Below are 72089 nucleotides of genomic sequence, written 5' to 3'. Positions count from 1 at the left end.
CTCCTGATGCAATGCTCTCGCCCGCATGCTGAAGGCCCTGCAGGGACCGAGCCCCAGGATCACCTCCGGTGTAGAAAATAAATCGCAACTGAAAAACTGAGGGCATTAAAAAGAATTATAACAAGATGGGTGATGTCTGGAGTCTCAGCTCATAAGGAGACTGAACTCGCAAGCTGCCTCAGCAGGCGAGGACGGCTATTTCCCCAAAGGTGGAACCTTAAGAAAAACACATTTGGAAAGTTAATGAAGGGGGAAGAGGCAAAAAGAAACACAATTTGTTTAAGAAACATATGGATTGAAGAATTCTCAACAGACTCCATGCCACCTTAGCAATGCTCATTATCAGATACTTGTGTGACAAGGACAGACCACCAAAGGCGTATGTTTGTCCTAAATTTATGACATCACATTCATAAGCAGGTACAAATATCATTGCTTTTATCTACTTGATTGATTCGCAGCTCTGGCCATTAGCACCTCGGAATAACAGCCCCATCCACTGACATGGAATCACAGGTACAATGCCAGGACTATCCTTAGGAGGCCACATCGGCACAAATGAGCTCCTGGTGACAAGAGGTTGTGCAGAGAACGCCCTGAGGATGAGCCACGTTGGAGCAGCAGTTGTACTGGTCACACACCTCAGCTGGTGGGGCTGCTCAGGAGCCCCTCTTCTGTGCAAGCTGCTCAGGGCCCGTTCGGCAACGCCCGGTCTATAGGAGGAGAGACCTAACGCTTCCTGAACACCTGAAGTGCAACAGGTGGCTTCGGGGAGGTGTCTCCTTTAACGAGCTTACAAGAGGACACTTGTTTCTAGCCCATACCAACAACTGAAAGATGAAAGTGGAAGCAACCGACCTGCCCACATCTGGGAACTGGCAGGGTGAGGTGCGCCGGCATTGCTCTGGGCTGTCCCACAGTGCATTTACCACTCGCTGCCCTTCAGGAGCTTTTTGAAGCATCCAAATAGGAAGCTAATGAACCGAGGTGAGGGCGGCAGGTTTCCATTTCCACACGTGGTGGTGTCTCTCTCCATCCCTGTGGCCTCTGCCCCAGCCCGTGGGGGTCTGTGGGGGTCCGTGGCGTGTGGCAGACCACATTGCAAACCACCAGACTCCTCGCAGGGTACCTTCCCCCTGGAGCAGAGCCACGGCTTGGACTCGGCCTCTCTCCTGATGAACAGCCTCTGCTACCATCACCTCTAGATTTTTTTTCCTTTTACAAGAAACACACACAGTGTAATAACCATCTGGCCCCTTTATTTCTCAGTGGGGCTGTGTGTGTTCAGTACTGACCTCTCTGACCTTGATTCTGGCTGGAAGCAATCCTCTTATTAAATTGGAAACCAAAGAGGACCCCTGCCCTGCCCCCTGCCCCTGAGACACGCCTGAGGCTGGCCCCATCCTGACATCACCAGGCTGTTCGGCATTTAAATGCCAGCATCTCTTGAGAGAGCCCTGGTGGAGGCGGTAGCCTGTGCACAAGTTTTCATACTTCATTTTCCATTTATAGGAAGAAAAGAAACAGGAAAATGTCAGAGAAAATTTAGTTCTGACACCCAGGGCAGATTTCCAGCTGGGCAGAGAAGGCAACTGTCAATGGGATGAGGCCAGCAGTCTCTGGAGAGGCTGGGACACCTCCCAGGTCACCGCCAGGTCCTCAGACTGCTGCCTGCAATCTCTGCATCAGAGTGGCTGGCCTCTGCAGAGCGCCTGCTGTGTGCCAGTAACTGGACTTGGAAGGTAGGGGAATGCCTCAGAGGACAGGGGGGGCAACATGGGGACACGTACGGAGGTGCCATCACTGCAGGATCCCGGGCGGTTCCTGAGAGGCCTAACTAACTCTCTGTCAGCTCCTGGCCCCTCCAGGTGAAGGGTGGCCCACAGCTTTCACTCCCTGGCATCTCAGGGTTATATCGGCCTCAGAGCTGAGATGCGCAGGTGCCCCCAGCTCTGATACCAGAAAACCCAAAGACAGAAAGGGGAAGTCCAGACCAGAGGTCAGAGGTCAGGTGCTAGGGATCAGGTAGCATCTGTGTGAAGCTGCCCCCGGTTGGCCCAGCCCTGGGCACAGCATTAGAGGCCAGAGTGCAGTGGAGCTGAGAGGACTGGGGTGGCACACAAGGGGTGTCCTACTCATGTCATTAAACCCTTCGTTTTTAAGGCAGGGCAGTAACGTGGGATCTGACCAATATCCTACTTTAAGCAATTACTTTGATTGGGTTTTACCTGCCTGGTGGTTGTTCCGTCCTTGAGGCTGACTTGGCCTATCACCACCCTTATGCAACACACTTAGCAGTGTATTCCTACTCAGGCAGCCAGAGCCCCCGTCTGAAGACGCCCTGTCACAACAGATAAACGCAGCGAGGCTGGGAAACATTAAACCGTTTGCCTGGCTCGCTGAGCCCACGGACACTGAGCTGGTCCCCAACCCAGAGTCTGTCCTTTGTACTTGATGTTCCCTCTACTTTCGTGTCTCCTAAATGGTGGGAGCGGCTTCGGAATCAGGCAGCGGGTGGAGGCTGAAAGAGTCCTGAAAAGCCTAATATCCAGACTCCTACACTACTTTGAATAGAGTGTTAAATGTGGACACTATTGAAATAAACGAAGGGAATTTTTTTAAAAAACCTAAATCACCTTAGAAAAAGCGTAAATGGCAGCGAACAGGGTCTACACGTGAAGGACACTCTGGATGAGGGCCCGGGGGAAAGGGAAACGCATTACTGGGAACTAGAATCAGGAGGATCCTTGAGAAATCACAGCAGTCTCTGGTCCTGCACAATCTCAGAGAGATGCAGAGTTAAGGAGGGCCGGGTGATGGCTGCCGGCCTGAAGGCAGGGGGCAGTATGACAGGCCGTGTGCGTGGCCCTAAAGGACTGAAAGAGAACCCCAGCTGATGGCCGCGGGAGAGGCGGCCTGGGCTCTACAGCTGCGAGGGGCTGAGTCCTGCCAGTAAGCCAACAACTTCAGTGAGAGCCCAGCCGGCCGACACCTCGGTTTCAGCCTTGTGAGATTCGAACCAGGTAAACCCACCCGGACTTCCAAGCTATGGAATTGTGAGAAAATGAATTTAAGCCACTGATGTTTGTGGTGACTTGTTATCTAGCAATAGGAAAACATTACCCTGAAATGTATAGCACATCTTAAATCTGTGGCATCTGTCGTCTGTTTTGGAAAATTCTCATCCATACATTTCTTCTGATCCATTCTTTCTGTTCTCTCCTTCTGGAGCCTCTAATCAGACTCATGTTAGATACTTTCAAGGTGATTTCTTCAGGTTTCTTACATTTTGCTTTTATTGTAAGTTTATGTTCATCTTTTTATTTTTCTCCCTAGTAATCAGACATATGGGTAACTGGAGTTTATTCTATTTGCCTGTCTTCCAGCTCAGCCATCCTGCCTTCAGCTTTGTACAATCCAATGAGTTAATTCCATTTTGTATTCTTCAATTTTAGAGATTCTATTTGGTTACTTTGTATACATTTCAGTGTCCTCTAGTGAATGTCTCTATCCTGTCATCTATTTTCTTGGCCATGTTATTAAGGTTAGGATTAGGATTATATTTCTTGGCATATTTTCCATTGCTATATTCCCATTGTTGGCTGTTTATCTTGGGCTGGGTTTTTGCCCTTCATACTTTCAGATTAAAAGCCAATCACTCTCTATCAGCAATGGCAGAGACTCTATATGATGGTATCTTCCCTCAGGCATAGTTCAGCCTGTCCCCTGGCAAGTGGGCAGAGCAGAAGCACATCATTTCAACCCAGTAATGGCCTGAGCCCTCTGGAGCCTGGATTTCCATTTTTGCAAGGCCTTACCTATTTCTGATTTACCTCACTGCTGGGTAGAGTTCACCACAGGTCCCAACTGGGATCCTTCAGTTTTTGCATTTGTTTTCCACTACTTGCTAACTTTCTTAGGCTTTTATGCTACAGTTTGAGAATCAGTAAATGCCTCAAGCATGGGATCACTTGTCTGCACCTCACTTCTTTCTGAGACCTTAGTCCCTTTGACAAATCTTGGGTCTGGTTTTCTTCTGCCATGCTCAGAAGGCTGCAAAGATCTGTTCGGTCACTGAATTCCCTTCGACATTCTCCCAGGCTTCCTCTCCTTTCACCCAGCACCACAGAAACAGCATGACCTCTATCTAGGATGTCAGACTCATCTCAGTGGTTTCCCTCCTCCCTTCAGCATGTGGCCCCTGAAGTCCAGACTCCTTTCATTCTTTGGCTGCATCAGTCCTGGATCCTTAGGCACCTTTCATTCCACCTTGCAGATAAGCCAACAGGAGACCTGCAGTCTAGGAGGACTTAGTGGACCATGCCTGTGAGCAACTCACATCCCTTGTTCATAATCTGTTGGCTAAACTTCAGCCACATGACCACCTCTCCCTCAAGGAGGCTGGGAAGTGTGGTCTATTCTGTGTCCAGAAAGAAGAGAGACAGGATTTATGAGCTCATGGAAACCTATGCAATGTCATGGTCTAGATTTAATGAGCACAAGGTGAGTTTAATAACAATGCAAATGAGGAGGATGAAGCAAGTGAGTGATCTCCGAAGGTGCCTTCAGGGCTGGGGATCCCAGCTCAGTGCCGGAAGGTGGCTTCTTTCAGAATTTCCTACAGTGTGCTGACACACAAAAACACAACACCAGACAATTTGTTCATTCTCTTAGGGATTAAATGCTGCATTCACAATATTATTGAATTTTCCTGTCTGAAGTGTCAAGATAGTTCTTATGACTTAGAATTTACAATGGGCTCTTTTAAAAATATCACACCTACACGAATTAATTCAGTGAGTCCTCTGGATATTCAGCGTCAATGAGCTGGAATAAATGTTCACTGGGTATTGGAGAGCTCAAAAGTTTCATCTAGTATAAAGCTAAAAGCCTTTGTATCCAAGGAGAATATGAGCTTATTTCAAATTTTCATTATTATTAAATTATGGCCTAAGTCTTGACTCTATGCATTCACCACCTCAGGACTTTTAATAGGTATTTGGGGGATATAAGAAAAGCAAAATCAACAAATCTTTCCTTAAAGGTATTGTACTATAGCTAATGAAACTTACGCAAAGAGAATGATGATGAGGTAGAAAAACAAGAAAGCATCAGCCTTTGGGTCTGAGTACAAGAATCATGCAATGATGGCTATTATTAGTGATTTTTTTTAAGGTAATAGATTTTATTTTTTAGACGAATTTTAGGTTCACAGAAAAACTGGTTTACAATGGATTAACAGGCAGTGATACATTATTATTAACTAAAGTCTGTAGTTCACATTAGGGCTCACTCTCTGTGTTTTAGTTACACAAACTTGGACAATTGCATAATGTATGTATCCTATTTATAGCATCCTTTACAGTATTGCACAGAATAGTTTCTCTGCTCTAAAAATCATCTGTGCTCTGTCTATGCATCTCTCCCTACTTCCCTCTGGAACCCCGGCGATCACTGATGGTTCCTGTTCTCCCTATAATTTTACCTTCACAAGAATGTCATATTGTTGGAATCAGTATGTGGGCTCTTCAGATTGACTTCTGTCAATTACCAATATACATTCAGGGTCCTTTCATGCTTTCTCATGGCTTGAGAGCTCATTTTTTTTTATTGTTGAATAATATTTCACTGTGTGGATGTAACACCATTTTTTATCCATTTGCTTAAGGACATTTTGGTGGCTACCAAGTTTTGGCAATTATGAATAAAACTGATAAAAAATTGGTTTGCAGGGTTTTGTGTGAGCAAAAGTTTTCAGTTGGGTAAGTATTAAGGAGGGCAATTACTGGATAATATGGTAAGGCTATCTTTAGTCTTGCAACAAACTGCTAAGCTGTCTTCCTCAGCAGCTGGGTCGTTATGCATTTGCACCGATATTGAATGAGAGGGCTTGTGGCTCCACATTCGCACCAGCATTTGGTGTCGCCAGCGTTTTGGATTCTGGCCATTGTAATAGGTCCATATCTAGTAGTATCTCATTATTTTGCATTTCCCTGATGCATTCATATGTATTTCCCATCTTTTTATCTTCTTTAGTGAGGGGTCTGTTCAGGCCTCTGGCCCACTTCTTGATTGGGTTGTTTGTTTTCTTACTGTTGAGTTGTAACAATTCCTTGTGTATTTTGGATAACAGTCCTTTAACAGATATGTGTTTTGCAAACCAAATCTAAGGTCACCTAGATTTTCTCCTACGTCATCTTCTAGATTTATAGTTATCCATGTTACATTTAGGTCTATGACTCACATGTGATTTAATTTTTGTGACAGCTGAAAAGGCTTTGTCTACTTTTGTTTTTTTGCACGTGAGTGTACAATTGTTCCCATGCCATTTGGTGAAAAGACTATCCTTTCTCCATTGAATCACCTTTGTTCTTTTGTCAAAGATCAATAGACTATATTTGTGTGGCTCTATTTCTGGGTTTTCTGTTCTGTTCCATTGTCCTATTTATCTGTTCTTTCACTAGGCCATGAAATGAATCACACTACCTCAATTACTGTAGCTTTATAGTAAATTTTGAAGTCAGGTAGTGTCAACAGCTTCCAATTTTGTTCTTTTATTAGTGATTTTCTTTTTTTCCTTCCTTCCTTTCTTTTGTGGAGGGGGCAGTTAGGGAGGGCAGTGGTTAGAGGTTAACCGATTTCAATTTACAGAGCACATGTAAAATTCTTTAGAGACATTGCATCCCTGTAGGATGAAGTCCAGAGGCCTAACTTGGTATTCAAAGACATTTATGTCTAGCCTCTGTGTATTGTTTCTAAAATGTCACCCATCCTACCAGCCACACCTAGCACTCCCTGCTCCCCAAATTCCTCTCAAGCTCTCACCCCTCTTCCCTGTGCACACTGCTCTGTCTGGCTGAAACATCCAACTGGACATATCATCCAGCCCTGTCAGGTTCTCATCCTGGCCATCCCCTGAGAATGTGTTTCTGACCCTCCCCAGTCTGTCTCGGCTCTTTGCTTCATTCATTCTTCCATTCACAGACACTCTATTCCACATACTGCATTTTTGGCCTTGGGATACAATGATCTGGTCCTCCTGGACCTTATCTTGATGAAAGGCCAACTTAAAAAGTATTAAATGGCACACATATTATGAAAAGCACTATGAAGAAAAAATTAAAGGACCAAAATAGAGACTAAAAGGTAAAGGAGATCCTACTTTAGTGGAGGTGAAGAAGAGCTTTCCTGAGAAGGAAGCATTGGTACTGACCCCTGATGGCTGGAAAACCAGCCCACCGAAGGGGGTAGCCTGCGCGAAGGGTCCCCGGGGGGAGAGAGTCCAGCACACTGAATGAACAGAGGACACTGTGGGGTGGCCGTGAGCAGGTGAGAGGGAGGCATGCGATGAGGCCGGAGGTGCAGTCAGGCCCCCAGCAGGCAGTGCTTTGGTACCCCCGATACAGAGGGTCGACTTTATTCTGGGCCCAGTGGGCGACTGAAGGGTTTTATGGGGGGCAGTGAAATGATCGGATTTACACTTAAGGAAGCGAGCTCCCCTTGACTGTTGTATATATAAAGGATTATAGGGGAGCAGTAATTAGAGTAGCCATAGAATTTATCATCTGCTGGGATCCTTTTCAGTGTGGAAGGGGCATGGTTAATAATCACGCTGGGTCAGTAGGCACATACCAGGACACGGTGGCCCAAGGAATGACACACACGAGTCACAGCCAGTGGGGACACCTCCCAGCTCTTTGGTGGAGATACCTCTGTGGAGGCATTTGTACATGTCAGTTCAGGAACTTAGAGATGAAGAGTGGGTAAGATACATCACTGGGCATTATCAGCCAGAAGATAGGCTCTTTAAAGCCTTGCTAGTGGAAGTGGCCACACGGAGGAGTGTGAAGGAAAATAATGCAAAGCCGAGGGGATGAGGCCAGAGAAGGTGCAAAGGGCCGGGGGCAGGAGCTCTCAGGGATCCCATGGAGGAGAAGCCTCTGAGACCAAGACCATTCAGAAGCCCGTGGGAAAGGCGGGACCCAGAGCAGAGAGTGTTTCAGGAAGGATTCAACCCCGTTAAATGCTGCCAAGCAGCACCTTCCAAGTCATCAGTGGCCTTGAAGACAGCAGTTTCTGTAATGAGGCAGGAGAAACCTGGTTGGAAAAGCGTAAAGAGGGGGTTTCAGGCTTGGAGGTGGAGACTGTTGAAATATGTATATATATTTCAAGAAATTTGCCATAAAGGGAGAAATGGAAATCAGAGGGGGCAGGAGCCATATGGGGATGTGAGGTGTAAGGGGAGACTTACATTTCTTAAGACAGACATTAGAAGAATACGTGTTTTCTAATGGGCACCTACCTTTCAGGGACCCAGTTGTTTTATCTCAACATTTCCTGCTTTTCCCCAGGAAGCTTGTAACTAACAAGAAGAGGGATGCTGGGAGAGCATAGGACCCCACTCCCACTTCACCTCCGTGGGACCAGTCAACTGGGCAGATTCAGAGCTGGGCTAACACAGTCCTCTTCCCACTCAATCACCCCGAGGGTCAGTTGTGCTGGTGGAGTGACTGTGTGTCCAGAGCCTAAGACAAATTCTCACGCACATCTGTTTAATAAGCAGACACTTGACTTAGAGCATAATGAAAATAAATCTCTGTAAAGCGTTTTTAGCTGATTTCCCCATTTAGATTCTGTCATATTAACATGGCTTACTGGTTTACAAAATAAGCCTACATGAAGGCTCAATTAGAACCTCCTGAAAAATCTTTTTTTCCTCCCTTGTTGATTCCAAAATACAGCTTTTCCTTATTCTTCATCAGCATCCTGGCATAGAATACACATGTGGTTTCTACTCAGCTCATCAGAAATGTTTGGAAATGAAAGCCTATCCTTTGTCAGCCCCGAGCAGGGTGCAGGGCATGGTGCTGGCACAATTCCAGGTGTGCGGCTGTTGCCTTCAAATACCTGTGCGTGGATAAAGACGCCACCTATCTAATTATGAAGCAAGATGCACAAAGAGAAAACACACCTCTCTCCACAGTCTAACACAGACTTGCAATGTGCAAAGTGCTCAGAGATACGATGATCAAATGTCCCATGTTTTATGCACAAAGTGCTTCTCTTCTCAGAATTTTTTTTAAAAATCAAGTGCTTATTTTCACAAACTGTGCTGATGATGGGGGAAGAGAAGCATGCTGTGCCCTCCCACCCATTTTCCAACACTTCATTTCAAAAATTTTCCTATAGAGAAGTTGAAAGAAGTTTATAGTGAACACCTGTGTACCCATCACCCAAACTCTACAATGAACATTTTGCTTTTTAAATTTTAATCAATTTGGATCCATCTATCCTATCAGCCATCTTACTTTTTTATTACTTATTTATTTATTTATTTTTATTAAGGTGTCATTGATATCCACTCTTATGAAAGTTTCACATGGAAAACATTGTGGTCACTACTTTCACCCATACTATCAAGTCCCCCCAAGGCCCCTTTGAAGTCACTGTCCATCAGTGTAGTAAGATGCCACAGAGTCACTACTTGTCTTCTCTGGGCTACACTGTCTTCCCCGTGACCCTCCCACCCCAATACCATGTGTACTAATCTTAATACCCCTCAATCCTTTTCTCCCTCCCTCCCCATCCCTCCCCTTTGGTAACCACTAGTCCCTCCTTGGAGTCTGTGAGTCTGCTGCTGTTTTGTTCCTTCAGTTTTGCTTTGTTGTTATACTCCACAAATGAGGGAAATCATTTGGTATTTGTCTTTCTCTGCCTGGCTTGGTTCACTGAGCATAATACCCTCCAGCTCTATCCATGTTGTTGCAAATGGTAGGATTTGTTTTCTTATCAGCCCATCTTTTTATTTTATCCTTTTCAAAACAAGTTGCAGATACCCTGACAGGTCATCCCAAAGACTTCAACATCTATAGCACTAAAGTGGCTCTCTGTTTTCTTATGGCTCCTTTCTTGTAGCTGAAATGTCCCTACAGCAGAAGGCACAGCCTCTCGGAGTACCTACTGTGCAGATGAAAACGCACAGACCCTCGTCAAGACAGAGCACCTAGAAGAAAGTCACCCCTTCACCGTCCACTGTCACCTTCACCCACATTCTCATTGTTTTCAGAACAAAGGATGATTTGCCTGTTCTGGAACTTACATAAAAGGATTGTACTGTATGTAGCCTGTTCTGTAAGGTTTCTTTCTCTCAGCATCCTGATTTTGAGAATAATTCATATCATACCTCTCAGTGGTTTGCTCCTTTCTATTTCTGAGTAGCGTCTCACTGCCTGCCTGCTTACCCACATTCGTGTTGGTGGATATCTGTGCTAATTCCATTTTTTGTGCTATTTTGAATAAAGTTGACATGAAAATTCTTATATAAGCCTTTTTTCGTGGGCATGCTTTTTTCTTTCTTAGATAAAATTAGGGTTTCCAGAGACAGAAAATAAAAATACAAAGCAGATTTGAATTCAGATAAACAATGATCACTTTTCAGTAGAAGCAGGCCCCATGCAGTGTTTTATTGAGATATACTTATACTTAAACAAAATGAAACAAACCCTTTTCTTTTTTTCTTTTTTCCCTGAAATTCAAAATAACTCAGAATCCTATACTTTAACTGGCAAGCCAATGAGGACTCCTGAGTGGAGTAGGTAATATTTAACTCTAGGAGAAACTATAACATCCCATATTTTTAATACAAAGTGGTTATGCCATTTTACACTTCCAGTGAGATAGTATGAGGGTCTGGTTTCCCCGTATCTGCACCCTCTGTTGGCTGTATAGTCGTCGTATATCATGTGTTCTCAATGCGTTTCCCTTTCTCCTTAAGAGAACAGTGTATGTAAGACAGTCCTGAGGCAGTTTTCTGAAATTAGGAATATAATTGAAAAACCTGTAGTCGTTCCTCTATCATTTATACCCAAAGGTATAAATGAGACAATGAGACATTGGAAGGTCTTCAGGGTAAAGGCGTGCTGACTCCAGGCAAGAAATGAGCGAAGACCCAATGAAATGAAAGCGACTCAGCCGTGCAGGGGAAAGCACAGCCGGGGGGGGGGGGCAGGGCCGAGGGCAGGGAGGGGGCAGGGAGGGGGCAGGGAGGGGGCTGCGAGGCCTGTGCCTCTCCAGACGGCGCGGGTGAGAGGCCTGGCCTGCCCGGGAAGGAGACGCTGTCAGCTGTGGTTCTGAGTGCGGTTCCCAGACCAGCAGCAGGAACAGCATCTTGGACCTTGTTAGAAATGCGAATTCCCAGGCCCTGCCACACACCTACTGGACCTGTGGGCTGAGGCCAGCAAGGTTACCACAAGCCCTCCAGGTGATCCCCATACAGGATCAGAGGTTCAGAACCTCGGCTTCCGGCCCTAATTGCTCTCCACTCGGATACTCTGATCTTTTGTTATGCTATGCCATCAAATCTAAGACGCCATTAATTATAAAATGATTTTGTGTATTACTCTGAAAGAAAAGGGTATTTAAGAAGCTGTTGGTGGTAAGATTCCTTCTGTTTCAGATATGTTAAGTGTGGGGAAAATGTGCGTTTGAGTCAATGAAATACGGCATTCCTAATGTCCTGCGGCAAGGTGTCAGGGTCAAAGGGAGGAAGAGAAAGTCTCCCCACAGGCTGCGGGAAGGGTGAGCCTCAAATAAGAGGGCCTCTGGTCACAGGCAAGTTTACTCCTGTAGCAAGGGCCTCGCCCCAGGGTCATGGGCTCGGCGTCCCGGGAAGTGGGGTGGAGGCCCGGGAGTCCACCAGGTCTGTAACTCCTGGAGCGAAGGAGTCTGGTGTGAGAGCAGAGGTCAGGGTCAGGTGGCCGGGCATTTTGGCATACGGACCACCTGCTGACACGGCCCCTAGAGACCTATACCTACGTCCTGGGGAGGGGGCCTTTCAGACTGACGTCCCCCAGAGGCGCAGAGTGCCCAAGACCTCCCATTTCTGTGGCCTCCACAAAAGGTCCTGCAACAGGGTGGTGTGTGACACCTTAGAAGTGAGGCTATTTCGGGCCCTGGGGCCCCAGTGGTTCAGGGTGCCAGCCTCAGCCCTACCCTCGTCCACGAAGACTAACAGAGACTAACAGAGGACGCCTCACTCAGGCAGCCTGGGTAATAGCAGGCGCAGCCACCACCCCTGAGCTGGAAGGCGCTGGAGTCAGTGGGCCTGCCCTGCAGTCTGGGTCATGAGGTCACCGGCGACGTGCCGTTCTGGCCACACAGCCCTGCCCAGGGCATCCCCAGGCCCTGGAAGGAAGGGGTTCAGCCCAGAGGGGTTAGGTCCTGGGCCAGGTTTCTGACCCATTCTCCCCACAATGACCCTGGGGGTTCAACATCTCCCCAGTCCACAATTTTTAGGTTACTCAGAGCAAGAATAAAACACCCCAACCAACTGTATTTCAACTATAGATGAATTATTGCACTTTTCCAAAGAATATTCTCACAGCAGTGGTACAGCTCTGTGGGCTAAAGAGAGGCTGACTGCCATGCTGGGCCCACCGGCAAGATTCCTGAGCCCTGAGGGGTTCATTGACTCGGGGAGTCTCAGACAGCCACCGGTGAAAACAGGCTTCCGAATTCTGGAATACCAGCTGTCAGTTCAGACAAAGCTAAACAGCTGGCATCAGCGCTCCTGCTAAGGGACAGAAGGGCCTGCCTCCCCTTCATTTCCTTGGTGCCAGGATGGGGATCGTGCCCCCTCTCTTGCGTGGCACATCTGGGTAAATGCAGTGTGCCCCTGCTGGCTCTGGCCCTCTTGCCTGTCTCCGCGAGGACATAACGCCTCCAGGACTTGGGCTCTTTGGGACGCCTCTCCCCCCTCATCAGCAGGAGCTGGGTTCAAATAAAACTCTGTCTTTATTTTCAAGGTGATTTTAAAGAAGTTTTTCATCGAGAGCACATATGAGAATGTGAACCATCAGCCACCTGACCCCCCAAACATTCCTTTTTTCTAACACCGCACCCCAAGCTTAGTGGTTTGGAAAACAACCACTGTCTCTTCTCTCTCACAGTTCTGGGGCCTGGCTGGGCACGGCAGGGGGTAGCGTCAGGGACTCGGGCCGGGGAAGCTGGGGGAGTCAGGGCTGGACCCATCCTCAAGGCTTCCTCACTCACCCTCGTCTCTGGAGAGGGTTCTGGGTGGCACTTGCCACCCAGAACACGGACATGTGGCCTCTCCGTCTAGCAGGGCTTCCTCACTGCACGGCACTGTGTTCCATGAGCAGGTGTCACGAAGCAGAGAGCCAGGCACAGGCTCTGCGTCTGCCTGTGCCCCGGTCTCAGAAGTCACCCAGTGTCATGGAATTCGGTTCAGCTGATGTGAATCACTGAGGCAGCCCACATGCAAGGGGAAGGGATTTAAACTCCACCTCTTTAGGGGGTGTGTCCAGTGGTACTCAGACATGGTTGAAAGTCACCAGTTTTTTAGAAGCCCTGTGCTCTGCACCTCCACAGGATAACAGGGCAGGGACCAGGGGCTAGCTTGTGCAGGACGTAACCCTCAGCAGCCCAACTTGAAGGTGTCACCCCACACCTGCTGTGTTTTCCATAAGATCTGCTGTTAACCGTGGCCACTGTCCCTCACTGTGGTCTGTTTGGGCACATGGTGTAGTCACTTCCCATCATCAATAAGGCCAAAGGGTCAGTGTCACCCACTATTTGCCAGAGTCTGTACATCAGCAGCAAGTGGGCAAAGCAAGCTGCTGCTGACAGCAAAGACAGTGGTGGGCCTGAGAATGTGCCGGGGGGACGTGGGCCTCGGGAGCCGGGGCTCTGCGTGACCCTACAGAGCCTAACGCCTCGGCTCAGGCTGTCTGCATGCAGGATGGGAATCAAGTCTCAAGGAGCATCTCCTTACTCATTGGCACCACAATCTGCCCAACTGTAACCCTAAAACCGATCCACACGGCAGGGCTTTGCGTGGCTAGAGGAGCCACTTTCCAGGCCGACAGCAGTTATTCTTGCTCCTTACCTTTCTTCCGTGTCCTTGGCAAACGTCACTAACTGGGCAGTTCATTTTTTTTCTTCTGTGCCCCAAAGAGTGTGTGTTTTGAGCGTGTGTGTGTGTGAATGTGAGAGAGCAAGAGTAAGGGAGGGAAGGATGGAAGGAGAGATATTCTCCATGGACAGAAAATTCATTCAAAGGGTAAAAGAAAGAATGGATTTCCGCTAGTAACTTAACTTTTCCTGAGCCCCAGCTTACTTACCTGTAAAACGGTGTCAGTGCCTACTTGTGGACTTCCGGTGCGAATCACATGAGTGGCTAGGGATTTGGGGCTGGAAGCATAGGAGCTGTTGCTGTTTGAGATCCGCCCCTGCCACGGCACCTGGGGGGCCGGTGGAAGTGCCCCCACCTCCGCAGACTTTCCTCTAAAGGAAGCTGCCGGCTAAGGATGCCCAGCGTTGAGACAGACGTGCTGTCCTCTGGTGGGACTCAGATCCCTTGAAAGCATCCGAGGCCGAGCCACCAGTTCCTCCATCTACTCCTCAGCTGAATAAATGCCTCTCGTTTCCTAATTACCTCCCTGGGGGCTGAGCACGCTGGTCTCAAGCTAAAGGGCCTGAGGACTGAAAAATGGGAATTTTAATGAAAAAGCAACCCAGCGTTCCAGGGCCCTGAGCCTGTGATAACTCCAGCCCATGTCCTACTCTCCTTGAATAATCTTTTTAGGGGGTTACTTGAAAAACATTTTCTACCAAAGTAGAACTGAGACAGCAATAAGGAAATGATTAATCAACTGGTTTTTTGTCCTTTGATTTTGGTTGGTTTTCCTTGAAGGGCAGGGGCTGCAGGGAGAGGGCAGAGGGGCAGAGGGGCAGAGGTGAGTCCGCCCAGCCCCAGGGTTCACGGAACACAGGCCAGCTGGGCAGTCGGGGAAGGTGGGGCCAGGTATGCACCCCAGCTGTGACCCCTACTCTCAAAACCTGCCTGGTCTGGTCTACAGCGAGCAATGACAAAGACTTTCTCCTTCTCCAAACTCCGTTTGGGCTGCCCCGAACTTTTCAAGCAGGCCCTAACTTTTGGACTTTTGTGCCCATCTCTGCATTGACCAATTTTAGTACTAATCGGCTAAGGTGGTTTTTAGCTAGAATCCCCCATCTCCACACCTGCTCTCCCGATATCTGGTATCTGATTGCGTTCCCCGATCCCCCACCAGCGCCCAGGTGATGTCTGACCACCCTGGCCTGCAGCAGCGTCCTGTCAGGTCAGAGTAGCCAGAGCCCCTGGACCCTGCTGTTTCCTCTCAGCGATCCCCGCCCACTGACCCCACGCCGCTCCTTGCCTGTGAATTCCCACTTGCCCCCGCCGTCTCCAGGGCAGAGCCCGGTCCCTCTCCCCCACTGCACTGTCCCCCACACCTTCACAATGGCCTCCCTTGGCTAAAGTCTGCTACCCTGTGCTTTAACAAGCATCGTGGAGGCTTTTTTTTAAAGCTAGAATATTATTTTTCTTTACTAGCAGTAAAAGGACTTCTGAAAACTCTCCAGGTGTCCAGGCCAATGGCCTCTGGTAACAGATGCAGAAACGGGGTTTTGAAGAGGGGGAGGCTAGCCCTAGGTTACTCAGCCACTCAGATGAGGCACTCGGCCTGGGAAGCATCTCCAGACTCTGAAAGCAAGAAGAGACTTGAAAACAATAAAAATAACGAACATCTCAAAAGTATTCACTTCTTCCAAGCACTGTGATAAATGTCTCAGGCCACAGAAGTCCTTCTAAGAACTCTGTGTGGTAACGACATGCATTAACCTCATTTCACAGAGGAGGAAACTCAAGCACAGAAATTTTAAAGCAACTGCCCATGTTGAGATGCTACAACATTGAGGAGACCAGGGTTACCCTGGAGGTTTGTGCCAGAGCCTGCACTGCTGTCCACTGTGCTATTAAACAGCCATTATAATGGCTATTAGAATGTCCTGCTGTGAGGCAGGCTGTCTGCCAGGCACCCTGTGTGCATGAGCCCATGCAGTCTTTACGTCAGCCCTGTAACATGCATCATTTGCAGATGAGAAGAATGGAACTCAAAACTTGACATCCGGGACCTTCCTCCGTTTATATCTGATGCTCCTGAAGTCAGGCTGTCCTGGGTCTTAGCGGTGCAGACCTGCATTATAACTTCTCTTACTGCTTTCTTCTCAGGTCTACATGAATATCTCTATAACGAACGCTCCTTTGAGTTGTTTTCAATCTCCTGGGACCAAGGAAAAGAATGTTTTGAAAAAAATGTATCACTACCCATCTAGTGCTTCGCTAGCTTGAGACCTTTCAGATCTTAGGATGCCGAGGAGAATAGTCATGGCCTTTTTGAAATACTAAGGAATGAAATAAAGTTACTGAACAAGGTCAGAACAGAAGTGTCCTGTGGTATGATAAGGAGCTCAGCTGGTCTCTGTCCCCGGGCCTGGGAGGTAGCCCTGGGTCCCTGGAATCACACGAGTAAGAGGAGGGTTCATCATGTGGGGTGGGGCCCTCCGAGCCAGGACAGCTGAGCTATGCTGACAAGGTGACCTGTGGCGGACCCCAGAGAGCTTCAGGGTGGGCACCGACCACAACAGGAAGAACAACACAGTTGGAGGGCTGGCGGCTCTGAGCCGCTGACAGGCTGACCTTCTGGGAGAGGAGCGGGACTGGAGGTTGAGTTCAGTCTTGTCGCCAATGATTCAATCAATCGTGTCCAATAAATATTCTGAACACCAGGGCTCAGGTGAGCTTCTCTGAATGGTGAGATGCACTGGTATGCCAGGAGGGTGGCGCATCCTGGGGACACAGAAGCTTCATGTTTGTGATGCCCCCATACCTCCAGTTACACATCCTTCCTTTCTGTTGGTACAGATTTGTATTTCTTCGCTGTAATAAAGCTGTATTTATGAGCAGAGAACTTCCCTGAGTTCTGGGGTTGCTCTAGCATAGTATCAGACCTGAGGAGGTGGTAGGAATCCCCAAATTTGTACACAATTGGTCAGAAGTGTGGGTGCCCCGAGAAACCTCCAGCCTGTAGAGGACTGAGCCTTTGACCTGTGAAGCCTGGTCTCTTGCCAAAGTGGAGACGGGAAGGAGCAAATGTTGGAAGTTCATTTCCTTCTTCTCCTGGAGATATTTCTCAACAACACTGTGAATACCTGCCTTGCAAGCTGATAGAAGAAATAATGTGGATAATGGGTGCTAAGCACCTAATAGATTGCCTTGCACATAGTAGGCTTTTAATAAAATACCGGAGTAGTAAAACATTCCTCAACTCTCATGGCATAATGAACACTACGACCCCACCAATTCTCCTAAAATGCTGTTTGCCAGAGACCTCTGTCTAAACGCACTTCACTCTGGGGCCCAAAGGGTCAGTCTGCCAGAGAGAGGGCCTCAGTGGCTGCTGGGAATCAGGAGGTCCCTCAAGGCAGTAAGAGGGGCTGCTGCAGAGGCATGCAGGTTAAAGGGTGCCGAGGCTCTATGTGAGAGTGCGGGGAACTCCCCCCGATGCCTGACTGATCCGACAGCACAGAGCTAGGATGGCAGCTTGAGATAGGAGGAAAATGACATTTTAGTTCAAATACTTCCCTCACAGAGTGACTGGATCCTTCCACAGTATTCAAGCCATTTCCACAAAGGAAAGGCTTTGCTTAATCATTCCTAAAATTGCTTTCCTATTAGGAGACACAAAAAATCTGGAGCATCTGTGCCCAGAATTCTTTGTTCAAGCCCCAAGGAAGAAATGGAATCCTGGTAAGTGACAATTTACTTTATGCCGTTAGGCAATGGTAACAGCTCTTCTGGGCAAAAATCCCTAGCCCTTTTTCACAGATGGTAATGCTGAGATCTAGAGTCCCCTTTCCATGCTCTGGAATGTAGGCGTCAGTGGGACTCTGTTGGATATCTTTCTAGTTTTCCACTTTCTCTGGAGTTGGTGGGAAAAGATCTGGGTACCTGAGCAAAGAATTCGAATTCTCCAGTCCATGAAGAGAGAGGAGGAAGAGGACATAAGGAGATGGCCACAGGCTTGTCCCAGATCTCAGCATCTTATCAGTGACTCCAAACCTGTCAAAATTATGTCCAAGAAAAAACAGAAGCCAAAAATAACAAAATATTTTTATCGTTAAAAATAGTAATGACCATTAAGATAGTTAAGCTATTTTGCTTAATCTACTAATTATGAAACCGATAACTGAATTATCAGCAATTGTCAAGGGAAATTTTGCTTGTGTTTGAACTAGATCTCTGAAATGTTGTATGAGTCATGAGCATCCACACGAAGCCTTATGTAAAGACCTCCTCCGCCCCAACCACAGATGGAACTTTGGACCAACAGGACCACTCAATGCAGATGCAAGTAGTCCAAACTCAGTCTGCTTATGTGGCACTGAAGTGTTCCAGTCTCTATAGTTAAGACCTACAGAGAATTAAGGATGAATATTTTGTACTTTTCATATGTCATGCTAGCTTCCTTTTAAACTCTTTACTTCCTCCTTGAGGTTTTTGGGGCACCTGGCTGGTGTATTCCATTTTAACCATCCCTAAGACGTTGTCCAGCCATGGGGTTTGGGCCCAAGGTTATTTGAAGTGGGGAGAGACTACACACAGAGGCTGGAGAGGTGCCAGGCCTGGGGAGCACACAGGACCCAGGCTGGGCAGGGCATGAGGGCCAGGGAGAAGTGGCTGAGATGATAGCTGCAGCTGTAGGGGTGTAGGTCCCAGATTCAAACGGGCCCGGCTTCATAACCTGGGTCTCCTTCATACCTGCTAAGTGATGGTAGTCACATTGCTCGAGCTGTATTATTTCACCCATTTGGACACACTTCTTCCCCCCTTTTAACATTTCTAAATTTAGGATAATCTTACTACTATAATAACCATGGCTTTTGCTTTTGTTTCTCTCTGCTTCCTAAAATAAAAGTATGTCTTGTAACCGTTGGTATCAATTTCAGTGAACAGGGAATGCAAGCTTCAATTTCCTTATGCATAAAATAGGGAAGATGATACTTAGCTCATGGAATCCATAACAGAAAAAAGCAAGATGACATAGAGATGTGGCATAGATGCCAAAAAAGCAAAAGATGATATCATTATTATTAAATCTTCAATATTATGACCATTGGAGTGACTGCAGATGACATGGCAGATTAGTTTAAAGGCCCAATGTTGGGAGGGACAGTTTTAACAGTTTTACCCTCAAGCTAGACTTTTCCTCCATCAATCCTGAATGTAGTCAATTGTCCATCATGGATGTGGTCCCCATCCATCCTCCATTTGTCCACCGCCCTCCCATCCATCCACCTATCCATCTATCCATCCATCCATTCATCTGTCTGTCTAGCCCCTATATTAATATTTTGGGGGCTCTTCTTTTCACTATCTTTTCATATTTAACCTCAAAACAAGCTTCTTCACCTAAAGCCATCTTCACAAGTCCATGTCCATGTCCTGCTGAGAACAAACAGCTCCTTCATAGTCTCACTTCTGGCCCCTAGAAACAGTTATTTTATCCCAAGCCTCCTTTTTCCACCCTCCAGATTGAATGGAGCCCGTATGTTGCACCTTCTGCGAGCGGTCTTCTCTCACAGCCTATTTCTCATTGTAAAAAATAAGCTCTTGAAGTAAAGGTGAGGAGAAGTAATATTGGTGGCAGCTCTTTGGCAGAGAGAAGCACTGTTTGCCAGGCACCTGGTCCTCGGGAGTTCCCTCCCTGAGCTGAAAGAGGAGCTCAGCAGGAGAGCTCAAGGGTTAATAGCCTGGCAGGGCAGGTGGCTGAGTAACTCACTGGGGAGTGTTATTACCTGGGTAAATGGAAAGGAATTAGAGAGGTCCCCCTTTCATGCTTCTGCCCAGAACAGAGAACCACACTGATGGGAAATATCTGTAGTATGCATTTGACATTTGCAAGAAAGGACTTTCTCTCTTGCAAAAACTGGCAATTAAGCATTGCCTCCAGGGCTCCTTTTTGCTTTGTAACTTTGCAGGTATTAAATATTCTCTGTTCTCACTTGCAAGGGCATTGTGCAGAGGTAAAAAAGGAGGGCGAAAGATCTACATTAGCTACTGCCTCTATCACGGTAGACCTAACACACTGGGTGTCACTGCATTAAACATAAAGGCTTGTTGGGGTTTGGAAGCCTACGGAATGGCTTAACCCCAGGTTTCCTCGCCTGTGGTTCTGTGGCACATGGCTCTATGGGATGACTCTATGCTCCATACTCAATTAAGTTGAGAGATGTTGAAATGACTATAATTCCACAGTCATTTTTACTGCAGGAATTTCCAGAGCTGTCAATATACCAACGTGCATTTTAAACCTTCAGGAAGAAAATATAAAATATTTTGCAAACTTATTTGAGCAATAGCCTTTTTTCTGGCACTCCTCTTAGCATCCCCTAGGAGAAACGTGGTAAATACTATATAAACCAACCGTGTACTTTTATAGACAGGGAAGCCGAGGCCAACTTCTGAGAAGGTACATTAGTTGCTCAAGGTCATGTAGACAGAGCCAAAATGAAAACTCAATGCTCAACTCATTGGTTCATCTGATTTTTGTCAGACATATTATCAATGTGCTTTATTTTAAGATACAAGAAATTCAGGGGAATATACACATTTTTCTCTAGCTGTGGTTAAGAAAATAAAAAGATGAGAAAAAGAAAAGAGAACAAAGAAAGAATTCCCTGAGCCTCTTTACTGAAAACTGTCGAGTCTTCTTTCCCTCTTCAATCCCCCCCAAATCAAAGTACAGATGGCTCCCGATGGAACTCAGGAAATAATGTCTTAGTTGGTTGCTTTGCTTTTAATTTTTCCTCTTTTCATATTTTTGTTCAACCATCTCCACTGTCCATTTCCGGAACGTCTTCATCTTCACCCTGGGACCCAAGTCTGCCAGACTTCCCTGCAGATTTTGGGTTTTGCAGCCTCTGTAACTGTGAGCCAGTTCTTTAAAATAAATCTCTAGCTGTATCTGTCTGTCCTCTGCCTCACTCATTATGATTCTCTGAAGAACACTGACTACAACAATACCACATTCCTTTTATGGATGAATAATGCTTCATTGTATAGATACACTACATTTTGTTTACAGATTCATCAGATGGTAGACAGTTTGGTTGTTTCCAACTTTGATTATAGTGCTGCCCTGAACATCTGTAAACAAGTTTTTGTTTGACATTGCTTTCAGTTTTTTGGATTATATACCTAGGAGTGAAATTACTGAGCTATATTGTAATTTTACAAATACAATTTACTGAGGAACTGCAAAACATTTTCCCACAGAGACTGTACTATTTCATATTCCCACCATCAATATATGGCAATTCCAATTTATCCACCAATGAGTCAGAAAAGGAAATCAAAAGGAACATTATAAAATGCTTACAGATGAACAAAAATGAAAACACATTATACCAAAACTTACGAAATGTAGTGAAAGCTGTGCTGGAGGAAAGCTTACAGCATTAATCACTATTTTTTTAAAAGGCAAATCTCAAATCAATAACCGAAGTTTATATTTTAAGGAAGTAGGGAAAAAGAAAGAGTGAACTAAACAGAAAACTAGAGGAAGAAACTAGTAAAGATTAGAATGGAAATAAATAAAACAGAGAATGGAATAATAATAACAGAATTATAAAAAACAAAATTTGTTTCCTTGAAAGGAGCAACAAACTTCACAAATCTTTAGTTAGACTGACAAAGAAAAAATGAGAGCAGATTCAAATAAATAAAATTGTAAATGAAAGTGAGGGCATTACTACAAAACTTAGAGAAATTTTAAAACTATTAAAGAATAGTATGAATAATTGTACACCAACAAAGTAGAAAACCTAGGGGAAACAGACAAATTCCTAGTAATAAACAAATTACCAAAACTGACTCAAGAAGAAATACAAAATCTGACCACACCTATAACAAGTTTATAATTTGTAAAAATGCTACCAACAAATTAAAGTTCAGAACTAGTTGTCTTAGTAGGTGAATTCTGCCAAACATTTAAGGAATTAAAACCAATCATTTTCAAATGCTTCTAAAAAATAGAAGAGGAAAGAACACTTCTTACTCATTCTATAAACCCAGAATTACCCTGACACCAAAGTCAGACAAAGACACCGTGAGAAAACTATATACCAATACCAATTAATAAATATAGATTCAAAAGTCCAAAACAAAATACTAGTAAACTGAATCTAGCAGCATATTAAAAGGCTTATATAACATTAGCAAGTGAGACTTATTTCAGAAAAGCAAGCATCATTCAGCACAAGAAAATCAGAGCAAAGGAAAATAACTGTATGAGCATCTCAACTGACACAGAAAAAGTATTTGAGCAAATCCAGCACCCTTTAATGACAAAAACATTCAGACAACTAGGAATGGAAGAGAGTTTCCTCACCATGGTAAAGGACACTTTGTGAAAAGCCCACAGCTAATAACCTGCTTAATGCTAAAGGACTTAGAACTTGCCTCGTAAGATCAGAAACAAGACAAACATAACCACTTCCACCAGTTATTCAACATTATACTAGAAGATTTAGCCAGAATAACTAGAAAAGAAAAATAAATAAAAGATATCCAAATTGGAAAGGAACAAGTAAAACTATCTCTACCAAGGTTAACATGATTAATATATATATATGTATATGTAAATAAATAAATAAATACAAATGTGTGTGTGTGTGTGTGTGTGTGTGTGTGGCCTAGCCAATGAAGTTAACACAAAAAATTAACTATCACAATTACTGATACATGCTATAACGTGGACAAATCTTAAAAAGAGTCCCATATATTGTGGTTCCATTTTTATTAATTACCCAGAATAGGCAAATTTATAGAGCTAGAGAGCAGATGAATGGTTGTTAAGAGAATGGGGAGTGATAATGGGTACCAAATTTCCTTTTAAAGTGATAATGTTACTGATGCATGTTACAGAAAACCTTATGTTAATTGAAATAAGTCAGACATAAAAGATCACGTATTGAATTATTCTGTTCATATGCAATATCCAGAATAGGCAAATATATATATATGTATATTCCCAAAGAATCCACAATTCAGTAAAGTTTCAAGGTATAAGATGAAGATACTAGAAACATTTGTGTTTCTAAACAGCCACAATGAACAACCTAAAAGTAAAATTAAGAAAATTATTCAAGTTTCAACAGTATTCAAAAAGTTTAACCAAAAGGATAAAAGACTTGGACACTGAAATTTATAAAATAATGTTCAAAGAAATTAAAAATACTTAAAGAAATGAAAAGCACATTCATGAACTGAAAAACTTATATTGTTAAGGTGGCAATGGTGTCCAAGGAAATATGCAAGTTCAGTTCAAATCCTATGCTCTTTTGCAAAAATCAGACAGCTGATCCTCAAATTCATATGAAATTGCAAGGAAATCCAAATAACCCAATCTTCAAAAGAAGAATAAAACTGGAGACTCACACTGCCCAATTTCAAAACTTATTACAAAGCTACAGTAATCTAAACAGTGTGGTAGTGGCAAAAAAAATAGATATACACCAATGGAATAGAACTGAGAATCCAGAAATAAACCTATAATATCTGTAATTAATTGACTTTTGACAAGGGTGCTAATGCAGAAAGAACTGACTCTTCAACATATTGTGCTGGGACAATGGGACATCTACCTGCAAAAAGACAACTACCATATGATTTCACTTACATGTGGAATCCAAAAACAAAACTAAACAAAATGAACAAAATAGCTACAGACTTATAGACACTGAAAAATGACTGATAGTTACCACAGGGAAGGGTTTGGGGAGGGTGGGTAAGATAGGTGAAAGGGATAAAAAAGCACAATATCTCAATCATAATATAAATTAATCACAGAGATGAAAATACAGCATAGAGAATATAGTCAACAGTCTGTAACATCTTCCAATGTTGACAAGTAACTACACTAGTTGGAGTTAGGATTTAAAAAGGTATGTTACTGTCAAATCACTATATTGTATACTTGAAATCAATATAATATTGTATATTAACTATTCTTCAATAAAAAAAGAATTGAGTTCCTACTTTATACCATGTACAAATTTTAACTCAAAATGGATCAATCACGTAACTATAACAGCTAATACCAGAAAACACTCAGATGACAACACAGGAGCAAATCATCATAACCTTGAACATAGCTATGAAATCTTAGATAGATATGACAAAAAAGCATAAGTAATAAAAGAAATGAAGATAAATTGGACTTTATCAAAATTGTATTTTTGTGCATGTAAGATATTATTAAGAAAGTGGAAAAAAAACCAGAATACTTGCAAATTATGTATCTTATAAGGGCATCCAAAATGTTTAACAAACCATCGCAACCCAATGACAAAAACATAAACAACCCAATTAAAAATGGGCAAAGGACTTGAATAGATCTTTCTCAAAAAAACACAGAAATAACCAACAAATACATGAAAAAATGTCTAATATCATAGGTTATCAGAACAATGCAAATTAAAACCACTTCACACCCACTAGGATGGCTATAATAAAAAGTTGGAAAATTACAAGGATTGGTGAGGACAGAAAAATCACCACCCTTACATATTGCTGGTGGGAATATAAATTGGCACAGCCACTGTGGAAACTGTTTGGCACTTCCTCAAAAAGTTATGAAAAGAACTGCCATATGGCCCAGCATGGATACGTACCCAAAAGAATTAAAACAGGGTACTCAAACAAATACCATGTATACATATGTTCATGAAAGCACTGCTCCCAGTAGCCAAAAGACGGAAATAGCTCAAATGTCATTAATGGATGAATGGATAAACCATTTGGGGGTATATACATACAATGGGATATAATTCCAACATAAAAATGAATTAAATACTGATGCATGTTACAATGAACCCTGAAAACATTATGTTCATTGAAACAAGCCAGACACAAAAGATTGCTTATTGACTTATTTGTTCATATGCAATATCCAGAATAGACAAACCCACAGAGATAGAACACATATTGGGGGTGGTCAGGGAGTAATGGGATGGAGGAGAGTAGTAGCTATTTAAAGGGTAAGGGGTATGTGACGATGAAACTGCTTTGGAACCAATAGAGGAGGTGCACAAGATTGTGAATGTGCTAAATGCCACTGAATTATTCAATTCAGTCCTGAATTTAATGGTATTTGGATTTGGTCTCATTAAAAAATATGAAACAGAAGTGTAAAGAAATTGTCCTAGTTCCTATTTTATGAATGGCAGAATCAAAACTCAGTTGCAGGCCTGTTTCATACCAAGTCTCAGTCTTTTTCTTATGCGAAACTGTCCTCATTTCTTAACACAGGAAGACTCTGCTCAAATTATGAAAAGATGCTCAACATCATTAACCTTCAGGGGACCACAATGAGACATCATCTCACACTTGTTAGTATGGTCATTGTCAAAAAAGAAAAGATGTAAGTAATACATGTGGAGAAAAGAGAATCCTTGTACACTGCTGGCGGGAATGTAAATTGGTAGAGGCATTATGGCAACTCCGCAAAATTCTAAAAATAGAATTACCATAAGGTTCAGAAATTTCTGTTTTGGATATATACCCAAAGGAAATGAAATTAGTACTTCAAAAAGGTATCTGAACTTCCATGATCAGCATTATTCACAATAACCAAGATTAAGGAAATAACCTAAGTATCTATCAGTAGATAAATGGATAAGCAAGTCATGAGATCCATTATCTTTCTATTTATTTATCTATCATCTATTTAATCACTCTATCATCTCACAATTTGTTTATTATACATATAATGTAATACTATTCAGCCTTAAAAAAGAAAGAGTCCTGCTGTTTGAAACAACATGGAAAAAGCTGGAAGACATTTTGCTATGTGAAAGTAAGCCAGACACAGAAAGAAAAAACTGTATGATCTCACTTATTCATGGATCGTAAAAAAGTCGAAGAATTACAACATGATGACGGTGGGTAATACCTCTCCACTGAGCCCTGGAAACTTGAATACTGGATCTGGAACACTGGAAATTTACTGAAATTTTGGGTGTCTCACCACACACACAAAAATGGCAACTATGTGATATATGCTAGCTAACCTGATCCATATTTTTGAAAACATATATAATGGGATGAGAAAACTATTAATGGTATAATGCTAAAATAATAGTGTAATTTCAGTTTTGTTACATATGTGTGCGAGAGGAAGGAAAGGGAAGGGAGGTGTTACTGTGCTTGCAGGACTTCAAGATGAGCTGCAAACAGATACTGCAGATGCTTAGGCAGGTGTGAGATAGCACTGAGCAGGCTGAGTAGAAAACCAGGACCTAGAAAAATCTGCAAGGGCGAAACCTACCTACAGCTATGACTCCTGTTTCCGGCTGGTCAGAGCGCCCTGGGGAGCTATCCTGTTATCTGGACCTGAGCCTGCTGAGTTCAGAAGTGGTATCATCAGAGTTCCCTGGGCTTCAGTTCAGAGGAGGAAAGAGGTGGAATCCTATGTTCCCTAAATACACCGACATCACATGGAACTGATGGAGCGATCTGCAAGGCTGCAGGGGACGCAGAGAACCTGAGGACTCCATGACGTATCACTGACATAAGAGTTCACCTCTGACCCCGAAGCACTCTCACACCCATCTTAGGCACCCTTTGCAGCCAGCTCACCATCCTGCTGAAGTGTCACAGGGAACATTCTTGGTTGGGCAGGGTCACTGGCAAGCCGGGGCATTGCCTTCAGAGCCCCAGAAAGGAAACAGCACAGACGCTATTCCTCATGCTCTCCAGACCAGGCAGAGATACATACTCCCCATGCTTACGACTCGTCCTAAGGAAGTGGTCTTTTTTAAGACCAATGCTGCCATCTTGCTCCTCTTATTTTCCAGTTGAGGAAAATTAAGTCCTTCTTTTCTTGAAGTTTTATCTGAGCAGTTACCTTACAGGTAATTTTTAAAAACAGCTTTATTAAAATATAATTCATATAACTCATCCATCTACGTATACTATTTAATGTTTCTATTATATGCACAGAGCTGTGCAACCAGCCCAAAAGCCAATTTTAGAATATTTCCATAACTCCGAACACTAACTTCATGCCTATTAGCATTTACTCCTCACTTTCCTTCCAAATCCCCAGCCGTAAGCAACTACTAACTTATTTTTTCTATTGAGTAAACTGTTCTGGACATTTCATAAATAGGGAGTCATATAATATGTGGTCTTCTGCAGATAGTTTCTTTCCATTTACAAAATATTTTCAAAGCTGACTCATTCCGTAGCATGTATCACTAATAACTCCAAAAAATGTTATTAGTTTTTATTGCTAAATAACATACAGTTGTATGGCTATACCCCATTTTATGCTTTCATTTCTTTTGAGTATGTACCTATGGGTGAAGTTTTTGGGTGACATGGTAAATGTGTAACATTTAACAAGGCTGCACCACCAGCAATAAATGAGGTTTCAGATGTCTCCAACCTTTCCAGCACTTGATATTGAACGTCCTTTTCATTTCAGACATCCAAGTGAATGTGAAGTGGCAGCTCGGGATTTTGATTTGCATTTTCCCTAATGACTAATGATAGTAAGTATATTGACGATTTGTTTGTCTGCCCATTTGTTTAATATTTTAGATCCTACGTAAAAGTGAAGTTATATGGATTTTGACGGGATCCAAAATTTCAGGTAGTCTCCAAACAAGTTAAAACAGGCACATGCAGTAATTTGCAAGTAAGGTCTCCATTTTCCCTCTGGTGTGAGGGCAGGAACTGGGAACGTGGCTGTCATAACTCAGAGCTCAGACCACTGCTGCCCTGGGGACACGGGGAGGCAAGGCTGAGTAAATCACCACAAAACTTTCTCATGTTTTTGAACATGGGTTTTTCTTGATTGTTTGCTTGGTTGCTGTAAACCTTTGATTGTTTTCCAAAGATCCTACTAACTTGGTTCAAATGGGTTTTTTTTGCAGGGAGGAGAACTTGGAGCTTCCAACTCCACTGTTTTGCTGTCATCTGAGTCCTTCAATTGTGATACATTCATTTCAAAATTGTTTTGACTATTGGGCTTTCAACTTTCCATAAATCTTGAATCATTATTTCAATTCCTGTGAAAAAAGAAAGCTGTCTGGGGTTTTGATGGAGAAGGTGCTGAATCTGTAGGTCACTTTGGAGAGAATTGCTACCTAAACAATTTTAAACCTTCCAATCTATGAATATGAGATGGTTTTCCATTTAGGGCTTTAATTTCTTTCAGTGATGCTTTATATTTTTTGGCATATAAGCTTTGCAATTCTTTTGGCAAATTTATTCTCAAATACTTAATTTTTTTGATGCTGTATATGGAATTGTGTTCTTCATTTCATTTTTGGATTGTTCACTGTTGTATATAGAAATACAGTTAATTTTTTATTAATTGATGAACTTGCTGAACTGATTTACTAGTTCCTTTCTGAATCATTATTTATAATATTAGTTCAGTAAGTTATTTAGTATTCTTCTATATACAAGAAATTTTGCTGAACTCATTTGCTACATGTAGTAGATTATTTTGTGTGGATTATTTAGATGTTCTATCTACAAGACCATGTCATATATGAACATAGATAATTTTATTTCTTTCTTTTGAATCTGGATGTATTTTATTTCTGTTTTTTGTACAGTTGCCCTTAGAACTTCCAGTTAAATGTAGAATAGAAGTGGAAATAGTAGACATTATTGCATCTTTTCTGATTTTAAGGGGAAAGCATTTAGTCTCTCACCATTAAGTATGATAGTAGCTCTGGGCTTCTCATGGATTCCTCTCACCAGGTAGAAAAAAGTTTATTTCGATGCTTAGTTTTTGCATGTTTTTTATTATGAAGGGTTGCTTCAGATGTGTTTTCTGTGTCTGTTGAGATGTGGTTCTTGTCCTTAATTCATTGATATTGGATATTAGATTAATTGATTTTTGAAGTTTAAACAAACTTTGCATTCCTGGGGTAAATCCCATTTGGTAATGGTGTAAGATCCTCTTTATATATTGTTGGAATTGCTTTGTTAATATTATATTGAGTAAATTTGTGTCTATATTCACAAGGGTATTGGTCCATAGTTTTCTTTTATTGTGATATCACTTTCTGGTTTTGAGATTAGGCTGATATGAACTTCATAGAATTAGGTGTTCATGTTTTTCCATGTTTTGGACCATGTTGTAAAGGATCACATTAATTTTGCTTAAAATAATTGGTAGTAAATCTATCTGTGCCTAGGATTCTCTTTGTGTGAATGTTGAGATTGAAGTTTTAGAGTGAGGGTTAGGGCAAAAGTTAGATTTAGGGTTACAGTTTAGGATTACGGTTCCATGAAAGGAAGTATGAGGCTGAGGGCAACTATATCTGCATAGGGTTAGGATTAGGGTTAGGGATACCGTTAGGTGTAGGGTGAGGATATGTTTAGGTTAGAGTTAAGGTAAGGGTTCATAGATAGTGTTAGGTTTAGGGTTAAGTTTATGGTTAAAATGCCAAATAAGTTGAGGATGGAAGTTTAGGGTTAGTGGCTAGGGTTAGGTTTAGGGTTAGGATTAGGAATAAGTGTAGGGTGAGGATATTATTACCCTTTGATCTAGGCTTAGGCTTTACTGTGAGGGTTCAAGCTAAATTTAGGTCTAACATTTACAGTTAGGTGTGGGTGAAGGTGAGGGTGAGGGATTAGTGGGACGGTTAGGGTTAATGGTAGCATTAAGTATAGGGTGAGGATATGGTTACGTTATGGTTAGGTTAAGGGTTCAACGTTAGGGCTGCAGGCAGCTTTTGGTTTAGGGTAATGGTTATGGTGGGTGAAGGTGAGGGGAAGGGTGAGGGCTAAGGTGGAAGTTTAGTATCAGGGTTAGGGTTAGGGTTAGGTTTAGGATGACTTCATGGTTAGTGTGAGATTTAGATTGAAATTTTAGAGTGAGGTTTGGGCAAGAGTTAGGCTTAGGGCTAGGGTTAGGATTAGGATTAGGGTTAGGGTAGGTTTAGGGCTAGGGTTAGGATTAAAGTCCCGTGAGAGTGAGCAGGAGGCTGAGGGTGACTGTAACTGCACAGGGCAGGGTCACTGTTAGGGATGCCGTTAGGTGTAGGCTGAGGATGAGGTTATGGTTAGAGTTCAGTTAAGGTTTCATTGATAGTGTTCGGGGTAGTGTTAAGTTTAGGATTATATTATTGGTCGGTTAAGTTGAGGGTGAAAAGTTAGGGTTGGTGTCTAGGGTTGGGCTTAGGGTTAGGATTAGGATTAGCAGTAAGTGTACGGTGAGTGTATGATTACTGTTTGAGTTAGTCTTGCTTTTTAATGTTAGGCTTTGTGTTCAGGTTAGGTTGACATTTACAGTTAGGTGTGGGTGAAGGTAAGGGTGAGAGTTTAGTGGGAGGATTAGGGTTACGGTTAGCATTAGGTGTAGGGTGAGAATACGGTCACCCTTATCAATAGGTTTGAGCTCAGTGTTAGGGCTACGGTTAGGTTTGGATTTATGGTTATGGTTAGGTGTGGGTGAAGGGGAAGGTGAGGGTTAGGGTAAAGGTGTAGGATTAGTATGAGGGTTAGGGTTAGGAGTACAGTTAGGTTTTGGATGACTTCATGGGTAAGGTGAGTTAGGCTGAGGGTTTAGAGGAGGGTTAGGGCAGGAGTTAGGTTTAGGGTTACGGTTCCGTGAGAGTAAGCTTAATCAGTCTCTTTCCTTATTTAAATTTATTCTGATTTCCTATTTCTTCTTGAGTCATCTTTGGTTGTTTATATCAATACTTCTATTGTGATGTACATTTCTACATTTTAAAGGCACAATAATTATTGCTTTTCTAAATTAGTAAGTGAAGGAGATAAAATATCCAATTACACTGTCTTTTATAACTGCCTTTGCCAATTTTAATGGGTATAAGAATTTTGATTGACAGTTTCACCCCAGCACTTTGATGTCATCCCACTGCCTGCTGTCCTTTATGTTTTTGATGAGAAGTCAACTGAATACTATTAGATCTCCCTTATACATGACAATTCAATTTTCTCATGCTACCTTTAAGATTTTCTGTCTCTTTCTTTCAATAGTTTTACTGTGATGTCTCTGGGTATGGGTTTCTTTAGTTTATTTACTTCAAATTGGTTTAATTTGTTGAGTGTATAGATTAATGTTTTTCACCAAATGCAGCAGTTTTCCGACCATTATTTATTTGAATATTTTTTTTCTGTTCCTTTCTCTCTCCTCTTTTTTTTGGTACTTCCATTATGTTAATACATTAATCACAACCCACATTTCTTTCAGGCTCTGTTCATTTTTCTTTTTTCCACTGTTTATTATTCAAATTGTATAATGTCTACTGATACATGTGCAAATTTGTGGATTCTTTCTTACTGACACAGATTATCTACTTTTGAGCTCCTGTAGTGCATTTTTAAATTTACATTATCATACTTTGTGACTCCAGATCTTCCTTTTTGACCATTTTTCTTTATTTATATGCTATATTTGATGAGACATTTTCATCATTCCTGAAGCACCAAAATATTATTTCATTTGGCTATTTGAATATTATTTGAGTCTTTATGTCCTAAACCCAGCAGCTGGGCCCATTCACAGGCAGTTTCTATTGCCTTCTTTTTTTTCCCTGTGTGTGGGTCACACTTTACTACTTCCTTCCATGCCTTAGTTTTTAGTTGGGAACTGGGTATTTTAGATAATATACTGTAGTCCATCCGGATAGTGATTCCTCCCCACCATGAGACATGGTGCTATTTGATTTGTTTTGGTTTAGTGTTTTCACTGGACTATTTCAACAGAGTCTATTTCCTGCAGTGTGCAATCTCTAACATTCCTCTTCAGAGGCTTTAGTTATCTGTCATGACAGTGGTTTTTGAAGGGCTTTCTTTTAGTGTGTCTCTCTCTGATGTTAAGCTGCCTCTGCTTGTGTCAACCATAGCTTTCTTTAAGTCTGCACTAATCTTGGCTAATTGCTCTATTGTTTTCAACATTGCCCTGGGGCGTGTATTGCTCCATGGTCTGAGGCAATGAAATTTGAGCCTCTTTATTGGAATCATATTTGAATTTCATCATTGAGGCTTATTCTAACCCTAGAAGGGCTCTACTTAACTGTCTAATTCCTGGTTCTCTATAAAACTTTTAGCTTGAGTGTGATTGGGTTTGTTGCTCTCGTGGAACTACGAGACACCTCTTAATTGCTTACTACCAAAATATTTGTTGTTTTTTTTGACAGTGCCTTTAGACTTGAACTTCCCCATGCTCTGTTTCAAGTAAAGTCATTTTGGAGAGAGTTACTGAGCTCCTTGTTCTTACTGCCTCCCTCTTCCCTGGTGCAAATCCTCCATGCCACTGTTTCAGAGCTTCAGATGGGCACAATGACCCACTTCTGTAAGAGTGACACCTCCCCTTTACAAGCAGAGAACTAGGCGGGAGAAGTCACCTTTCAGCTTGCCATTCTCAGCATATAAACTCTGTCCTATGAGGGAGCCGGGCAGGAGATACTGATCCCCAGTATTCCCAGATAACCTTCTCTGTGGCAGAGATTTCACTTTCCATTTAGGAGCTAGGGAGATTAAGAGATTCTCAGAGCTCTCGGCAGCTTCTATTTGTAATAGAGCTTCTGGAACATGTAAGTGGAGTAGATGAGAAACTCTGGTGGACTTCCTCTCCCAGGAAGATACTATGGCCTTAGACTTGGAGCCAGAGGGAGGGAGTCCTGTGTTCTTTGCTGCACCTTCCTGACATAGAAATTCTGTTACATTGACCCGGTGGGGTGGCAGTGAGTTGTGGCTCAAACGGCACTGACTCTTATTCCTCTTAATGAGATTTAGGTTATTGAATAAATGTTTCTCCATTTCCTGTATGTCCTTATGATAGGCAACTCCCATTGATTTTAAGTATGTTTTTAAAAATACTTTTCACTTTCATGGCTATTTTACTGAGGAGAAAGTCCACAGAGATTCTCATACACCATTCAGGAAGCCCACGTGCACCCTTACAGAAGAAGAGAGTGGGCATTTCCTGTGGAGTAAGCCCACAAGCACAAGCACAGGCCCTGTACCCAAGTCATCAAAAAGACGTCTGCACACTTAACCTGAGCTGTGGGAGAGGCTCAGACCTCTCTGCCGAGAGCACGTCCTTCACTTTCAGCCACATGAGAGGGTGAAGGGTCTGGCTGACATGCACCAATGGCTACCACGAGAATGGTTAAGAGGTTTCAGGCACATATAAATCTAGGGGTCAGTAAGATATTACTTAAACACAATCTATGCCAATTTTCTTATTTTACAGGTGGAACTTGTGTGGTACACACAAGGGAGGTGGTCAGAGCTGGGCCCGGGCCCCCAGACTCCCAGGTGTGGGAGTTTCCAATGAGAAGCGTCCTTTAATCTACTATAAGCCTCAGCCCTGAAGACATAATATTCTGAGAAAGTGCATAGATTCTTGCAAAGACTTATGTTTGTGTCTAGACTTTGATACCTACTGGCTGAGGAACCTTGGTGAGTCACTTGGTCAGTTGGAAAAATATCCAGTTTTCAGTATCGTGAGACTAACATAGACTATTAGGATTGGCAAAATATTGTCAACTCCAAAGGATTTGTCCATTCTAGGATTTCTAGCCACAAACAACAGAACACAAGCTGGCTGACTTAGAAAAGTAGTCTATCATTCTACAATCGCACAGTGTCAAGGACGAGTGGGAGGTTGGGTGCCGAGTCTGGTAAACAGGTAGGAACAAGTGGAGGCGGGGCCCAGCCAAGGAGGCAGAGGTTGCCCGTCTGGAGACCAGCCGGCTATTGGCACCACTGCTTCTCCCCCAGTCAGACCCTCATGGTCCAGCTCTGTTCCCTTCATCACCCTGCTCACTATCTCTGCCTGTCCTGAACCCTGATCTTCTCCTCGGGACTTCAGCCATCCAGGCCTGGGGTCTTCCAGGACAAGGAGGTGAGGGCTTCCATGGTAGAGGAAGAGTATTCTGACTCTGGGCAGCCCCAGATGGTAAGTGTCCACTGCACCCATTAGTGACCCTACCTCCCTCCTCACCGCCGAGAAGCAGTTCAGGAGATACGACAGTGGCACATCGGCACTATCTCGCCCAGGCCACAGCCACGGGCTCAGGGAGCAGAGCCAGGCGCCCAGTGTCTGGCGTCCTTTCCCCGAAAATGAAACTGGATCACTGTCTAACACAATTCACAAAAGTAAACTCCAAATAGATTAGAGACCTAAATATAAGACCTGAAACCATAAAACTCTTAGGAGAAAACATAGGCAAACATGTCTTGAACGTAAGCATGAGTAATTTTTTCCTGGATATGTCTCCCTGGGCAAGGGATACAAAAGCTAAAACAAACAAGTAGGACTACATCAAACTAAAAGGCCTCTGCCTTTTAGGACCCCTATCAACAATACCTATTAAAATTGACATTGAAGACTGACTTAAAAACTCTATGTTTTTTTTTAATTGGATGACTTTTTTTCAACCTTAAAATCTTACATCTTTAAAACAAAATGCCTTTGGTAGCATTTGGCATCTTCTGCTTCTGAAGCTAGATAATGCCTGGATCTCAGCTATCAGCCTGCTGAGCTTTGCCTTCTTTGGAGACAAACATGCCATCAATATTTTGATATTCTTCCCTAAGTCAAAACTTCTGGATTTGATACAAGTTGTGTCATTTTTCTTTCAAGACTTAACTCATCTTTTCGGGCTTGAAGTTCTGAAGAAAGTGCACTTGACCTCATTCAAACACGGTGAATGTATTTTTCTCACAAGGAATTTTGGATTCGTTAGAAGACCTGCTGAAAAAGGATATAGATACACCAGGGAGCAGGCTTGGCACAGCCCCCGGGGCATGCTGGCAGAGTGCCCACTGGAGCCATGTCCTTTCTATTTTCCACTGTTCATTGGCCCCAACCTTCTCTTTCTTTCGAAGGAGACTGAGCTCTGCACTGAAGACCTTGAACCCTTGCCCAAGGGCTCCCCGGGCCCTTCACAGTGACCGTGTGCCACGTCAGATCGGTGTTGCTGTGCTCCGGGATCGTTCCTAAGGTGGTTTTCATCCTCACAGTATACACAGCAAAGAGCTCGGTGCTACTTTATTTTGAAGTTTCTGCGCATTCCACCTCCTCAAATGCCATTCCTGTGGTGACACTTCCCCTCCCCTTTACTTGGGTCTCACCCCTCTGATATTAGGAAAAAGAGCTATGGATAGAGGAAGCCAACTCTTCTTCCATGATTTGCTGCTGATATTGTCAGAAAGGCACTGGACCTTTGAGTTGCCTGGTTTGGGCAGTGCTGGCCGGCCCCCATACGGATGCTGCGTGGGACCACCACGGGGACCGTGCTGTGTGTTCTCTGCTCCCTCTGAACTGAAGCACTACACCATTCTTAGAAAAGCCTGGGAGAGGAACCAGGCTCCAATTCATATATGAGAACCCAGCATTTCGCTGTCCTACTGTGCATGCTGATCCCCAAATACAGAGAAAAGCCCACTCCGCATACTTACTGTGATGCACACATTGTGACAGATGGTTTACTTTTTATTACAACTACTGTAGGATCTCAGAAATAGACGGCTGTTTCAGTTCTGGTGCTCAGCCTAAGTTCCTTAGAGGCTTTGAAAAGACTGTAGAGTTAGAAACTTATCTCAAAATGCTGAACTACCAAAAAGCATCAAACTCAATCAAATATCTGGACATATTAGAGTCGATAGATTGCTGGCAATTGCTGACTGTGCAGCCTACAATCAAAAGTCTTGTTGCCATGCCATGTCAATCACTCTTTTCCCTGACTTGTTTGATGAATTAATGGATAATGAATATGACATATTTAAAAACTTTTTGAGGAAAACACTTGTGGAATGGTGCAGTAAGGACCAATGAAAATCTCTTTCTCCATAAAAGCAATGAGAATGCTGACAAAATTTTTCAAAGGCAACTTCTTTAGAACTCTAGGAATTAACCCAGACTTTCAACATCTGAGGGAAATGGCTGAGTGTCAGTAAGAGCAGACAGCTCTGTGGCTGGCAGACGGAGTGAGTGCAGTGGTGCAGGCCCGTGGCTCCAGACAGGCCCTGAGCTGAGCCCATACGCAGCTGGGAGGTGCTGTCCCGCAAGTGCAATCCCTTCCTGGGTGCGCACACAGGCTGGGGGCCAGAAGCATGCAGGCCCACAGCTGGAGGGGCAAGCCCTGGGCGTGCACATGGCACCAGAGGTCAGCCTCAAAGTTCTAGCTGGTGTTTTGCACTCATGCAGCTGCAGAGGCCTAGGCTCGCTGCCAGCACAGCTCCCAGGCTCCAACAGGGGGCATGCTGGAGTAGAAGGGAGGGACTCGGGTGGCCGGCATCAGTGAACACAAATGCCTGTGGAGACCGACCAGCAAAATCTGCAGGGTCTGCAGCAGCTGGGCTAGCGGTTGGTTCCCTCTTCTGGGGTGAAATCTGCTGGATTTGTTGCAGAGCAGGTCACTGGGAACACAACTGCTCCAGCCGCAGGGCTGCTACGGTGGCCCTGGTTTCAATCCTGCTCAGGGCCGTCTGTCTGCACGTCCGCTTTGCTGGTCTGGGTGGGTGGAAGCCTCCATGCAGTTATCCCAGAAGATGGGGGACGCTGGTGCGCATGCGTCTTCCTGCCCTGTAAGGGAACAGCTCCTGGCTAGGAACTCTCCAGAAGGGTGCTCTCTGTGCCCTCTTGGCACAGAGCAATGCCAGCTGGATTTGGGGTGAGGCAGGCAAAAAGATGTGGTCTTCCTTCTCCTTTTGAGCAGTCATTTTCTGTTACTTTGTTCCGTCGTGTTACTGAAGTTTAAGTGGACACCCGAGCTCTCCCAGTGCTGACTCTGTGAATAGCTGTCTGATCGATCATCTTGGTGGAGGGGTGGAGGCTGGGGTCGTCTACGGCACCATTTGGTGATGTCACTGAAGACATGAGATGTATTGCTTTTTCTCTTGTAGAGGTTAGCTTCAGACCGGAAGTGTTCTGTCGAGTCTGTGTTTAGTTTTCAAAGGTCATGCTCTGCTGCCATAGGCCGGTCCCACACATGTCCGGGATGGCTTGTACTGTGCTTTAAATATTAGTTCAGGCCTTGGAACCTCTGCTCCGCTGGCATGGTCTGTACCATTGTGTGGATTTATATGGAGAATGATGCATCCCCTCTCAGGGGACCACCACTCCAATACTCTCCAGACCAGAGGCATTGCTATTGGAGCTCTAATTGCTGACACGGCTGCATCCCCCTCTAACGGGGCCTGTCCTTGAAACAGAGTTGTGAGAAAAAAATGGCATCTCTTGACTCCATGGAGGCCACTTCTCTAAGTTTTGACTCCCTTCCACATTTCACCTGCTTTAGCTTACATGGACTGGCTTTTAGGTAGGCAGCTGCTTTACGGAGTCTGACCAGGAATGTCAGCTGTGATGAGCACGGAAGGCGGGTTGTAGTGTGTTCATGCTGTCATGGCAGAACTGGGCGTTTTCCGGCTGCTATTTAAAGGTACCCTTTGCCACTGGCTTTCAGCGGTAAGAATGAATTTCTTTTTACTTAGTCTGCTTGAACATAAGACTTCTTCAATATGTATGTTTATGTCATTTATTGGTTTTAGAACATTCTTGTACATTCTGCTTCAATTTTGCCTCCGTCTCATTCACTTGTCATATGGAAAGCCAATATTGTCGATTTGCTCTCTTCTCTGCCGTTTGTCATTTCTTCTCTATTTTTTCATTGCCTTTTTCCTCCTTGGCTTCATTCTAGGTACCTTTCATTCCTGTCTCCAGTCGTGTTTAAACATGTATGAAACCAATCCACTGAGTTCTTCTTTTCAGTTAGTCATGTTTTATTTCTCCATTCCTATTTGGAGAGCTGTGCCTCCCCTTCCTCTCTTTGCCACTGTCATTGGCTGGAGTGGGAATGTGGTGCTGGGCTCTTTCTCACCATGCGGACAAGGCCGTACTCTCGAGATGGAGGGCAACTGCTATACGAGCCCTAAGACACATAAGGCTATGTGAGAGAGGAATGCATTTCTATTTTATTTAAACCATCGCGGTTGCAGACTGCTTGTTATCCAGTCTAATCTGTACCCTGATTAGTATAAAAATCCCTTAGCGAGAGTGGGTTGCAGCTCAACTGAAATCAAATACACGCAGCACCCAGCATTGCCCTAGTGCTACTGCATCCTAGGAACTGGAGATGGTGAGATCCGGAGCCCCCTGAAAGGAATGCAGCCCTGCACACACTGCCATTAGCCCTGCTGGACGTATTCCAGACTTCTGATGTCCAGAACATCAGGGTAATACATTTGTGTTGTTTCCCAGTCACTAAATTTGTAGTAATTTGTTTTACAGCATCCTAGGAAATGAATAAACCTAGATAAGAGTCAGACCCACACCATCTAGCTTCATTTCTAAATCCTCTGTTTTAGCTGGCTGCGCTGGTTGTGTCACAGGAAATCATTTGGTTAAACTGCAAAAGCCATGGAAGGGAGACCTCATCATCACAGGACCTCTGGCTGCAGTCAGAAAGCTGGGGGGTGAGGCCGTGCCTGATGCCCTCACCAAAGCCTTCAAGGAAGGCACAACCGAGGCCCGAGGAAATGGGTCTGAAGAAGGGGTCTTCTCAGTAGTTAGAATGTAGCCTCAAGCCTTTATGTAGCAGCTCCTGTTCAGAACCCTCAGCTAGACAATGGGACTATCACGGTGGCATAAGTCAGAGAGCAGGTGCTAATTCCCATCTAAGCCTGGGTTCCAAATGGCCTCAAGACAGCCACCATTAACAGAGAGGGAGGTGGCACCACACAGAGGGATCTACACTTAGAGGCGAGCTCTTTGGCTGTAGATGCAAATAGACGGGATGCAGCATGTTGGAAGGAATTGATTTCTGAAGCCTTTCCCATCTGGCGTTGGGACTCTAGGACTCCCACATTCACCTCCAGGGAATGGGGAATAATAGACGAGTAGCTTCTCAGAGGACACGACTTGGGCCGGCCCGAAGGGCATTCCATGGCACACGCGCCACTGCTAAGGTGGCAGGTGTTTGCGATTCCTCAAAACTGTGACCCCTGGGGTAACTAATGGGCATTCGCGTGAGGTTCCTTGCAGAGAGAATGAGTGTGGCGTCCAGCTCACTGGATCAGCGTTCAAAGAGGGGGCCTGAGCCCAGTCTCCATGACAGACCTCCTGACTTCCTGGCCCATGGTTGCTCTTGCAGCTACACGTGGCCACCTAGGGGTTCTGCTGGGCCCTGTGAGTCCCGGGGCCCTCTCCCGCCTCTCCCCTGCACTCTCCTGGTGCTGGGGTGCGGGTGAGGCCTGAGCCGCAGCAGACTCTGTGAATGAGGGCAGTGTCTTCTATTTGGCGGATATCCGGGTGACAGGAGCCTGATACGCATTCAGCACACCGATTCATCGCCCTTGCTGTGGATAACGGTTCCACTGTTACTTCCTAGAAAAATTAATTTCCGCCTTGTTTAAGCGGCTCCCTTTTGAAGTTAAAATCTATAAATCAATGTGTTTCCTGCTCTTGATTTGTTAATGAAGAAAATAGTGAAATTTGAGAGCCCACAAAATTGCAGCCACAAAATATATGTTTTTATTTAGCATCCTTTGCCAAGAAATGGGTAGTGAGTATAAAATTCTGCTCTTCCACATAAAAGTACCTTGTTGTCTGGCAGAAGTTGTTCATGTGACTTTTTAGAATGAGGACTAAGATAAAAAGATATCTCTTCCTGATATTGAAAATGTCAGCAAAAGCCATTTATATGATTTCAAGAAGCTTGTTCAAGTGCTTTATCATATCCACAGATTGAATGGCTTGAAAAGCCTCAAACTATCACTTTTAGAGCTGAAGAAGTTTTAAAGCTCAAGATAATCAGGTTTTTGTAAGAAGACTAAAATGTAGCCATTGAGTTTGACTCAGTACTTAATGCTTCCTTCATTTGTTTGATAAAGAAATTCAGAATGTCTTATAGGAAATATTTAAAAGCCACATGAGATTCCTGTAGGAAGTCATAAGGAAATGAAGTCCAAAGCTTAATGTAATCATACAGGGGGAGTAAGAACTCTATTTCAACCTCCTCATCTCCAATTTAGTATCTGATGAAGCTGTCATTACCTTACTTGACCTACTTAAGTGGCATCCTGTTACCTTTCCCTTAAAAGGCAAGCCCTGTCCTGAATTTGTTTAAATTTACCTCATTATTTCTTCATAATTTTATTAAAAAGGGTTTGTGTTCTACATAATGTATTGCTTTGCTTTGCATGTCATGTTTTAAACTTTACATAATGGAAGCATACTGCACAAAACAGTATAAAACTGCATAAAAATGTATCTGACTTGCATATATAAATACATAATTGTATAAAAATGTCCCTGATATTTGTCTTTTCACTGTTAAATACTATTCCACTGTATGAATATATCCTATTTAATTGTAACACACTGGGCAGAATTTGGCTTATTTCCGGTACTTTGCTATTACAAATGGTGGCCTTGTACAGTCCTTTGTAGCTCCTGGTATATGTATTTAAGGAAGAATCCAGGAAGTAGAACTGAGGGCTCAGAGACAGTTATACATTTTTAACACCAACAGATTATGATAAGTTGCTTTCTGAGGATATTGAACAATTCATCAACACACCAGCAATATAAGAAGAGTTCGACAGATCTCAGAAAAGTTAGGTATCGCCACTTTTCAGTTTTATTTCCAAGTTGGTGGATATTTAAAGGCATCTGATTGTGGCTTTTATTTACATGTGCTGATGGGGTTTCTGATTATTGGCCAATAGCTTTAGGCTTTGAAGGCCTTGTTCAGTTCTCTGCATTTTTTTTAATTGGTTGTTTTCCTTTTTAAATTAATTTATAGTTCATATGATCATGTGCCAGCCCGTGGCTTGTCACTTTGCTCACTTTCTGAAATATTTATGTGAAACAACTTATAAACCTCTAAAGTTTTGTGCCTTTTAAATTCTTATTTAAGAAATTCTCACACCCCTACCCCAAGATGAAAATAATATTCCTCTGCAAGGTCTTCCAAGTATTTTTCTATTAACTCTCATGTTTAAATTTTTTATCCCTCTGGAATTGTGCGGATGCTCTGGCATGGAGGGGGGGTTGTCATGTGATGCTGGAATCCACCTAGTATTTCTGCCTGGATAACCCAACGGCTCAGCACCATTTATTAACACCTCCACCTTTTCCCCACAATCTGTCCATAGACCAACTCTTCCTCTGTGATGGGGTCTGTTCAGTTGGTCCAATAGTCTATCCCTGGGATAATATAATTCTGCTTAAATTGTACTATTTGAGTAAGTCTGTATCTGATAAGGCAAGTTACTCCAATATGTTTTTCTTCAGTAGTGCCTAGACTATTCCTAGAATTGTTTCCATATAAATTTTAGAGCTAGCTTTTTAAGGAATACATGCACACACACACACACACACACACACACACACGCACACCAAACAACTTTGGTATGTTGACTGGAGTTGCTTTGAATTTGTTTGCTAATTTAGGGATGATTAGCATCATTTGAAATTAAGTTTTCTTATTTTTGAGCACAACATGAATTTCCATTTCTTCATATCTTAATGTTTTTCAATAAATGTATATAATTTTCTCCATAACATGTTTTACTTCTTTTTGTTATTTTTCCTGATTAAATATTCCCGGTGAAATGAAACTTTCTCACTCTACAGTGTCATCTTTATTGAAAGGAATGTTTTTCATTCCTTAATCTCTTGTCTTCTGTAATTATAACCGAAGCAGCTCTCTTTTGTGCTTATGTTTTGGGGATGCTATTGTAATCAGATCTTCTTAAAAAAATGTTTTTCTGTTTTTGCTTCTGTAAAGAGATGCAATTGATTTTGTATGTTGATTTTGTATCTAGCAACATTGCCAAAATACCTTCACTTACTCTAATATTTCATCCTAGAACATTCAGTGATTTCTGAGACAGTGCTCATCCAGTTTTTCTGCTATCAAGTTTCCCTTCTCCTCCCTTTTCTTATACTGTTCTCCTTGGAAAGAAGCCTCCATGCATAGCCTGCACATAAGAACTCGGGGTTATGTACCACCTGCTTGAGTTGGGAATACATACTTTCAACTTGATTTTCAGAATATTCAAGCTTTGGTCATTGGGAGCTCTATCAGTTTGTTTCTGGTATCTCTCTGACACCCTCATCACTGTGTATGTGTGAGGCACTTCCTTACTTTCTGTCATCATACAGTTATTACTATATTATTGAGTGTATTCCTTATGCTACACTTTTCATCCCTGTGACTTTATTTTATAATTGGAAGTTTATACCTCTTTTTCCCTTTCATCTCTATCACTCACCCCCAAGTCCTTCCCTTATGGCAACTATTGGTTTGTCCTTTTTATTTATGAGTCTATTTCTGTTTTGTTTGTTTCATTTTTTTAGATTCCACATTTAAGTGAAATCATAAAATGTTTTTCTCTATCTGACTTACTTTGCTTAGCATAATACCCTCTGGGTCCATCCATGATGCCACAAATGGTAAGATTTCATTCTTTTTATTGGCTGAGTAATATTCCATTGTATGTATGTACCACATTGTCTTATCCATTCATCTACTGGTGGATACTCAGGTTGCTTCCATATCTTGGCTATTAGCTAGAATTTCATTGTTTTTAATGGGTCAATCATGGCATAAATTCCATAGTAATTCTAGAAATATATGTGTAAAATATTTCAAAGAGTCTCTATAAGTTCTGTTTCATATTTCAAACAAATAATCTGAACTAATAGAAAGGATTGCTAAAGCCTGGTTGCAATTCCAAAAAAGAAAAAGAAAAAGAAGAAGAAAAACTATCACTGTGCTCTAAGATTTCCTAATTCCACAGAAAAAAAGTAAAAGAAACTTCCAGCACTTCAGCTGGGGTCTTGAGTCTCAAAGGCCTGTCCTGGAAGATGTCTGTGACATCGTTGTCTTCTGGGTTGAAGTGAGCGGCCGAGGAAGCACGTGAAAAATGCCATCTCTGGGGACGCACAGAACTCAAACAGGGAGAACCATTCCCAACTTCCATGTTGTCACAAAGGACTAGGGAAAACCAGGCATGGTGGGAATCAAGACATGGATAGTGAGAGAGATTTGTAGCTGGCAGGATGGTGCCTGGTCAGAATTTCCTGGGCCACTGTGTAAGGACGGAACTAAAAAGAAATTCAGGACTCAAACACTGGCCTCCTGATGCTGACGCAACTGCTTCTAAACACCACATTACCTCACACATGCAGAACAGTGGCAAATGGCAAGAGTTTTTCTATAGCACAGTATACGATTCCTAAACAACTTGTGTTCTGTCAAATCACACATGTATCGGGCCAGACCACTGAAACCTTTGCCATTTTCAACCAGACCCTACAGAAAATAACAGCAATCCAAACTAAAATATTAACCTCATTTTTAAGATACTCACTTTCTAATGAATCAAAGAACTACAGTTGATAAAATTGTGCCTTCAAAGAGCACGTGGAGGTAGTGGGGTGGAAGCACGTGTATGGAGCAGATGAGGCTGTAGAGTTACGGAGACACAGGCAAGAAGATCGTCAGGATCGGTAGGTTCAGATCACTACATGCTGGGATCCGGAGATAAGGGCTCTGACTCAGGGCTTGAGCTGGGTGTTCAGAGCACAGTAAGCACAGCTAAGACAAAGCCCATGGCCAAAGTCTGCTAGAAGGAGGACTTCGGGGAACAGGACTCCACCGAGCAGCCATTGTCCCCATGGCACGGCTTGCTGCACCCATGTTTCTTAGTGTCCTGGATGTTCGACTGCTATCGCTTGGTGGCACAAACCAGCCAAGCGCTTGGGGGAATCACAGATGAACCACAGCAACTCCAGGTTATACTGACATCATTCTCTTACCTACTGATCATCCATGAGCTCACTTTCTTTACAGAAAGACACCCTGGAGCAGAACAGATAGCACAGAATTAAACACCCAAGCCCTGTGACCTTCTAAACATGTCTCATTAAAATCAGGCTTAGAAATAAAAGAGGAGTTAACTTATTTATAGGAAATGGGTCTAAATCTTCTCTTTCTTCATAAAATACTCAGAACATATCTTTATTGTCATAAACTTGGCAAATTTGTTTGCGACACGTCTCCTGTACCGGTCCTGAGCCCCTCCAGTGCGAGGCCACACTGCTTCCTCCATGGCGCCCCACCGCCTCTCACAGGCCAGGCAGAGGCGATCGATGAAATGGCCGCAGAAGGAACACGCATCTGACTGTCTGCATGGGCAGCCTGTGCCCTCGCCCCCGCAGAGACATGACCCTTCATGTTGTATGGTAGTGTAGGTGTGCAGGTGGCTGCCTACAAGGTCTAATTTAATGGTGCCCTCATTTGTAGAGCACCTACTGTGTGCCATATGGTAACGCAGACCCCACTGTCTATAATTCCCACTATGGACCTTTCAGTCATAGGAGAGGAAATTGAGGCTTAAGAAGAGGTAAACTGGCTTGCCCTGTGTCCCAGAGTGGCAAGAAGCAGAGCTGGGGACCTCTCCCAAGGCTGCCTGGCAACGAATCCTCACCAGTCTTTAGTCCCCACTTGAACTGATTCCAAAAATGTCTTTGAGTCCCCTGCCAATGATCAAAAAATCATTTAATAGAAGGTCAAATATTTTAAAGAGAGAGACAAGACCGTATAGGGAAAAGAACACAAACCGCAAAGACCAAAGTGGGTTTGACTCCCAAGCCTTCTCCCAAACTCTATGCACACATGTTTCCTTTCAGAATTATTTTGGAATGACCAAAGGAACCCGTGGGAAGGCGGCGGTACTGTTCCCTTCAGAACAGAGGCTTTAAAACATTTACATGTACATACAAATTTATATACATATACAAATACATATATTCTTTCTATGCACAGTGCATATATGTGTTATTTATGAGTGTGAATGCATGATGTAAATACATTATGTAATATATATATTATTTATGTATGTAAAACATGTAAGTTTTCAACTCTCTACTCTGAGAGGAGTATTACTGTTTCTTTTACGTAGTTCTACTTAGTCATCCCACAAATAAATCACTGGTATAAATTATACCCCAAACCTACTCATCCCAAGCGAGCTCTTTGCGCCCCACTGCCGTGTCCCCCTGGAGGCACCCTCTGTGCCACCATGCCCCTGAGCATCCCAGTTGGTGCACTGCTGCATCCTGGGACGTGTCTGGTTTGTACGTTTACTCTAGAAAATATCACTGACAACTGTCAATCACACTAGTTAGCAGAGGAATAGGAGCAAACTGGATCTATAGGTGCTCATTCTGTTCTTCTCATGGTTTCCCAATTGGTGGAATGACAGTGATAACTCAAGCATTTTTTGGTTTCTTTGTTTAATTAAGAGCCTTAAGTGCTAAGGCTCAGCGGTCATGATGTGTTCGTTAAAACAATGTTCAAAGGCAATATCATGATCAGATGATCAGATCGTGTCTAAGCTGACAGCATGTAAAGAGAAAAGGGAAGTGAGAAGCCAGTTCATGGACAGTGTTGATGGACTTGCTTTACTGAAACGGTTTGATATTTTTCACATTGAAAAAGAGACACTTACACCTGTTACTAACAGTCCTAATATGAATTGATGATGTTCGGTCATGCTCAGTGACACTTTGCAAGGTTTTGCTGCAGCCCCAAATGCTACATTGCTGTCCGCTGAAAGGGACACCAATAACGGCCATGGTGGCATCAGATTTCAAGTGAGGCCAGTGTTGTAACCAGACTGGAGTCCTACCGTTTTCTTACAGAATATGCTGACCTCCCAACCCCTTCCCTGCTGTCATGTTATCCCCTGACCTGGGGGCAAAATGTGGACCAGAGACAAATAATGCAAATAATGATACCAAATCTGTGAGAAGATTTATTCTTAGTTTTTGAGGCCCAACCGGGAACGGGCCGCGCATGTTCACCCCACCCAGACGACTTACACGGGACTGTGCACAAGGCTCTGCTGCTGCCTCGCATCCGGCTCTGATCTTCTCAATCCTGTCTCACACCCTACGTATTTCACACTCATGATACAATTCTCCCTCTTCTCCTTCCAAACGCTCCAGTGAGCCCCACGCCCATAGCCTCACGCCTGTGCACACGCCCTCCCTGGATGCTCCTCCTACAGCCTGAGCGGCACTGAGCTCCCTCCGGGAAGCTGCCACCCCCTCTGGGGTCTGTTTCTGGCCTCCTGGGCTGGGTTGGCATCCCTTCGACAGAGTCCCAAGGCCGTGCCTGTCTTTCAGTTCTACGCTACCTGTGTTCGCCCCCGAGGGCTTCCACAGCAAACCACCACAGAGTGGTGGCTCACAGCTGCAGAAACTCATTCTCACACTTCTGGAGGCTAGAAATAGAAAAGCAAGGTACTGATGGGGCCACTCCTTCAGTGAAGGCTCTGTGGGTGGGAGGAGTCTTCTGTCTCCTCCAGCTTCTGGGGGCTGGTGGCGGCCCTTGGCTCTCCTTGCCTGCAGAGGCATCACCCCGATCTCCACACCACGTGGGGCTCTTCCCTGGATGCCTTCACATCGTCTCCCCTTGGTGTGCTCTGTGTCCAAATTCCATTTTTCTTTTAAGTCACTGGATTAGGCCCCATTCTAATCCAGTAAGACCACACCTCAGCTTGATGACTGCACACTGGCCAAGACTCTGCATTCAGTAAGGTCACATTCCGAGGTGCTGGGTGGACATAATATTGAGGGGACCGTATTCAACTCAGTACACTACCAATCACATCTCCCTAATCACTTGCCCTGCCCACCAGAACCTACTATCCGCTAGAGAGAGATGGAGGGTTTCTACGTGTCCTACTGTAACCAATGTGCTTACAATTCTCTGTACATCCCACGTGCTCAGTCAATAGTGACTGAATGAATAAACAAAGGGGTCCCGGTCCTAAGGCAACGTCTCTGAACAGGAAGTTATCACGCACTGGACCCCAATACTCATTCATCTTAAGCAATTGTGGTGAGGTGCCTTAAACGAAAGCCCCGAGGCCAGGAGGTCAGGAGTGGGGCAGCACAAGGAGATGCAGCAAAGACCAGAGGTCAGGGGAGAATTGGACCAAAATGGGAATAACGGGAATGTCTGAGTATGCAATCAAGACTTGGCTCAGCAGGCATGGGTTGTTCAAACCCTGCGCATTCCAAAGAATGGCTCTTCAGGATTGGCCTTGACCACCCCTTGGGCAATAACCTCTGAGCCCTTGAAATGTGGTGCCTGATAAAAGTGTTCAGTATGTCAAGCCCTGGGCCATAATTTTACCTCTGTTGGGGCTGGGTTCTGAGTAGCTCAGGTCAGTCTTGTGAGCACTGCAAAGCCTGTGTGACTGAGTCCTGCTAAGAGGTTTTGGCACCAAGGCTGGGGTGAGCTGTCCTGGCTGCGCACTTTGCATACATCACACGTCATGGCTGGGAGAACCCTGTGTTTCCCTTGTGAAGTCCCACTGAGAGGGGGCCTCCAAGCTGTGTCTGGCTTCCCCTGGGCTGTGGGCCACGGGCCTTGTTCCTTTGTGTATTTTTTATAAGCATCTTTTCACTGTAAAAAAACATCATCATGATTATAATGGCTTTCTCCGTCCTGGAGTCCCAGCAAATTGCCGGGCCTGAGCACAATCCCGGGGACCCCTGACACGGGACCAGCCAAGTGTCCTGAGGGAGATGATTATAAGGAGCACAAAGCTTGACACGTAAGAGCTTCCTAATAACGCATTAGCTGAGTGAGTGTCTGTCGTGTGCTCACAGGTCACATTTCCTGGTATCAGGGTCTGTGCTCAGGTATAACAGCCCCTGTTTCTGCCTTCCTCCAGGCTCAGACATCTCCCCCATCCTTCCCTCTCCAGGGCCTCGTCTGCAAAACTGTTCCTCACGCCTTGGAGCTTGCAGAGAGCCAGCCCTGTCCTGCTGTGGGCCCCCCCTGCTGGGCCGCCAGGGCTGGTGCAACTCAGAGTGGGATGCCAGGGGCAGCCTCCAGCCGGCCCTCCAGCTGCCTGCCTGCAGATGGACTTCTGACATTTGCTTTGAGACATCTCTCCTGGGCATGGGCAGCCCCTGCGGGCTGGGAGGCCGTGGAGGGAGGACAGAGAGGCAGAGAAAGGAAGACCCCGGGTGTGTGCGCCAGCTACCGTGTGCAGGCGGTGACATCACGAGACGTGCCTCCAGCTCCCGAGGGTGGCCCTGGCTGCTGGGCTCCAGCGATACACCTGTGGGGGCAGCCTCCTGCTTTGCGAACCCCTGGGTCACCCTGCCTCCCTGCTTGCAGGAGGCCACCTGCTCAGTGGTTCCTTGTTTGGGCGGGAACACATCCATCTCCAGGCCTGAAGTGCCTCTGGATTTCCCAGCTGGTGGGGCGATGGGTAGCAAGGGGGAGGCAGGTCAGCAGTTCATAAGCACTGTACCAGGAGAGGGAACATGGGGTCACTCGGAGGTGGACTTCGTGCTGCAGCAATGTGGGATTGGCAGGAACAACGGTTCATCAACTCCCACCACTTTCATGACCATCATTTAGCATCCCAGGCATAGACCAGACACAGAGGTGCAAAGGCGTGAAGATAACCTGAGGGCCTGGCCATGTATGTGCTGCGGTCAGTGCCAACTTAATTGAGATGGAGCTACCCCCCGCACTGTCATTCCCAGTTCAGGTTGGTGCAAAGGGACATCCTGCAGCCATATTTTTATGCATTGAAGAGGGACTGGCATGGAGGCCAAGCATGCTGGCTCACCTGTTTGTCACGAGGCAGTGTGCAGACACACATGTCATCTCTGGTTCCTACTGGGTCTTTTCCTTCAGCTTCTCCAAGGCCTAGGCCCAGTGCAGGGGCAACTCCATGGCAAAGGGGACCAGGCTCTCCTGCCAGTTACCTGCAGCACTGAGGTTGGAGGTGCTGGAGGCAGACATGCATTCCAGTGTGTCCTTCCTGGGTCCAGTTACCATTGATCCTTGACCCTGTCTATACCCAGTTTCTTGTTTTGCCACCACTGCCCTGTCTGGCTGAGCTGTAGGTGGGCAGCATCAGGCTCAGTACTGGACGCAGAGGCAGCAGCCTGCCCAGCCTGCCCCACCTGCTCCCACGCCAGGTAAGCTCTGGGCCTCAAAACAAACTCCTCAGTTCTCCACCACATGTAGTGTTTTTGCTTCTGTACTGAAAGCTTGCTTGATGCAGGATGGAAAATTGTTTAGCTGGACAGGAGTGGAGACCATGTGCAAAGGGCAGAATAAACTGCACAGAGAAGATGTGATCACCTCCAAGCCCAGGACAGTCCTGTCTACGTGATTCCCCGACTGTCTGGACTCTCTGACGCTGTGCAGGGAGGACCGTCACAGGGTCACCTCGTGTCCCTTTCGTCCTCTGATCCACTCCTCCTAACAGCTGCTGGGAGCTCACGGGGTGTCAGCTCCTCATGCCTGACCTGCGGCTTAAACGGAGCTCAGAAGATGGAATCATATTCAGAGAAGGGCTGTCACAGATCAGAGCCCTCAGCCCCTGGGTTCTGCTTATGCTCAGAAATCACCTGGAGCCCAACAGGGACCTGTCATTGATGAGCCCTGCCAGTCAGCATGCTTTCCCCCTGCAAATGGGCTCTCCTTGGAAAAGTTGATTTATTTGTGTTTTATGGCTTATTTTGTGGTGAAGAAAAATCAATGAAGGCATTCATTTTTACTTTTTTCAATGTGCCATGCAAAATCAGAGCGTTATTAAATGTATGCTTCCTGCTCTCCATTTCCCAAGGTGAGTGGGTATCAATGAGCTAAACCTGGATTTGGAAATTACCTAAAGGCTTTCTCCTTCCTCACGTCCTGCTCCTTGTGAGCACCGCCTCCCTGCGCCTCCTGCCTGCCTGCTTCCTTCACCCGGACCATGTGCTCTGTAGCCTTTGGCACTGGGCCTGTGCTTTGCCACCATCATCCAATTCAGAGAGCAGGACAGGGGCCTGTTGCTGGGCTCTGTACCCGGAGTAGAACGGAGACTTTCTGCTGAGGACTGCAGGACCAGCGGCACAATGAAGGCTGGGCAGGGTGCGGTGCAACGTCCACAGGCAGAATCCAGCCAGCCAGGGCCAGGAGGACTGTCATGGCTCTCATCCTCGCCCGCCTGAGACATGACAAGGCCCCGCCGGGGCAGCTGTAGCAGAAGGTGCAGAAGAGGAGCCGGGAACTCAGAGCTCCTTCAGATCCCAAATACGCAGGGCGCGTACTTGGAAGCGAGCAGGACAGCTGGGTTGGAGAAGCCTCAGGGACTTCTACCTGGTGGAACTAGGTGCATGGTAAAAACGAGTGTTATCTGTATGGTCATTTAGAGATACAAAGGACTTCCTCATGCATTACTTAGTGCAATTACCAAAATCCCCTGCAAAGTGTAGAGAGAATACAGATTATGGGACATGTGGTTGTCCATGAGATGTCCAGGTGGACGCGTCCTGAAGGGACAGGACATTAGGGTCCATCCATGGGGTGTGTAGGGCCATCTGTCAGGGGCCAGATGTCAGGAGCCAGATGTTTGGGTAAAGGCCTGGGCTCACGATGCATGTTTGGTGCCATGAGCCCTGAACTGATGTAGAAGTCGATTACATACATGACCTCACTTAGAAAAAGGTTGGCAAGGGACAAGCATTGGGTAAAGCCAGAACCATAGACACACTGTCCCTTTGAGCAGAGTGAGACGGAGCAGAGAAGAGCTGAGGCAGGATGGAGACAGAGGGTCTGGGAGGAGAGAGATCTCAGGAAGCAACATGCGGGCCCTTGGAGGCCACCTTCAAGTTGGGGCAGGCCAAGGTGCTGAGAGCCCCTTCTCTCTCTCTGCTCTGTCTGGGGAGAGATGTGCTCCGGGCTTAGCCGGGTGGGGGAAGCCAATTCCAGTACGTTCAGGGCATCAACAGTATTACAAGTTGGATATTCATTTTATATTCACAAGGTAGAAAAACACAGGGATCCAAAAAACATATCACAATACCACCAAAATGAGCCATTGCCCGAACTGCAAGAGATCTTCCCCAAGATCAGTGGGGCTGAGCTGAGAGTCACCTCACCAGAAGACACAGGGGACTAATGCTCAGATGTGTGGGATTTGTGCGGGTGGGAAACCTGAGTGGGCGTCCCTTGCTGAGCAGCCACTGCGTTTCACATCACACTGAGGATGGCTCCTGCCCTCACCACACCCTCAGTCCCCCAGTTCCACGGCCATTCACGCCTCTCTCATTCCCCATTCACCCAGAAGACAGAGCAGGGTAGGACCAGTTACGGTGCATGGCTTCCTGGGAGAAGAGCCTCAAAGTATGTAGGCTGTTATATGGACCAGAGTTTCTGATGTATCTGTAGGCCAGGCATGTAGTTTTACATGTCCTCTACTGACCCAGAAACAAGACAATTAGGCTAGGAAAAGATTCTGTCAATCACACAAGGCCTTTTCCTTGACATCCTGGGACTGGGCCAGGAAGCGTGCATGCCAATCTGGCCCTTGATTCTGGAGATGGGAGGGGATTTTGAAGCAGCTAGATTGCATCTAATTTAAGAACTGATAAATTACCAAAGCAGTGCAGTTCTAAAATGACAAAACAAGGGATATGGGGAACATATAAACTGGCACATTTTAGGAAAACATTCAGCTCTTCAATACAGTGGGAAAAAATCAGTATATCTGGGCAAAACGCTCTTAAGAAAGAACAGGTTGGCCTTTTCAAAACAGGTGAGATGAAAGGAAAATGGATGGGTCCTTAGGATTGCAAGGCAATGAACATGTGCCATCAAATAATCCACCTTTGAGGCAAGCTCAGCACTGGGGGAGGCAGGTGCTGGGAATACAAACCTGAGGAGCTACTCGCTAAGGAAGAGTTAAGGGACAAATGCACAGAAATGGTTACAGGGGGAGACCTGGGAGCTCCAGGTAGGACAGAGGTCGGAGACCTGACCCAGCAGCCAGGAGGCCTCCCAGCAGGAATCAGCATAACTGGAACAGCAGCCATTTTCCAAGAGGACTCAAAGTCTGAGTGTGCAAACTGAAAAGATCACTTTAGTTCTAGATGCTGAACACATCTGACAGCACATCTGTAAGAAAAAATGTTTAGAAAACAAAAGGGAACAACCCTGAAGTCCCTCCAGCAGACGAGGAAAACAGGAAACCTACATGGGAATGTGTTGAGACTGGCTGCAGCCCTCTGTGCACAGATGAGGCTGGGAGAAAGGGGAGCCCTGGCCTCGGGGTGGAAGGCTGCGAGCGCTCCGGGTCGCTCTCACAGGACAGGCAGTCTCAGATAGGCAGGCCTTCCCAGGGCTGCTACCCAGGTCTCTTCCTGAGGAAGGAGTTCTCTGGAGACAAACCCCAATTGAATAAGAGATATGTGAGTCGAAAAGAGTTCATTCTGAATCATCATTGTTGCTATGCAGTGCAAATGCAAAACACTATTCTTGGCAAAGCAGATCTCTAACATAAGAAAAATTAATAACATTTTTAAACTAACAGCCTACATGATATCAATAAAGACCACAAAGAAATTTGGTTGGATAAAACCGAGCTAAATATCCTGTCTTGCAATGGTAGACAAAAAAAAAAATCATTTGATCTTTGCCTTTGATAAGCATAAAATTGTAATAAAAAATATTTTGGAAAACTTGATGAAAATCATGATTAATATTGAAAACAAGACATCTATTCCCAACCTCAGAAGGAAATACTGACAAAATGCCATTGTTTATCAAAACATATAAAACAACTGAACAACTGATAGATGACCAGACATTTTAGTTTTCACAGTAAATATTAATGAATTTTATATTTATTATAAATATAGTTAAAGACAGATTCTCAGACTGGCATAACAAAACTAAAAATCCAACACCATGCATCTAAAGGGGCACGATTAAAACAATAGATGAACGTGTTACACGTAACACTGGGCGGTGTGTCAGCACGGAGACACAAGCTAAACAGGAGCTGTGTTAAGCCAAAGGAAATCAGAGAAATATAATTCAAGGCAAAGCTATTTGGGAAGCAGAGTAGGTACAGAGCACAGAGCTGTGACAGGCTTTACCTGCGGTGGCCCCTGCACAGCTTTGCACGCCACCTTCATCACTCAAGCACCAAATCACACTGCTCACCTTGCATTCGTACTGTCCAAACAAGCAGTCACTTCATCCCACACTTACATTTCATCACCTTCTCCAGTGACTGCACATGGGATTAATTCTGATCTGAAAAATGCCTGGTATTTGGACGCCCAATTAAATTACTACCTCAGATATTTTCGACACACTGGACGTATAAAGGGTCCATTCTGGCCGGCCCACTTTACAGAATCTGTTTCAGAAAAGACCTAGCAATTCAAAGAACATGCAAAGCCCTGGGTCTCTATCAATCCCTAGGCTCCATAACAGGGATTCAAGAAGCACTTTGGAAGGGTAAGCAGATCAGATATTGGAAACCTGAGGCCTGGAGGAAACGAGCTGTCCTCGCGTGGCCCTCTCCCCTCCTTCCTCTTCGTCCCCTTTCTCTCCTTCCTTTCCTCTGCTTCTTTCCCCTCCTCTCTCCCATTTTCTTCTTCAGTTAAAATATGTATTTACCAAGAAATTGCTCTCTATTGTCTGGAAGGATCGTGATTGGAAGGGGGCAGGTGAGTTTTCTGTGGAATTGGCAGTGTTTCTGTTAACATGCATTTTCTATTGTTTGAATGCATAAAAATGCAATAGGTTTGCCAAATACAGTCCCCCAACACAATAAATAACCCCAGTCTGTCTCCCAAACACACCAAATTTGATTCACTTATCTGGGGGGTCTGCACCCTTCTTCCAGGTCCATTAAAAATTACCACATTAGAAACAGCCTGCGAAGTCCTGTCAGTGACATATCGTGAACAGAGACTTCTTCACCTTGTATCTTTGTGATGTAGCCTCTACTCCTGACATCTGGCCTGCTTATGAACTGACCACATTTTAAGGGGAGCCAGTCTCAGATGTTACACATTGCCAACGTCCAGAAAAACTATCTTTGTGGGGATCCTAACTAAGAGGCAGCCACGCCACCCATACAACATCCAAAGGGCGATGACCGCAGAGGCACTTGGGGACGCTACGGCTCTCCATGTTGTGGAATGCTTTTCCCCACTGGTAAGAAACTTTCCAAGCCCTGTGGTCATGATCAGTGAGTGTGTAGGTCTCCAGGTCAGCCACGCCTGTCCCCACCCCTTCCTCTCCACACCCGTGATGGTCTGACAGCAGAAGGACTGGGCGCCTGTGTTAAGTCTGAGGGGTTTGGAGCTTCCTGGGAAAACGGGGCTGCCTGACCCACTGCTTGCACAGAGAGTCTCTGTGATGAAAGAACCTTCTGGCCTAATTGAATACATCTCTTGTTAAAGTGACAACCATTTAGAATAGTTCATTTTTATTTTGGCACCCCAAATGAGGGGGAAAAATCAAATCACCTCATCCACATGAGCTGAATAAATCTTTGAATAGGAAGTTCTCAAAAGACCATGACTGGAATAGTAACCTAAGGAGGGAGAAAGAAAGAAAGGAGTTTTGGCCCCATACCACTAGCTTCCCTGGGTAGATAAAGCCACTCCATGAACATGATTTAAAAATACATCACCAATGAAAGGAGGAAGGCTGCCTGCCAAAGTTAAGAAATATGCATCGTGCGTCACAGAAAAATACACTTTGTATAATAAGCTCTCAAGTGTTGCCTTAAAGATCTACAGAATTGGGAAAATAGATGTCGTTTGTCACATCTAAGCATTAATCCTAGATGACAGCAGATTTTATGTGGTAGAGAAACATTTTAATAGACAACATGATGCCAGGTACTGGCCTGTACAGTTTTAACCACATTTCTCTAAAGTATTTTAATATATTCCTCTAACCAACATTGTTGTCCATTTATAAAATGATAATCATTTGTATTATTGTTTTCAATATGTGGATGAAGAAACTGAAAGTCAAGTCTTTTAAATAAAAATTTGTAAGGGCACATAGTACAGGTAAATTCAGTTCTGGAATTTAGGTTTGGCTTTAGAACAGTATTGAAATACATAAGGACAGTAGTTTAAAAATGCATTTGGGCTTTTACATCCACCACTTCACAGTACTGGCCAATTAGCAAGCTGGAAACAGATCAAAAAATAATTTTGAGTCATTGAACACACAACACAAAAATGAGGTCACTGAGAGAAGGGAGAAAATGAAGTGACTCATACAATTTCCCCAACTTTCTGCCTGGAGATACTTTCCAGATAATAGCACAGAGCCAGCACCCCAAGCAGAACATGGGGTTCTCACTACTCTGAGAAAATAAGAAATGGAATTTTGAAGTAGAAGTGGCTGAAAATTTTAGGAAAAAGTGATGGCAAGCAGTTTCCCCAAGTATGCTGCTAAATGCTAAGCTAACAATGGGGTGGATAAAGTGCCGTAAGGCCAGGCGAAGAGCTCCCAGCGTGAGCAGGGCTGACCAGGTCCTAGAACCTGCACGCTCCTGGGGGAACTCAAATTCAAAAGAGCCCAAGAGGAGTTACACTGTGAAACATGCAGGACATTCTGCCAAAACCCCAGAAAGACCAGTCTTAGCAGTGAGAATAAACTATACCTACAATAGAATCTACTCTAGATCTGACCTCATGAAACTTTAAAATAAGCCTCAATAAGTTTGACCCTCAAGTCAATTAATAGTAAGTCAAAAAATAAAGTCAGCAAATTAAAAACAAAAACAAAAACAGATGCTCAACAATATAACAATTACAATATTTGACATCCAACAAAAATTTACTAGACATGGAAAGAAGCAGGAAAATGTCATCCATAATCAGAAGAAAAATCAGTGAATAAAAACAGACTCACAAGTGACAGAGATAGAATTAGAAGGCAAGGACTTTAGAACATCCTTTATAAATATGCTTAAGTGTGTAAAGTGAAACATAAGCCTAAAGAAAGAGAGTGAAAACATAAAAAAGAATCAAATGAAACTTCTAGGAATGAAAATATATATAATATACAAAACAAAAAGACTAACAAATGGGCTTCACACGAGACTAGACACTGCTCACTGAGTAAGCAAAGATCAGGAAACTTTACAGCATTGCAACAGAAAGTATCCAATTGGTTTTGAGGAAAAAAATAAAGTCTCAGTGACTCTGGGGTGATTTCAAGTAGTCTAACAAATGTGTAATTAGAATTTTGGCAGGAAAGGGGATGAAAAAAATGCCCCAATAAACGAAAGCCAAATGTTTCCAAATTTGATGCAGACTGTAAACCCACAAACCCAAGAAAATAAATGAAATTCAAGTAGGATAAATAAAAAGAAACCTACATAGCAAGCACAAAATACAACTGCTGAAAGCCAGTACTAAACAGAAATTCTTAAAGTATCCAGAAGAAAAATGGACATTACATATATGGGGACAAAGTAAAATGACCAAAGCCTTCTTCAAGAAACAGTGCAAGCCAGAAGACAATATACTTACCTATTTATAGGGCAATTTTTAAAAATGTTGACCTGGAATTTTATTTAGCATAAAAAGTACCCTTAAAACTTAAGATAAAACAAGATGTTTTCAAAGAAACATAATACTGAGAGAATTTGCAGCTAGCAGACATGTACTCTAAGAAGCATTAAAGATATTCAGATTTTAAAAAATGATACCAAGGAGAAGTTAGAATATTAATATTTAATGAAAACTACAGGCTCAGATGACTTCAATTATGAGTTATACCAAACTGTCAAGGAAGAAATAATATCAATTCTACATAATATCTTTTTAGAAAATGAGAAAGGAGGAAATTCTTACTAATTTATTGTATGTGGACCATTATTACCCTGAGATCCCAAACAGAAAACATTTGAAGAATACTAAATACCAACATCTCTTTTGAACATATATACAAAAATTATTTAAAATATTAGCAAATAATATTAATTATACATTATGAGCAATTTGGGTTTATCCAAGGAATGCAAGGTTGGTTTAACATTTGAAAATCAATCATTGCAATTCACCGTATCAACAGAATAAAAAGAAAATTCATACCTCAACATATGCAAGAAAAAACAACAATCTAAAATATTCAGCACCAATTCATGACAAAAAACTGTCAGAATACTCAGAATAGAAATGACTTTCACAACTCAAAGATTTTTTTTAGGATGTTACCTCAGGGAAACTGGATAAAGTGTATACAGGAATTATCTGTATTATTTCTCACAATTGCATATAAATCTGCAATTATCTCAAAATGAAAGGTTTAGTTTAAAAAAGCCTTGGTGGCAGGAAAAAATATATAATTGTGCACCATGGAATAAATTTTACTGAATGTAAATTGGAAAAAAATTAGCCAAGATGTTAGGTAATTCCCAGGTGGGGTGAAGACTATGAGAAATGAATCTATCAGAAATATCTGATATAATATCACTTGAGGAGTTGTGGGGGGAAAGGACCTCAGTAAGTTTGGAAATGATGTTTTGACTGGTTTTGACTAAGATTAAAGATAAAGAAAACTTACATGAACATTGTACTCTAGCTGATAAATCTGTTTCTCATAAGATACAGTTAGAAATACTAAAACTCTAGTACATGTACACTGAAGTTGAAAAAGAAGACAATACATTGTATATAGTGGGAGTCAAATTTCAAAATTTCAATAGTCAGAAAAAGAGGTTACAAGTAAGCAAGGGCAGGGAAAACCAGGATGACTCCTTCAGTCATGAATATTAGTATTAACCCATATTTATTTTATATATGTAAATACATAACTAGATGTAGAGATATGTATATATATTAGAACATACCTATTACTGAGTACATGTATTTCCTAGCTTTGTCCACTTGGAGGACCTCAAAGCAGTGATGCCCCAGTCACTATGGGGACGCTTGGAGGGCAGATCTTGATTTACAAATACTATGGCCCAATAAAAGGAAGTAGGGCTTCTTGGAACAATGGACTATTCTAGCACTGGGGACTTAGAAAATACAAAATGAACCTAGAATATCTTATGCCCAAAATTAAAGAAGTGCTTAAGAAAAGAGGGCATAGGTGCCAACCTGAAAGAGTTCCAAAGACCAAATTTGAAATGATACAGGCTACAAAAGAATAATGTATTATTGGAGTCTAACTCAAAGCAGAAAATAGATATAGATGAGTCCATGCTAATTCAAATGACTGAATATACAACTTGGGAGAAAGAAAAGATCTTATAGGAGAACTCCACAATAAATGTACAAGGAATCAGGGGCCTAGAAACCACAACCAGAACCCTTAGTAGCTGCTGCAGGGCACACCCACTAATGAATTCTAAAAGTGGAAAACGAAACTTGAGGGGAAATAGCATAACAGCCTAGCTTTAGAGTGTTAATGTTTATTAATTACTCTGATGGTTCTAACATACATCCGCAAATGATTTGATTTGCCTCCCTCCAAGGAGAGGAGCTTGCTTCCCATCTCCTTGACTGTGCGCTGGTCATAACAACTTATTTTTAATGAATAGAGTATAGAAGAGAGAAACGGAGCAATTCATAGTGGAGAAAACTGACAGGTAACACCTTAGCCAAGTGGTCAATGAGTGATCAGCAATGAGTCATGTTAATGCCGCATACCCTTGATGTGATGAGATGGGAGGAGCACCTCAGCTCTGCGGTATTCTTCCCCAATTTCCACTCCAGTGTATATGTAAGAAAAGGTCAGATAAACACAAATTGAAATACTACAAAATATCTGATATTCCATGTGTGTCCAGCTCACAAAAACAAAGGGAACACTGAGAAACTGTCACAGATTGGAGGACACGAAGATACATGATAACCAAACGCAGTATCTTGCCCTGGATTAAATTATGGGACAGAAACAAACATTATTGGAAAAAGTTGCAGAATCAAATAGAGCCTATAGTTATTAGTTTTGTGTAATGTTAGTTTTTAGTTTTTTTTTTTTTTTTTTTTTTAGTTTTGATATATTGGAATTCACCAAAATTAAAAATTTCTGATTCAGGAAACATACCTTTGAAAAGGCACAGAGTAAGAGAAAATACTGTTCTCAACACATATACCTTACAAAGAACCTATACCTGGAATGTAGTGAGAATTCTTAGAACTCAGTGATAAGAAGAGTAAAATAAATAAGTAAATTAAATTCTTCCAGCTTTGTGTCTTTAAAAATTATTCTGATTCTTTTAGAAAGATCGTTCTCTGGATAATAATTTCTTGGTTGAGAAATGTGTTTTATTTTATTGATTGATTGATTTTTTTCATCAGTATGTGAAGATGTTCTTCTGTCTCCTAGTTTACATTGTTTCTGGTAAGAAATGTGCTGCCAGCCTTATCTCTGTTCCACTTTTACCTACACACAGGTCTGGGTGTTCTTTTTCTCTAGTTGCTTTAAAGTTTTTCACTCTATTACTTGTTTTAAGGTATTTGATTATGAGGTACTTTGGTGTGCTTTCTGCGTGTTTCTTACACTTCAGCTTCTGAGATCACGGATGCGTGTGTTTACAGTTTTTCCACCACTACCCCCACTGGTAATTCCAGTCCTGTATATTTGGCCCCTTGGAGTTTTCCCACAGTGTGCTGGTGTGCTGCTCCATGCAGCACGCTCTTCTTTCTCTCTGTATTTTATTTTGTATAGTTTTTATTGCTGTGCCTTCAAGTTCATTTTCATTTGCTGTATCTGATCTGCTCTTAATCTCCTCTAGTATATGTTTCATTTCACATATCATAATTTTCACCACTAGTTTGATTTGGGCCTTTTTTCTACCTCCCATGTCTCTCTCTAATGAATGTTCCTTATTTCTGGTTTATTGAACATATGGACTACAGTTATAGCAATTGATTGTTGTCCTTTTCTACTGAATTCTATGATTGCTATCCCTAAGTCAGTTTTTTTCTCTACTCCTTTTGAAACTGTTTATTTCAAAATTGTTTTAGATTTGTAAGTAACAAATATAGCAACAAGAAGTTCCATAAACTTTTCACCCACTTTGACCCAATCTTACATAACATGTAAAACTAACATAACATACATCTTACATGCCTATAATACATTATCAAAACCAAAAACATGACATTGACACAATGGCATTTTATCACGTGTAGATTTCTGAAAGCACCTTGAACTCTTAGCAAGGCGCACAAGCAATGCTGTGTTCCTTCCAATTGCTGGGCAGCATTCCACGGTTAGGATTCCCATTCTTTCTTTCCTAATCAGTACCCTGTTGAGGACATTTTGGTTATTTCCAGGTGAGCTATTACATTTGTGCATAGTCATGTGTTAATACATTTTTGCTTCTCTGGTATAAATTTCCAGAGTTGTAGGGTTGTATGATTGTTGCATATTTGGGTGTTTAAGAAACTGCCACCCTGGTTTTCAGAGTGGAGTGCCAGTTCACATTCCAACTAGCAATGTATGGGTGGTCCATTTTCTGCATCCTCCCCCATGTCTAGTATTGTCAGTAGGTTTTAAGTCAGCCATTCTGACAGGTCTGTAGAGACAGCTCGCTGTGACCACCATTTGTGCTCCCCTATCACCTAATGATGCTGAGTATCTTTCCTGTGCTGATTTGCCTCACGCACATTCTTTCAGACAAAATGCCTCTTCATATCTTTTGCCCATTTGGTCATTGGGTTTGTTTTTGCTGTTCAGCTTAAAGAGGTCTTTCTATACTCCTGTTCTTTGTCAGATACATGGTTTGCAAGTGTTTTCTCCCAATTTGTCTTTTTTCATCCTCTTATCAGAGTCTTACAGAGCACAAGTTTTCCTCTTTAATTAAAGACCATTTTATCATTCTTTTCTTTTATGAATCATGCTTTTGGCATCATGTCTAAGAACTCTTTACCAAGCCTTGGGTTACATACTTTTTTCTTGTTTTCTTCTAAAAGTTTTATACTTTCACATTTTATACATGGAGGTATGGCCAATTTTTACTTAATTTTGTACTGTGTGTAAGGTTCCTCTTTTCTTTTGCCTATGGACAATCAATCTTTCTCTCTGCATTTCATTGTGTATAGTTTTTATTGCTATAGTTTTTATCCAGGACCATTTGTTGAAAAGGTTCTCCTTCCTCAACTGAATTGCTTTTACACCTTTGCCAAAAATCAACTGGCTCTAGTTGTGTGAGTGTATTTCTTGATTCTCTTTTCTGTTCCACTGATGTCGACTGTCTGCACCTAAACCACAGTCTTGACTATGGTCATACGCAATAAATCTTGAAATCAGGTGTGCAGATTTCTCCTATTATATTCTTAATTTTCAAAATTGTGTATCTAGTCTAGTTCCTTAGCCTTTCCAAGTAGAGTTTGGTATAATCTTGCCTGTATCTACAAAAAAAACAAGAACTTACTGCAATTCTGATAGAAATCGCATTAAGCCTGATTATTAATTTTGAGAATATTCACTTGTTTTCTATATTGACTCCTCCATGAAAACAAAGTACCTCTTTAATTAGTTACCTCCTCTTAGATGATCTTCATTAGCATTTTATAATATTCAACATATAAATCCTGTATATGTTTTGTTAGATTTATACCTATGTATTTTATTAGTGATTTTAAATTTCATTTTCCATACGTCCATTGCTACCGTACAGAAAGCCATTTTATTTGTCCTTGGTGAGGAGACAGGCACCTCCTTACAGCTGGACAGGGCAGGTGTGTTCTGGGTCGCTGGCAGGTCTCTGTTGATACCAAACTTGCTGGAAGAAGGGTGACTTGCTCCTGCTCCCCCTGTGGCTCACACTGACCCCATGGCGGCGTGATAGATATTGTTACTAGATTGCATCAAGTAGGGATGCAAGTCCCGGCTACATCATCTTGTTCAGACACTACCCCAGTGGGTGGGGCACTTGTGTTCGTGCCCATTGGCATGTCCCAGACACCAGAATCTTCAGCTCCCCATCTGTAATACATCAGGCAAAAGGACAACGCAAGACATCACTCGCTACCATTCCTTGGTTCCTCACACCACTAGCCAGTCTTCTTCAAGATCTCCACCTTTCAGAGTCTTCCTGTATTTGGCGTATCTGTACTGTCCAGCTTTTTTAACTGTTCTCAGAGGGAGAAGTAGGGAGAAAGGTGCCTAATCCATCTTGTCCTGGAACCAAAAACCCTAAGGCAGTTTTGATTCATTGGTTTTCCTCCTTATTATCCAGCTTCTTTGCATGCCTAGAATGTTGATTGGAAGTCAAACATTGCAAATTTTGACATTTTGGGTATAAGATACCTTTGTATCCCTATAAACATTCTTGATATTTTTTTGTTTTTGTAGGATGTAGTGAAGTTGACTGGAAACAGTTTGATATTGTCAAGGCTTGTTTTTATCATGCACAGAGTATTTAGTCTAAGGCTAATTTTCTCCAGCCACCGCTGAGGCAAGAACCTTCATATGCTTTGACTTATGGCCCATTCATCGTAAGAGTCGCCGCTCCTGCTTTGGGGGACAAGCGTTGTATTGGACCCTGTCTAAGCTCCCTGATCTTTCTAGATGGCTCTTCCCGTGTCTCGGTCAGTTTCCTCTTCCGCACACACTCACTGCTCACCCCTCACCGACCCTGGGAGGCAGCCCTGCGGACCTCTCTGCTTCTCTTTGCACCCTCGGCCCTCTCTGGTCAGCTGGCCTGCCTACTCTTCACCCTCAGTTCTGTTGAATCAACTCAGGGCCACCACCAGGCTTTTCTCAGTCCCTGCTCCCACACTGCGTCTAAACCCTTCCTCCAGGCAGTAATATGGGACAAACTCAGGGCTTATACTGTTGTTATCCCCCAAACCCATTTCTCAGTAATCTCACTGTCCTTCAATGCCTTGTTACCGATTGTCTTCGAACTAATTGTTCCATATGTTGTGCCTGTATTTTTAAAGATGTTTCAGGAAGCAGGATAGATTCAATCCCTGTTACTCCACCTTGGCAGGAAGTGAAAGTCTGAGAGAAGGATTTTTAACCCTGGACACAAAATTCCACTTAAATATAATAGAGCAGCAAACCTCCAAAGTGAAGAAGTGGCAGGCATTCATGAGAAGCTCGGAGTCCAGCGTTATGTTCTCACAGCTCTTCACAGGTCTGTGTCTCTGCAGCACATCAACACTCAAGCTGGTATTTGGTGGGGTGGAAATTCTTGAGACTAGGGTGTTAACTATCTGACTATGCAAAGATGAAGAGAGAAAAGAAGTGTATGTGTTTCAAGTTGAGGGATTTTTTTTTCCAGAAAATAACATGTCACGGGACTCTCAAACACAATTTGAAAAACTGAGCTCAGTTGGAGGTTTCAAAGGGATCAATTTACAGGGAAGGCTTTCTGAAGATGCTCTAGGAGGGATCTCCCAACTCAGACCCACCACTCCTGACTTTCCAGCCAAAGAAAATGGGCAAAAGAAAAAGAAATGCTTAGAGAAGACAGCAGGTGAGAAATAGAAAAATAAAGATAGCTTTATTCATTCATTCATTTACCATCCATTTATGTCTATTAATTATTCATCTATTATAAATATTCATCCATCATGGGGCAAGGACTATGCCATGTATTGGTTATAGGACAAGCACTCTTGTACCACCTTTTCAGCCTTCCCCACTCTGTGGCCCCCAGGACGCCCTACACCCAACATTCCACCCCCCCATGCGTACCCAGCAGTGCCCTGGTGGTCTGGGTACTATCACCACACTGCCACCCTTCCTAAGGGTCTGACCCCCCAGAAGGAGAGCCAGGCTCTCAAGTTCGACCACCATCTCTTAGGCCTGGGCCCCTCACAGCGATTTCCCTGCTCCTACGCCAAGACTTAGAGGCACGAAGGGGCTTTCCTGCAGGTAGGAGGTGTGAGGAGTCACGTGGGGAGGAAGATCTAAGCAGAATGGCAAAGACCACATAACTGATCTGCCTCCAGAAAGGATGCTTTTCTCCCAAACTTGAAAGTTACCTTTGGAAAAAATCTTCTTTCCAAAGAAAGCTGACCTGACTTGTTTTTCCAGATTTCTGTCTGTTCAGCTTCTTGTTAGAATGGGGGTGAGGAGAAGCACTTTAGTTTGACTAATAAATCCCAATCATAGGATTATTATGAAAATTAAGTGAACTGATCTGTCCAAAACTCTTGGGACAAAGATCAAAACCCACTCTTCGGCCAGCTGGATTTTTGCCAAAGGAAAATTTCGTATAAATATGCATTTTTATATTAGATGTAAATATTATATATTAAATGCAGAATAAAAATTCCACATTTTTCCAAAGGCGAAAGTTTTCCAAGCCTGTGCAGTTCCCCTGACCAGAGAAAGTAGTAATGAGCCCACATGGTGAACTTCCCATTTCTTTTGCTCCCGGAGAATTGGGAGGTACCGCAGAACAATATGTATAAAGTGCAGTAAACCGAGGAGCGTCTCACTTTCCAGCAAACTCTAAATCCTGGAGAAGAAGAAAAAGTTTCCACCTAGCGCAGACCAGCTGCACCTCCTTGCTGCCAGATTACTCACGTGCAAAGTGAGGCTGTGGCCAGGCTCCTGGGGACTCCATCTGCCACCACTGCAGCTGCAGCCGTGCGGAAGCTCCTAACAGAAGCCATGATTTTCTGCACTTTTCCACTGAGATGACTCCCATTCTCACCAACGCCATTGTTTGTGTCCTGTGGATCTATATGCTAAAGCCTCCCATTTGTCTTGGCCAGTGCTTTAATGTAGTGGCCTCGAACATCCAGAAAAGGTCAAACACCAGGTCATATATTATTTGTACCTGGAATTAATTTGCCTACATTGTTACTGGTGTTTCTAGTTACTTCTAGCCATACGTAAACTTTACTTCAGGTGAAGTCCTTTTCTGGCCCAGAGTTCTCCCTTAACTATTGTCTGCTTATTGCCATCCCACAGCGTTAGTCTCCTCCAGGAAAGGGCTCCTGCCCTTGCACCTGGGGCGGCAGGGACGGAGGCCCCACGGGTGCACCTCAGCAGGTTCTGTCCCTACTCCCCCGTCGTAGACACGGCAGTCCAGGCTCTCCACCCACGTGCCCGCCTGGCTGTGGCAGCCTCTGTCTCCCATCATCCAGCTCTGTCCTGCTAGCTTAGGGCCTGTAGTGGGGTACAGCAGGGCCTGGTAAAGGGGTCCCATACTCTGGTTTTAGACACCTGGGTTCAAACCCAAACTCAGTCCAATTCTGGTTAAATAACATAATCTGCCAAATCTTACTTTTCTTACCAGTTAAAAGGGGTAATAGGATGAGTTATTAAGGGCTGTTTTGAGGATTAAATGAAATAATGTGTGTCTAATGGGTACAGTGCCCAATAATTGTTCATTTCTGCTTCTTTCTTCTTCTGAACCCAAGTGTGGGAATTGATTCCACTTTGCCTTGGAAGTCCATCAGCAGCAGCTGCCCAACTAACTGTTATGTGAAGCCTCCTAAGGCTGCAAGATGGATCCTTTGGGAGAGAATGCCCCCCTGCATGGCCAACGAGGGGTGGCAGCATGGCATGCTGGTCACTCACTCACCACGCCTTCCTGGGCCCGTCTGATGCCTGAGAGCGGAGTCCCAGGTGACTCTGACGCCTGATGAGCTGCAGGACCTGCTCTGTTTATAGTCGCCATCACCAAAGCTCTGGCTCCAAGAAGGGAGAGGCTTCCTCCATGACAACAGGGCCTGGTCGGACGGCCACCCCCACACCCGCCTCGGAATGGCACGGAGAGGAGGACAGTCCTCAGACTTGGCACATTCTTGGCCGGCATCTGTCACCAGCTGGTCCTTCCCACACACTCGCTCCCCAGTGGGCGTGAGCCTGGCCACCTGACTGTGTGGACCTCTGGCCCTCCCCTGTGATTTAGCCTGTACAACTCGGAGGGATGAACCGCGGACATCTGAAACTCTGTATTTATATGCTTATTTTCTGCTACACAAAGAAGCCCAATTTTCTGCAGTTTCCTTCAATATGGATATTTCTCTTTTGATGAATTCTTTCCCTGGGGACTGACTATTCTCTTCTGCCTACACACATCTCAGAGACCAACAGTGGCAGAAGCACACCCACGGAGAGGATATTTCACAAGCCCTGGGGCAGTAGTCAGAATGAATTACCTCCTCTTTATCACGGTTAATATGAGAACTATTCTTGGGACTCAAATTTCTATAGTGCTTTGGTGGACTGGATGGTAATAAAGCCCCAGGTATATGCGTGCGTTGAAGCATATCTGGAGACAAGAAGAGGTCCAGGCAAAGGTCAGGAGGTCCCTGGGCTCAGAGATGCACACAAGCCAGTAACTCCTAGAAGGGACATGGTTTAGGGTGGGTCAGAGGTGGGGACAAGATATGGAGACCTGCATATCAGCAGAGCCCAGGACGAACACAGCTAGGAACCTGATGGCCGCATGACGGCAGTGCAGGTGGGCATCGTGTGATGGATGCAGAGGACGCCCTGGCAGGGAGGTCCATTGTGAACTGCTGATGGGACCTATAGGTCCCAGCCACAGGTAGTATGTCAAGGCAAGTCCTGGCAGCTGCAGGCTAGGGTCTTAAACCGGTGTGGACCTACAGGAATTATGGTAGGCCAACTACAGCAGAGCCTGGGCAAGAGAAGGGGTGAGGGTAGGCAGGCAGGGCAAGGGGAGAGGTGGGTGAGACCATCCTGGGGTTGAGTTCCTTGGGCAGCTCTAGCATGACAACAGGCCCTAAATCCTGGCAGCATCCCACCACGGCAGCAGGGTAAGGAAATCCATACAAATCTGGGAGCAAAGCCACGCCTGGTTCCTTTCCTTGGTTTCAGCATCTTTTTTTCCATATTTTCACATTTAACTTATTTCTGCCTGCCGTTCCTGCACACAGCACATAGCTGCATCTAGTTTTCTTCACTCTTAACATCTCCGCCCTTTAATTAGGATGTCTGGGCATTTCCATTTAATGTACCTGTTGATATGCTCAGCTTTTTATCTATCATGTTGCTATTTGTTTTCTGTTTGTCTCATCTATTTCTATTTTTTGTTTTTTCGGTTCATTTTTCCCTCTTTTCCTCCCTTCTTTTGGATTTCATATCTTTATGATTCCACATTGTCCTGTCATTTGCTCATTGGCTATAACTCCTTAAGGATTAGAGATAAATCTTCCCTGGCCACAGTCCTCCTTCCAGCGGCAGTAGAACCCTTCGTGTGCTGTCATCAACAGGGTGCTTGCATTTCTCCCACCTGGCTGCAGATGCCTGTTTTGTGCAGCTCTCCCTGCGGCACTCTGCTTGGGAGCCCCAGCTGCCTGTCTCCCTGGCTCACAGCACTGTCTCATCGCAGGGAGACCTTCCCCCCACCTCAGCCCCCATTTCCCTCCCAGGCCCTGGAAACTCTCTCAAGGTGGTAAGCTGGGAAACCATAGGTCTCATCTCATGTGCTCTGCATTTTCCAGGAATCTCTGTCCTCTTTTGCTCAGTGTCTTGTGTCTTAAGCACTGTTAACTTCCTGTGTTTGGTACATTTGTGCTATTGTTTTTGGAAGATAAGTCTGGTTCCTGCGACTTCTGGGCGGGAGGCAGAAGTCGCTACACATCACTTCTGCACTGTAACTCTTGGTGCTGTTTCCGTGACGCTAGAACAGCTCAGCTAAACTCTCACTGAAGTTTATGTTCTGTATCCAAGTAACAGCAGGGCTGACCATCCACTCTGCCGCTAAGTGTGAGAGGCATTAGTATATTATTTCTGATTCTTATGAGTTATTCTGTGATGCAGACATTGTTATCCTTACTTTACTGATGAGAAAATGGGGCCTGCCAAAGTTGGCAATGTGTCCAGAGCGGGAGTTAAGAGATGGTTCAGTTGGGTCACTGTAAATTTGAAACCAGGTCTCTTCTCCTGCACCAGGTTGCTTAGATTGTCAGAGAGCAGCTTCTGGAACCCCAGGCCCTGTGACCCAGAGCATCAACTTTAAATCAAACTGCCAGTGTGCCTAGAGACATCCTTGGTATAGTGCAGGCTGCAGCCCTCCCTTCCCCACCGGCCTGGGACAATGACAGGGGACACACACAGGTGCTTCTCTACAGGGCACAGGGGTGCTTGGAAAGGCTGCTCTGATGCAGCTGCTACAGTCCCTGCCTCTGTGGACACTTGATGGGTCTGGATCTGATGAAGTCAGCAGTCCCTGTGGCCGGTGCCCCCCACATTCCCTGAGCTGAGCTGGTAAGGACGTATTAGCACCTGCCACCCAAGGGAGCATCTGAACATAACTCTGGAATGGCTATAACCAGGGAAGGTTGCTTCCCCTCTTCTTGCCTTTTTCTGTGAGCTGGACACCAAAAGATGTTACAGACAATCTCTGCCCACAGGAGACAGCACCAGACCAACGGAGGGTCCAGGGCCCAAGTGGGCCTCTTTCAGGGAAAGCCCTCTAGGGGAGGCACCAGGGGGCTGGCTCTCACCTCAGCTTCTAGGCTAGAATTTTCTGTCTGAATGTAAGAGAAGAGGGTCTATCTTCCTCACTTTGTTCAATGCTCACAGAGTTTAATGAGATGTTTACCTACTCCTTCCTTTATTCCACAAATATTTACCAAGTCCTGTGGCTTTTCGAAGCCCTGTGAACATAGAGGATAAAGGACAACACTGAGGCCCTGCTCTGTGGACGCCTGCAGCTGAGTACAATAGTGGGCCAGGAACTTGAGCACGTTTTGCAGTGTGTCCTGATCTACACGTGTGTGATGGGCATAATGAAGAAAGGGAGCCCGGGAGGCCATGGGCGAGCGTGGTCACCCAGGGATAATTGTGGAGGGCTGCCCCCGGGAACTGAGACCTGAGCCGACTGCGGGAGGAGCTGGAATAAGCAAGACGAGGAAACAGAGGCAGACGTGCTCGGGCATGCAGAGTCCTGGAGGGCTCCTGGGCTGTGGCACCGGCACATACGGGCCTCCTTTCCCTCCCTTCCTGTTTCCACGCTCCTGGTATCTTAGCAGCAGCTGCCTGATCCTCCCCATTCGGTGGAGGACAATGTGGAGTCCTCAGCTGGGGGCAGGACAGTCAGTTGCCTCCAAGCGGGAAGTGCAGTCACAGCGCCTCTATCCGCGGGGTTTACAGCCGTCCCTGCGGAGACGCAGCCGCTGTTGATTTCCGTATTCACCCCTCATCGGAGGATCCTGTTCTTCCGGCTCACACGGACTCCACATGTTCACAGGCAGAAGGGCCTGAGAAATTGTCTCCTTCCCTCGTGGTGCAGGAGGCTGTTCTGTGCGCTCCCGGCGGACCGTCCCGCTGCCCCGGCTGCAGACACAGACACTACTTCACCGAACTACCCCTGCTGAGAAAATTTGCTCCTGTAACTGCATCCATGTGTCCCATTCTATCTTTTGGGACCACAAAGCATGTTTTGCTTTTTTTTTTCTACATGACGATCTGGGAGACATCAACGGATTTTGTTCAACAGCAATTTATGGAATGTCATTGACTTTGCAGGTGCTCCGCCAGGTGAGGCAGGTGTCCCTGCAGGAGGGGGCGGGTAGTGCTCGGAAGGCTGGCCTTCCTTACTCAGGGACGCTAAGTCTCTGTCCACCCACGAGGCAGACGCTTCCTGTGCTCACGTCACACCCTCAGCGCCGCCCTGGCTCAGACGGGGCTGCAGCAGGGGGCTCCACGGGGCCCAGGCTCTGCTCCTGAATCCCACCTCCTTCACGCTCCCATCCGGGGTCTCCCCAAGCCTCGGGGGCTCTGGCTGGGGAGAAAGTGAGCCTAGAGGAGGGGCTCACCCCCACGCAGCGGGGGCCGGGCTCCCTCTGCTGTCCTCCAAGCGCATGGACTCCACGAGTCACTCGCATGCTTTTCGGGGTGCCAGTAAAACCATCCCTGTGGTTCTCAGCACTCACCTCAACAACACGCCCCTGTGTCAACTTTCCCCCCTGCATCTCACACCCCCTTCCTGGGATCACCTCCCAATGAGGCCACTTCTCACACTCTGCTTCCAGAGAATCCATGGAAGGAAGGGGGGGCTGCCTAACCGCAGCATCTCCGCCGCCCCCGCCCCCCCGGGCCCCCGTCTCCACGTGCACCTGCCTGCAGGCCAGCCCTGGTCAGCCCTGCCGTGCGAGCCCTCCAGACTCCTCACTCGCACTGCTCTCTCCCTCTTGGGTTCCAGGAGGGCTTATTTTCAGGAACATTGATGAACGGCGCTCACACAGGATCTCATCGCCAGGCAAGTTGTCATGTCTCGATCTTATTTATGCCAGTTATGACTTTTATACATCCATATTTACACACATTCATTGTAGAAAAAGAACGCTTATTAACAATTGTGGCCATGGGGCACTGAGTGTCCAGTATCTTCATCTGGACAGTAAGGTAATAAAAATCACCAGTGAGGACTGCAGTTCGTCTGAGTCCTACAACCCCCCCAGCCCAGTGCCGGGCCGTCGCCCTTCTTTCCCTGCCTATCCCGTCCTCTTTCCAGCTCTGAGCGCCGTCTGCGTGCCGGCGCGGGGCCAAGAGCCCCCCTCAGTGAAGTGCAGGATCGCAGTGCTGACTCATCACTCACAGAGGCCAAGGGGGGCTGTTTCCGTGGGGCACTGAGGGTAATGAAGGTGTCTGAAGCTGGAGGCGTCAAAGATCTGACTCAATGCCTGGACTCGGCCTTTCTGGGTAAGTTAGAGAACAGGAAGCCCTGGGGAGGAGACCCAGGCCTGAGGAGACCCTCGCCGAGGGTCTCAGATCCTTGCCAGGTGTTTGTTTACAAATTACAATCAGAATATTGCTGCTTTCATCTGTTAAGGAGTAATAAAAGTAAATTTGAAATATTGAAAATTTCACAGTTCCCAGGAAGGTGACATTTCCTTACCCCTAAGCCAGGAACTGAGGTTCAGGGAGGTGAAGTCACTCGCTCCAAGCAGCCCAGCTTCTTGTCCTACCTGCTTCCAAAGCCCACCTTCGCTCCCTGCTGGCTGTGTCCCTGGAGACCCCTGGGGCCCTGGGCCGACGCGCAGCAGGAGGTCCCTGAGAAGCTTGCAGCCTCTAAGTCACGGGAGACTCTTCCAGAGATTATGCATGATTCCTAGGTGAGGTAGTCATTACATCACCATTAGTTTTACTTTCTGTTATTTTGGAACCCTTATGGTAATCACTTTCTTTTTTGTAAATTATAAATGTATGAAATGGAACTGAGAAAATGAAACCAACCGTGGAGTCATACAGAAAGATACCAAAAACGTGTCAAATCACTGTGATGTATACTTGAAACCAGTATGACAATGTTTATCAACTGTACTTCAATAAAAAGAAAGTAAATAAAGTTAAAAAAAAAAAAAAGCTTTTTTCACAGGACAAAAAGAGAGAGAGAGAGACCAAAACACGGCAGTTAGGAAAGGGCAGGGACAGACGTCCCGGTGGGACAGGCCCCTGCTGATGGCGCGTGTGTCCCACCTGACCCGGGCGGAGGCCCGCGGGGTGGGGTCTGGCACCCCAGCAGCAGGCTGACTGGCGTCCCCCGGGCAGCGCTCCCCGGAACCTCGCCCGCAGAGCCGAGAGCCCACCAGGGGCTGTGCCTCCCCCGCGGCCCTGGGCCTCCTCCCGGGCCCTCCTGGCCTCTCTCCGTCTGGCCCAGAGAGGCTGAGGCCAGGCATGCGGTCAGTTTTCTACCCGAAGAACCTCAGCCTGCAAGGGGAATCACGTGCTGGTGAAAATAAACACCCAAGGTCCCTATCACTCAACTGACGGAAGTTATGTGAGTTTAAGAAAAAAGGGAAAATGAGAGAGAAAGAAGGAAGGAGAGAGTTAAAAAAAAAAAAAAAACAGCAGCAAGGGAGGGGTGAGTTCTCAGCAAGCTGACGCGGGGCGGGAGGGGTGCCTGCTGGCGACCTCCTTTTCCGCCTCTTGCTGGAAATGTGCACGGATGGCAGACGCGGGCATCGCGGGACTGACATGACCGGAGAGCTCCGCGCTCCCCCGCCGAGTGGGCCGGCGTTTGGTTCGGGCCCCTTGGGAGCAGGTCTCCGTGATTCTGCTCTGCGGACTCCATCACCGATGGGCGCCCCCGAGCCGGGCTCTGGGCTCGTGTCCCCGGGATCCACTCCACACGAGGGGCTGTCCTTTGAGCAGTGGGAGGGAGGCTGCTGGCAGTGCCTGCAGTGGGCTGGCTTTTGATGCAGACGTGCCTCCTGGCAGGTTATTTATGGAGCAGGAGGGTGGAGACGTGACAAGTGTGACTTAAAATAAGAATCCACTCAGATTCACATAAGTGAGGCAGTTAATCAAACCCAGGAGTGAAACATCCAGAAATTTCCTTCATGCCTCCGTGTATGTACATGCATGTGGCTGTGGGTGTTTCATTTTCCTGATGAAATGGGAGAGGATCTGATAACAGC

Source organism: Manis pentadactyla, chromosome 8 (genome assembly GCF_030020395.1).
Source record: "Manis pentadactyla isolate mManPen7 chromosome 8, mManPen7.hap1, whole genome shotgun sequence".
In the NCBI taxonomy this organism is placed as follows: Eukaryota; Metazoa; Chordata; class Mammalia; order Pholidota; family Manidae; genus Manis; species Manis pentadactyla.
The sequence above is the reverse complement of the archived record's forward strand: the minus strand, read 5'-3'. Positions refer to the sequence as shown.